At 43.6% G+C, this 71020-nt stretch overlaps 2 protein-coding genes across 2 annotated transcripts; both read left to right on the top strand.

Annotated features, from left to right (window-relative positions):
* Positions 1-2201: 2201 nt before the first annotated feature.
* On the top strand, positions 2202-16124 carry SNUPN (snurportin 1). Its single transcript, XM_070763180.1, has 9 exons — positions 2202-2396; positions 3923-4097; positions 5392-5566; positions 10011-10115; positions 11409-11505; positions 12456-12553; positions 13067-13144; positions 13462-13542; positions 15081-16124. The coding sequence occupies exons 2-9, from the start codon at positions 3940-3942 to the stop codon at positions 15399-15401; spliced, it is 1113 nt and encodes a 370-aa protein (XP_070619281.1). The 5' UTR covers positions 2202-2396; positions 3923-3939; the 3' UTR covers positions 15402-16124.
* Positions 16125-21320: 5196 nt separating this feature from the next.
* Positions 21321-63512, top strand: PTPN9 (protein tyrosine phosphatase non-receptor type 9). The gene is made up of 13 exons (XM_070763444.1): positions 21321-21919; positions 42218-42361; positions 44199-44288; positions 44520-44644; positions 45871-45976; positions 50324-50434; positions 51569-51897; positions 53763-53856; positions 54900-54969; positions 55620-55698; positions 57666-57816; positions 59309-59516; positions 61143-63512. The coding sequence occupies exons 1-13, from the start codon at positions 21887-21889 to the stop codon at positions 61355-61357; spliced, it is 1755 nt and encodes a 584-aa protein (XP_070619545.1). The 5' UTR covers positions 21321-21886; the 3' UTR covers positions 61358-63512.
* The last annotated feature ends 7508 nt before the right edge of the window (positions 63513-71020 follow it).

Raw genomic sequence — 71020 nt, 5'->3', positions numbered from 1 at the left:
TTTTAACAGAGCTAGGCTATAATTACTTTTACTTACGTGAAAGCATTCCGCCCTCCCCAGGTGGGTCACCCTCTAGGGAGGCACAGCATGCCATGATTGTCACATCAGAATGAAATGACAGAGAGAAAGTTTTCTCGATGGGAGGACGACCTCAAATAGATCAAGGTCTCTCCTATTTATTGTGTTTTCACAGTTCTGACATCTGGTACAGAATAACCAATTGCGAACGCCACATACATTAAACCATTCTCCAGCAACTATTTACTTTTGTACCTTATAAGGCAAGCTTCTCAGAAGCTACATTCCTTGCTTTTTCCCTTGATTGTGTGATTGCAAAGGAATGTCAGTAATGCATCCTTATATGGAAGTTCTATAGGTTTTATACCAAGTCCATACATGGTCTGCAGCTTGCTTACTGAGCCTAGACTTTGTTGCCTTTCCATAGAGGAAGAATTAAGATTTTATTCAGCACATAATTTAGGCTTAAAACATCACTCTGCAGCAATATTTTATTTCCAAATTTCAATGCTTAAAAATCTATGATTACAACACTTATGTTTATACAAACTACTATCCTATATAAGTTTGGCAAATACATAATAATAATAATAATAATAATAATAATAACAACAACAACAACAACAACAACAACAATAATCATTGTGATTGTGATTGTGGAGAAAAAGAAAGTATGGATCATCGACATCGCAGTCCCAGGGGACAGCAGAATTGAGGAGAAGCACCTAGAGAAATTAGTGAAATACGAAGATCTAAAAATCGAGCTGCAACGACTCTGGCATAAGCCAGTGAAGGTGGTCCCAGTGGTACTTGGCACGCTGGGCACAGTGCCAAAGGATCTCAGCGGACATTTGAAAACCATCGGAATTGACAAAATCTCCATCTTTTCTTTTCTTCCTTCCTTTCCTTTTCGTCTTTCCTCCTTCCTTTTCTCCTTCCTTCCTTCCTCAAACGATGACCCAGATTGTTGGGGGCAAGAGGCAGATTCTGTAAACCGCTTAGAGAGGGCTGTTAAAGCACTAGGAAGCGGTATATAAGTCTAAGTGCTATTGCTATTCCTTCCTTCCCTTTTTTTCCTTCTCTCCTTCCTTTTCTTTCTTCCTTTCCTTCTTTCCTCCTTCCTTCCTTCCTCAAATGAGGGCCCAGATTGTTGGAGACAACAGGCTGATATTGTAAACCGCTTAGGGAGAGCGGTTAAAGCACTAGGAAGCAGTATATAAGTCTAAATGCTATTGCTATTCCTTCTTTCCCTTTCCTTCTTCCCTTTTCTTTCTTCTTTCTTCCTTCCCTTTCCTTCTGTCCTTTCTTGTCTGCTTCCTTCCTTCCTCAAATGAGGGCCCAGATTGTTGGAGACAACAGGCTGATACTGTAAACCACTTAGGGAGGGCTGTTAAAACACTAGGAAGCAGTATATAAGTCTAAGGGTATTACTATTCCTTCTTTCCCTTTCCTTCTTCCCTTTTCTTTCTTCTTTCTTCCTTCCCTTTCCTTCTTTCCTTTCTTGTCTGCTTCCTTCCTTCCTTCCTCAAATGAGGGCCCAGATTGTTGGAGACAACAGGCTGATATTGTAAACCGCTTAGGGAGAGCGGTTAAAGCACTAGGAAGCAGTATATAAGTCTAAGGGTATTACTATTCCTTCTTTCCCTTTCCTTCTTTCCTTTTCTTTCTTCTTTCTTCCTTCCCTTTCCTTCTTTCCTTTCTTGTCTGCTTCCTTCCTTCCTTCCTCAAACGAGGACCCAGATTGTTGGAAACAAGAGGCTGATACTGTGAAGCAGTATATAAGTCTAAAGGCTATTACTATTTGTGCAATTCAACTGCTTTATGAGGGGTGGACTTCAACTCCCAGAATTCCTCAGCAAGCCAAGCCAAGCCAGGAACCCAAGCAAAGCGGGCTGGGGAATTCTGGGAGTTGAAGTCCACCCCTCTTAAAGCAGCCATGTTGCACAAAACACTAGTTAAAAACAAAATTGGAAAGCTTGGATTGCAAGCCACATTTCAGGGTGGTTAGGCACCCACAACACACAACCTCGAAGAAGAGGATGCTGGGTGAAAGGAAGGGGAAAGCTCTAGTTTAGCCCCGCCCCTTGATCGCGCAGGCCTCCAAACGGCGGCTTCCAAACGAAGCCAGGTGGAGGTTGCTGCCATTTAAAACCGCGCGCATGCGCCGCTCGCAAGTTCCGAGCGGAGGGAGGACGGCCGAGAGAGAAAGGCGAAGAAGGAAAAAGGCCTTTCCGGAAGCTCCGCCCCCTTTCGCGCCGGCGAGTGACGCCATGGCGGAAGAGGCGGGACGGAAAGTGCGCATCCGTTGGCCGCGCGCTCTCTGGGAAGGCGAGTCCGCGGGTTCGAATCCCGTTGGGAAGCGAGCGAGACTGGGTCGGGTAAGCGCCGATGGGTGGGGATGACCTCCGGGCGGGGTTTTTTTGTCTCCTCCTTTCCCTCCCTGGTCCTGGTTCCCGGGTTGGGGCAATAAAAACGATGATAATTTAAAAAAAAAAAAAAAAACACACCAGTTCCCTGGCCATGTACAGAGTGCATTGAAAGCCGACTTCTGAGATGGGAGTGTGTGTGGGGAGGGGGCAGTTATCCTCTTCCCTCCCTCTTTGGAATCCTCTCTGTTCTTCCTACCCTTGCAAGGAAAGATGGGGACTACAGTTCCCATCCTGGCTGGGGATGATGGGTATTGCTGCCCCCATCCCTCTTTTTTTTGGGGGGGGGAGTGCCAAAGCTGCCCCCAATTGACTTTGCTGGTTGGAAGCTGGCTGGCTCTGGAAGATGCTGCAAACTGATGTCCATGCATTCCTGGTTGCTAAGCAACCCAAATTTTGATCTCTATAGTAGTGTTTCCCAACCTTGGCAACTTGAAGATAGCAGGACTTCAACTCCCAGAATTCCCTAGCCAGCATTCGCTGGCTGGGGGATTCTGGGAGTTGAAGTCCAACTATCTTCAAGCTGCCAAGGTTGGGAAACACTGTCCCATACTATACCGTTATTCTTTCCTATATTTATTCTACTCTTTCATTGATATACTTTATTCCTATTTCTCCTCTTTTCTTCTTTCTTAGATATATTTTTCTATGAGTATATCCTCAATAGAATAGAATAGAATAGAATTTTATTGGCCAAGTGTGATTGGACACACAAGGAATTTGTCTTGGGGAATTTGTAGAAGGAGAAGAGGAGGAGGAGGAAGAAGAAGAGGAAGAAGAAGAAGAAGAATTTTATTGACCAAGTGTGATTGGATACACAAGGAATTTGTCTTTGGTGCATATGCTCTCAGTGTACATAAGATAAAAGATACCTTTGTTAAGAATCATGTGGCACAACACTTAATGATTATCATAGGGGTCAAATAAGCAATGAAGTAACAGTCAATATTAATAAAAATCAACAACCTTCATTATATATTTACTATATGTATACCCAATACAACCCTCATTGTGTAATGGACAAAATCAATCAATCAATCAATAAATGCAGCATCCTGGGGAAATCTTACAAGACGGTTGTAAGTACAAGGAGCAACTTCACTTGATACAATCACTCAATGGGTGACACATGTTCAAAATACATATTTTAGCTGCCCCGAGTCTTCGGAGAAGGGCGGCATACAAAATCTAATAAATTGAATTGGAGATAAGGAGAAGGGCGGCATAAAAATCTAACAAATAAGGAATAAAATAAAGAAAAATATTTTGCACGCGGCTGCTCCAGTGCCAGTCCTTCAGGCACCGCCATCTTGCTTTCTTGAACCTTTGGTCTTTTTTTTTTGCTCCCTGTGCATGCTTGAAAGCAGAAAATCGCCGAAATCTCATACTTGTGCGCCTCCCCTCGTGAGATTCCGGCGTGCCTTTGCTTCTTGCGCTGTTAACCTGCGATATTTTGTTCTATTCCTGCCTCCCTCCAGGCTGCCCCGGAGGAAGAATGGAGGAGCTGAGCCAGGCTCTGGCCTGCAACTTTGTCGTCTCGCAGGACCTGAACAGCCCCGCCGCTCCCCACCCGCGCCTGGCCCAATACAAGCCCAAGTACAGCTCCCTGGAGCAGGGCGAGAGACGCCGGCGGCTGCTGGAGTATCAGAAGACGTAAGAGAGCTTCCCCCGTGCCCTCCCCGCCAGGAGTAGGCTGCTACGGGTACAGAGGAGAACAGCGCATCGGTAGCGAAAGTTGCACCATGCGCTCAGCTTCTGTTCTCCTGCATGCGCAAGCGCGTCGCAGCGGGTTTTTGCTTCTACGGATGCACAGGAAGCAAAATCTAGCGAGCGAATGCGCACGAGAGAGTGATTTTGACATGTGTTTTGCTTCTGTGCAGAATGTATTGAAATTTAAATAAATAAAAAGCAGTTTAAACAAAAATTTATAAAGGGCAACTCAGACTAAAAAGGACCATAGCAATTAAAACATGACGTTGGGACTTAGTTACCGGTACTTTCTTCTTTCCTTCTCTATCCTCCCTCCATTTCCCTTCCTTCCTTCCCTCCCTCTTTCTTTCTCTCCTTCCATCCTTCCTTCTCACGGTCCTCCCTCCATTTTCCTTCCCTCCCTCTTTCCCCCTTTCCCTCCTTCTCTCTTTTTTTGAGATCCATCATAGCTTCAAACAATTTTTACGGGATCCGTCCTTTAGCGACGACTTCCTACATTCAAGGAAATCAAGCCCATTTTCCTTCCCAAGGAAACCCTTTCTGCAGAATAATAATAAAAATAAAAATAGCTTCTCTTTTGAAAAAAACAATCTTTATTAAATGTTTTTTTAAAAAGACATAAATATATACATATTTATACAATGTATAAATGTATACAAATGTATACAAAATAAACATACACCTAGCTCTACATAACATCAACATATAACAGCATAGACAAAAAGACATAAACCTGTAATATTAATATTTTTGTAGCGCTGCATACCATTATATCGATAGTACCATTGGTTCTTCAACTTATCTCTCTTAAATGATTCCTTAATTTTGTTCCACTTATCGACGTCATTATCTTATTCATTGGTTAAAAATCTATGTATTTTCTTTATATTTATCTGTTAAAATGTATCTTGCATTTTATTTTGGTGTTTCTCATTCATTGTTTTATTTGGTTTTTGCAATCTAACCAATTATACCATTTATAAGATTCCATTTCTTCCTTAGCTTGTAGATCAATAGTCAGTTTATTCATTTCTCTGCAGAGCTTCTAAACGTTGAGCTCACCTCCTTACTGTCCCTTTAACGCATTTCTTCCCATGTAGGGTTAAACTTAATTTTAGTTCTCTCTCTCTCTGTCTCTCTCTCTGTGTCTCTCTCTCCCCCCCCCCTCTCTCTCTGTCTCTCTGTCTCTCTCTGTGTGTCTGTGTGTGTGTCTCTCTCTCCCTCTCTCTCTCTCTAGTAAGCGGCTGGACTATATAAACCATGCCAGAAGGCTCGCAGAGGACGACTGGACTTACACAGAGGAGGAAGAGGAGAAGGAGAAGAAGGAGGGAGAGACAGACAAGGCTGATGGAGATAATGAAGACATGGAGCTAGACATTGTGAAGAAGCTACCCAAACGATATGCCAACCAGGTAAGCCGGAGAAAACGTTCCCTTCTTTTCTTTTTCATTGTTGTCATTTTATGTGTGAGTGGTCTAGAATAAGAATAAGAAACAGGTTATTGCAAGAGATGGGTGATTGCGATATTTCTTTCGTTCAGCAAAGTCATTGATGCCTCCAAAAGGTTCCTAAGAAAACCTAGGAAATAGAAGTTGGGTTTTTACAGCGGCATCGTTCCGTAGCTGACAGTGGAATAAATAAATCAAAACGTTGTCAAAATGTAAAGTTGATAGAAGTGGTGAAACAGCCTGCAAGGTGGCCCAATAATTTTGTTTCTAGTTGTTGCAGTTTTTTTCTTCCCTTTTATTTATTTCTTTATTATTATTATTTATTAATCTAACTTATAGGCCGCCCAACTCCTTCCGGATTCTGGGCGGTGTGCAACATCTAAAAACAATATAAAAAGACTGTTTAAAACCCGTAAAATAGCCTTTAAAGTAACACACGCATTGAATGGTTTTTTTTAAAGAAAAGTAAACAAAACAGCAAAAACAAAGAAACAGGAAAGAAATACTTCTTCGTACCTAAAATAAACTTTACGTTAGAGCAGAAAGTGGAAAGTCTTAATTTTTTGATGTAATCATATTTTCACATGCAGGTTTTTTTTTTAAAAAAATCTTGGTTTGATACAATAAAACAACTGGGGTTTGGTTTTGTTTTTTAAATCTCGAGAAGGGCGGCATAGAAATCTAAATAAATAAATATTTTCCATACGCCTTACACAATACTTTGGCAACTTTGTGTTACATTGTTCTTCAAACTTTAAAATAATGATAAGATCCCACAGAGAAAGAGAAATATTGGTGTCTAAACATTTTCTGTGTGTTTATAAACGCAGTCATGAAAATAAATAATAATCAGCTTGTGAAAATCCTGGGAGTTTTTCCCCCACGCTGAATTCCTTCTTTCCTAAAGACTTTTAAATGATTTTCAGATAGTCTAAATTCTTAAAAAAAAAACACCATGGAATGAACAACTATCAGACCTAAAATTATTTATAATTTTCCTTCCTGTTTTTATTTCTGTTGATCAGATGGGTAATCAAACTTCTAAACAAAATTATTCCCCAGGAAAACAGAGACTCGGTTCTCCGTAGTCACTTTCTATCCTGAAAAGGACCTTGCATTTCAGAAAAATTTCCTAGAGAGTTTATTTCCTGTTGTTCATTTTTTTAAAATACATATATTCATGTTTTATTCAAAGTTTTAACAAGAGTAGTAAGAAGTAAGACAAACTAAAGTAGAACGAGAAAAAAAGGGAGGAATAAAAGAAAAAGTAAAAGGTGGAAAAAAGGACAGAAAAGAAAAGTAGAAAGAAGAAAATATTTAAAAATATGCACAATAAATAACACAGTACCACCAGAAAACTTAATCAATGAAATAGTAAATAGTATAACTAACTTAGAAGTGTATATTCTTTCATTTCTTTTTCTTTTGTATTACTAATAATTTTTCCCTTTTCCTTTTGTATAAGTATAGAATATCTTAAAATATAAAAAAAAATAATTAATAAGTTTAATATTATAAATATAGAGTTGAATCTAACAAGAATGTAACTTACATGTGTGGCATTTCTGTTTTGAGCTGACTACAATTAGGTTTTTTATATTTCTGTATTAGTTAGACTTCTACGGCAAGCGGAGCAATGGTAGCTCCTTAAATGTTTAATGTTGTATGTGCTTGTCTGTCTTTTTGAAAATCAATAAAAATAGTTAGAAAAAAGAAAACTTAATCATAGACAAAATGTGCGTATTTATTGTGTGCAGAAATAAATACGCACACTTGTGTGTGTGTGTGCAGAATGGGACAGACTGACAATGGAGATCAAGGGACTAAATAATTCAGAATATTATGAAACCTGGAATAAATGTTATAATTGGACTGAAAGTAAAAATTAATGTTGTGTGATACAATGTGAAAGAACGCACGAAGAATAGAATTAAGTGAACCTTAAAATTTATATTCACAAAATAGATGCAGTGTAAGAGATAAGGTGTAGATCTGGTTAAAATTATTACGGTGTTTTAAAATGGAAAAAGTGAATAAATAAAATAAATTTAAAAATTTGTAAAGAACTGACTTCTGCACATCTTCAGAGGAGTTATAAGTACGATTATATTTTAACTAAAGTTGTATCAAGACTCATTTCTTTCTATAACCTATCCTTCCTTTTCATCAAAACTATAAATCACAAGTTCTGTTTTCCCCCCTTTTTGTCTGAAGTCCCTAAGGGGCTTCCAGTCGCGGATAAAATGTAGATATTTGTAGTTTCTTTGCGCAAACAAGTTTAGCCATTTCTGTAGATCCTGTCACCTTCATTACTGTAGTATTAATTATTTTGATGGCTAGGTTGCTCAGCAAGGCCATTCTTATCACTCCCCAGAAAATTATCTACCCAGGCAACCAAATCTTCTCATTAACTTCAAGGTCTCTTTGTTACACATATGGTTTCCTTTAATTTTTTTGTTTTGTTTTACAGAGGCTGCCCAAGGCTGCTTATTCATTTCATGTTCTTATTTCTTAATAACTCCCTAAGCTTTATATTCTTCAAGGTGAAAAAATAAGATGAGAAATAAGATGAGAAAAAGCCATCCAAAAGTTTCAAAGAAAACCCAGGTCTATGGAGATTCTGGATTCGAGATCGTAATCATCCCAAAGGTACTTTTTCAACAGGCAGTTGGACTTTCTGGTTTTTATTTTGGAAGACGTTTCACTTCTCCTCCAAGAACTGAAGAAGCTTAAAATGTCTTCAAAGACAAATTTAAAAAGCTCCGCTGCCTCTGAGAAAAAGCAACTTTGGGACAAAGAAAAGCCATGGTCACCCACGAGCACAAGCCAGGATGGGGTTGTTGTTTTTTTGAAAAAAGTTTATTAAATATTTACATTAAAATCACACAACTACAATACATATAATACAACACAACGTACACGAAAATTTAAATAGAGAAGAAGAAAAAGAGTGGGGAAAAAATAAGTGTAAAAGAAATTAAGAAAGAAAAAATAAAGCACTCTGCTTTATCAATTGCATTTTGATATCGTTATTTACATTTGAACTACTCTAGGAGTAGTAAATTTGGTGTGCAGCTTAAGTCTAGTTCTTTTATTACCTCGTTATACATCAATTACATATATACATTTCCAATTCTTCATAACATTTTATCATTCATATATCTATCCTTCAATGGTATAATGGTGCTGTATCTTAATATGTATAAATAATGTTTAAATTTATTACTTTTGAATTTGGTATTGAGGATGGGGTTTTAACTCACAGTGGGATCCATTGAAAAATTAAGCCTTGGCAGCTGATCTAATGTTAGGGAGGTGAAAGCTAGTTTGATCTTTGGTAAACAAAAGATTTGCCGATGAGGAGGTTCACTTCCTCAAACAGGTAAAAATAAGTAAAGATAATAAATAAGCATAAAATATTAGTCAATACAGTGTTCCCTCGATTTTCGCGGGTTCGAACTTCGCGAATAGCCTGTGCCACAGTTTTTCAAAAAATATTAATTAAAAAAATACTTTGCGGTTTTTTTCCCTATACCACGGTTTTTCCCACCCGATGACGTCATACTTCATCGGCAAACTAATAATTTTTGCAAATAAATAACAAAAAAAAAATTTATTGTTAATAAATAATTATGTTTATAAATATCAGGATCACTAAGTGCCTTATTCAATGGTGAGTACCAGTAATAATGGTGAGTAAATGGTTGTTAAGGGAATGGGAAATGGTAATTTAGGGGTTTAAAGTGTTTGTGATACTGTCCATAGCCAAAAATGGTGTATTTACTTCCGCATCTCTACTTCGCGGAAATTTGACTTTCGTGGGCGGTCTCGGAACGCATCCCCCATGAAAATCGAGGGAACACTGTATACCGTACCATAAAATAATCTTAAGGGTATAAATGTATGTACATATGTTTCATTTTTGCTTTTGGGTTGTATTTGGGGTTTTTTTCTGTATTTTTTAAAGTTTATAAAGGAATAACAATTATTTTTTTTAGAAAAAGAAATTAACTTCTATGGGTCTCGTTTGATGAAAGTCCAAGGAAGAATTGGGAAGAGGTCAGCCTTCTGGGAGACTCTTCAATATCCAACTTCTGAGTTGACTCCTCAAGATGTTGGTTTAGGATTGTTGATTCAGGAGTTGGGTTGGCCGAATCCTGTGTCTGGGCAGATGTCATGGGAATTGACAATCTGTTGTAGAATGTGTCATTGGTTGACCGGTTGGGGGATTTCAGATCTTGTAGATGTCAGGGGAGAACTGAAAATCTTGGGCATTCACGGCAAGCGCTCAAGAACTCACCTTCCGCTTCGTGTTTCTTCCTTGGGGTCAGATGGTGGCTCTTCTCCTTCTGGGTCTTTTGGTGGGTTTTTCAAACCCTCTGCACCCTCTGCCTCCTCTCCTCCACAGCTGATGCTGTCCGAGTGGCTGATTGATGTCCCCCCAGACCTGGACCAGGAGTGGCTCTTCGTGGTGTGTCCGACGGGGAAGAGAGCTCTTGTGGTGGCCTCCAAGGTAAGGAACCAGGTGGAGAGCCAACCTGGCATTGAGGGTTGGGCGGTCCATGGGAAAATCCGGGTCATGTTCGGTCTTGGCCATGGAGACTTTGTGGGCAGCTCTGAGCCACTGCCGCTCAGCCTTTACCTACTACTTCAGATGGTTATGGGGGAGAAGATGAGACGTTGTGTAGGTCAACTTGTGTTTCTATGTGAAGAAGCAGGAGGTCATCCTCCTCTTCTTCTCTTAGTTCTCGTTTTTCCCTTCTTTCTTCCTTTTCCTCCTGTTCTCCTCCTCTTCCTCCTTCCTTTCCCCTTCTTCCTTCCTTCCTTCTCCTCCTCTTCTTTTTCCTTTCTCCTTTCTTCCTTCTCCTCTTTTTCCCTTCTCCTTTCTTTTCCTCCTCCTCTTCCTCCTTCCCTTCCCGCCTTTCTTTCTTCCTTCTACTCCTCCTTTTCCCCTTCTTCTTTCTTCCTTTTCCTCCTTTTCTCCTCCTACATTTCCCCTTCTTCTTCCTCCCTTCTCCTTCTCTTCTTTTCCTTTCTACTTCTTTCTTCCTCCTCCTCCTCTTCTTTCCCTTCTCCTTCTTTCCTCCTTTTCCTCCTGTTCTTATCCCCTTCCTTTCCCTTTCTTCCTTCTGCCCCTCCTTTTCCCCTTCCTTCCTTCCTTCTCCTCCTCTTTTTTTCTTTCTCCTTCTTCCTTCTCCTCCTCCTCTTTTTCCCTTCTTTTTCCCTTTTCCTCCTGTTCTCATCCTCTTCCTCCTTCCTTTCCCTTCTTCTTTCTTCCTTTTCCTCCTGTTCTCCTCCTCCTTTTCCCCTTCTTCTTCCTCCCTTCTCCTCTTCTTTTCCTTTCTCCTTCCTTCTTTCTCTTTTTTCTTTTCTCCTTCTTTCTTCCTTCTCCTCCTCCTCTTTTTCCCTTCTTTTTCCCTTTTCCTCCCATTCTCATCTTCTTCTTCCTTCCTTTACCTTTCTTCTTCCTTCCTTCTCCTCTTTTTTTCCTTTCTCCTTCTTCCTTCCTTCTCCTTTTTCCTTTCTCTTTCTTCCTTCTCTTCTTTTTTCCTTTCTCCTTCTTTCTTCCTTCTCCTCCTTTTCCCTTCTTTTCCTCCTGTTCTCATCCTCTTCTTCCTTCCCTTTCTTCTTCCTTCCTTCTCCTCTTCTTTTTTCCTTTCTCTTCCTTCCTTCCTCCTCTCCCTCCTCTTCGTCCTCCCAAGCTTAAGCCAAGATGCCCAGGTCAAATGAATCCCTTGCCCCGGGAAAAACACACACGCGCACACCCCCTGTTCTCAGTTTTCTCGCTCGCTTTTCGTCCTTCCAGGGCTCCACGGCAGCCTACACCAAAAGCGGCTTCTGCGTCAATCGGTTCCCTTCCCTTCTGCCTGGCGGGAACCGGCAAAATTCAGCCACCGGGAAAGGTGAGTTCCCAATTCTTTTCTCCTGGTGAGAAACAAATCAACACAGCCAGCTGTTGCACAACCTCGCCGATTTGTGATCCAGTCATTTTTAAAAAAAATATATTTTTATTAAATTTTATTACAACAAACAAACAAAAATACTTAAAGAAAAAGTGCCCAACACCAATAAAACCCCACCACCATTTAGGGGGTTAAATTATTTGCAATAAGTTTCAATTTCTTCCTTAGCTCCGGTTTACATTTCTTTACATACAAAAAGTGATTGGAATTTATTTTTCACATTGTCGTCATAAATTCTACTTAAGATGTAATTTTTCACCTTATTCCATCGTGCCATCAGCTTCTCCAATTTATTTTCATCAAAGTTATTTAATCTTACTTCCATAATTTCGAAGTGGATGTGGTCCACCATGTACCAGTACCAATTCTGGATTGTCCATTTATTGCTGTCCTTCCACCCTAATACCACTACTGCTTGAGCGCTTTCCAAAGCTGCTGTTTTGATTTCTTTAAATTCTCGTAATTCCCCATATTTAACTAGTGTTGCTAATTCTTTCGTGATTATCCAATTAATGTTTAGCATATTATTTATTTCATTCTGTACTTCCTTCCAAAATTTTTGAGCTTCAACGCATTCCCAGAGCACATGCATAAAGACTCCTTTTATTTGGCAACCATGCCAGCAATTTCCTTTCCCTTTCCTCTGGAAGTGTGCTAGTTTTACTGGCGTGAAATACCATTTATGTAAAATTTTCCTTCTCGCCTCTCTAATTCTTGTGTTCTTTATCTTATATATATTTTCTACTACTTCTTCCATCTCGCTTTCATTAATCCGTAATTCATTTTGCCAGTATCTTGTTAGGCCTTTAATCACTTCCTCTTCCACTTGTAATAACATGATCCGGTCAGAACTTAACACAAAGGCCGATCTCGGTTGCTGTTCCTTACAGAATACACCATCCTGGACTGCATATACAACGAGGTGCAGCAGACCTACTACATCCTAGACGTGATGTGTTGGAGGGGACACCCTGTTTATGACTGCCAGGTAACTACGGCCGAGCTCACACCCACTAGGTCAGTGATTTTGAACCTATGGCATGGGTTCCACGGGTGGCACGCAGAGCCACATCTGCTGGCACGCGAGCCGTTGCCCTAGCTCAGCTCCAACGGGCATGTGTGTGCTGGCCAGCTGGTTTTTGGCGCGCACAGAGGCCCAGGGAGGGCGTTTTTGGCTTCCAGAGAGCCTCCGGGAGGATGGGGGAGGGCGTTTTTATCTTCTGAACCGGCAGAACCTCCTCATCGGTCTTCCTTGGAGGTCAGCCTTTCCGCAGAAGGAGGCTACGGAGCTACTGAGGCTGGGCCCACAGCTTCTGCTGCCCTCTCCTTCAGCTCAGCAGATGCTTGAGCAGGTGTTTTACAGGTGCAGGCCAAAGCCCAAGATACCTTCTTGAACCAAGAGCCCTCTGTAGGCCCGGTGTGTGCGGATGACCCTGGGGGAGGAAGAAAAGGCCTTCCCTTCACACCTCTGGGTCTCCTTTTTCTCTCCTTCCTTCTCCAGACAGATTTCAGATTCTTCTGGCTGCATTCCAAAATGGAAGAGGAGATGGAATTGTCGGAGAAAAGCAGACTTAACCCAGTGAGCCATTTTTATTTTTAATTTTAATTTGACCAAAATGTGGAAGCTGGTTGGATTTTTAAAAAGTGAGGCCTCGATGTTTAAAAAAAAAAAAATCAAATAACAGATTTTTTTTAAAAAAAACATTAAAATATGTCAAGTTTTGATTGATTTGAACATGTTCAAACATTATGATGCCAAAAAGTCAAGGGTTTCCATTTTTTTGTCCACCCCCTGTAGACTGCCTCTAGGCCTGGAGGCTCCATTTCCCATTCATCCATCAAACAAGGCCGAGGCCGCGTGTGCGCTGACCTTTTGTTTTTGGGCTCCTTTCTCAGTATAGGTTCGTGGGCCTCAAGAGCTACTCCTGCAATACAACCAGCCTGTGTGAGGCTCTGGCCATGAACTTCCCCTTCGAGGTGAGTCAGCCTGGTTGGCGTGAATGCTTCTCTTAACGTCGTCTGTTCTGCCCCCAGTTATGAATGTAAGCAAGCAAACAAGTTTGGACGAACTTAATTTAATCAATAAATCACTACTAACTGGCTTAGTAGTGGAGGCACACACACAAATCTAAAAGCAATCTTTTATTACGAAAAAACCCTCAGCTGCTAATTAATAGCATTTACAGCCTGGTGAGGATTGAACTGCTAGCAGTGGGCAAAGTTAGGGAAGGAAAGAAAGAAGGAAGGAAAGAAAGAAGGAAAGAAAGAAGGAAGGAAAGAAAGGAAAGGAGGGAAGAAAGAAAGAAAGAAAGAAAGAAAGAAAGAAAGAAAGAAAGAAAGAAAGAAAGAAAGAAAGAAAGAAAGAAAAAAAATAGCATTAGCTAACAACTCACTCACTATTTGGGTATTCGCTATTTGCCTCCAGAAGTTGTGGCTCCTCCCTCATTGGAGTTTTTTTTAAGGAAGAGCTGGATAGCCATTTGTCTGGATTGGTTTAAGATCTCCCACTCAAGCAGCGGGTTGGACTAGAAGACCTCCAAGGTCCCTTCCACCAACTTCTGAATTCTTCTTTAGTAAAAATCACTCTCTGACCGCAATAGGCTTCATCAAAGGGTAGAGCTCCCCCTGCTGGGCTTTCCATACAAACACAGCTCCCCTAGTGGCAAAAGACAGGCAAAACTACTAGAAGTTCCCCCCTTTTTAGAATAGAATAGAATTCTTTATTGGCCAAGTGTGACTGGACACACAAGGAATTTGTCTTTGGTGCAGATGCTCTCAGTGCACATAAAAGAAAATTTACCTTTGGAATGGAATAGAAATAGAATAGAATAGAATAGAATTCTTTATTGGCCAAGTGTGATTGGACACACAAGGAATTTGTCTTTGGTGCAGATGCTCTCAGTGCACATAAAAGAAAAGAGACATTTGTATGGGATGGAATAGAAATAGAATAGAATAGAATTCTTTATTGGCCAAGTGTGATTGGACACACAAGGAATTTGTCTTTGGTGCAGATGCTCTCAGTGCACATAAAAGAAAATTTACCTTTGGAATGGAATAGAAATAGAATAGAATAGAATAGAATTCTTTATTGGCCAAGTGTGATTGGACACACAAGGAATTTGTCTTTGGTGCAGATGCTCTCAGTGCACATAAAAGAAAAGAGACATATGGGATGGAATAGAATAGAATAGAATAGAATAGAATTCTTTATTGGTCAAGTGTGACTGGACACACAAGGAATTTGTCTTTGGTGCAGATGCTCTCAGTGCACATAAAAGAAAAGAGACATTTGTATGGGATGGAATAGAAATAGAATAGAATAGAATAGAATTCTTTATTGGCCAAGTGTGACTGGACGCACAAGGAGTGCTCTCAGTGTACATAAAATATACATTTGCCTAGAATCACAGCGTTTCGGTTGCCATTTTGACTTTTTTGCCCTCTTTCCCATGGATGGCCGCACCTTCTCCTGAAGCGGACCCAGCTGTTTTCTTCCCGTTTCCTCCTTGTAGGTAGACGGGATCCTGTTCTACCACAAACAAACCCACTACAACCCCGGCAGCACGCCCTTAGTGGGTTGGCTGCGCCCTTACATGGTCTCCGACATCTTGGGCATCGTGGTGCCCAGCTGCCCTCTGACCTCCAAGCCCGGCTACGCAGGGCATCAGCTGCAGCAAATCATCGAGCACAAGAGGAACAAAAGCCAGCAGCCGGGCGCGGCCGATGAGCCTCCCTCGCAAGACGGGCGTTACGAACTGGAGCATTTGTCCACTCCCAAAGCGGAGGCACCTCAGCCTGTCTCATCTGACGGGGAGTGCCAGATGGACAAGTGATCGGAGACCACCAGGTGACCAAAATCGGTCGAGAATACAGATAGGAACCGCACAATATTTACATCTTCAACATTTTGGGTGGAAAAACACAATAGAGGCTGCCGTTTGCTCAGTTCGTTCTTAAATGAAAGTCAAATACATCCGTGTCCATCACTGGATTTCTGAACGAATTGGGAAGACGAGCTGGTACAAACCTGGGTTCAAATTCTCTCAAGTCACACACACACACTTACACACACACACACTTTGGATTGCGCTGGGTTTCACTGCTACCAGATTCCACGTTTGAAAGAAATGTGTAGTTTCAAAACACACAAAATACACACAAAAAGACACGGATTGTGCCATTTTGCATTGCAGGGAGGTTAGTTTTTCAATCTAGAGTCAATGGTGGTCCAGTGCAGGGTAAAAAGTCAAAAAAGTCAAGATGGCCACGGAGTGGCGGTGATTTATAGTGGGCGGAGCCTTGCTCGCAACCTGTGGCCGCCATCTTGACTTTTTTGACCATACCTTGCAGTCATCACTGCACAGATTGCATGTTAGGGAGCTACGGTGTGCGCCCTTCACATAAAAAAGGAAAGAAAATCCAGAATAGATTTTTTAAAAAGACACTTTTCACATTCTGAAGTCTTCGGGCTTCCCTCTTAATTCTACTGGTGTTGGGAATGTTGGTGTCGCGCTCCTGCGATTCACTAAATAAAAGAACTTTTGAAAGATCTGAAAGAAGTTTGGAAAACAATTCATCCTCTCTAACCAACTCTTCTAATCCTAATCGCCCTGGATTTCAGGTGATTTCATGGGCTAAGAAATTCAAAGTCATTAAAATTCATTGCTAGTCCAACACATGAACCAGGAATCCAAGTAAATTCTTCGTTTCGAACATTTTCTGATTCATTTCAAATATTTTGGTTCTTGATTTGTAGACTCTCTTATTCTTTCTTGATTTCAAGTTTCACATACTTCATGGTTCCAATTCGTTCCTGATTCTCCCCCATTTTTGAATCATTTTCCAATGCTTGTTTTCAAATATTTTCTGATTCCTGATTTAAATAATTCTTGATTCTCTCCTAATTCCTCAATGTTTTTTGTTCCTTTTAACTTCAGAGTTACAGCCTTGGCTGGAGAATTCTGGGAGTTGAAGTCCACAAGTCTTAAAAGTGGCCAGTGTTGGACACGCTGGCCAGGGAATTCTGGGAGTTGAAGTCCTCAAATCTTAAAAGTGGCCAATGTTGGACATGCTGGCTGGGGAATTCTGGGAGTTGAAGTCCACAAGTCTTAAAAGTGGCCAGTGTTGGACACGCTGGCCGGGGAATTCTGGGAGTTGAAGTCCTCAAATCTTAAAAGTGGCCAGTGTTGGACACGCTGGCTGGGGAATTCTGGGAGTTGAAGTCCACAAGTCTTAAAAGTGGCCAGTGTTGGACACTCTGGCTGGGGAATTCTGGGAGTTGAAGTCCACAAGTCTTAAAAGTGGCCAGTGTTGGACAACACTTGGCCTAAGCCATGTTAGAGCTGGACTTCACACTGTGGGACCTCTTGCATTTTTTGTGTGTGTTAAAGAGGCTCTTTGGAGAGCTGAAAATTCAGGCATCATTTTAAAAAAAATTCTTGAGTTTCTCGAATTCTCCCCGAGGTGTTTGGAGCGCTGAGAATTCAAGGTCCCTTGCGTGAGAAAGCCAAAAGTGTTTTGAAGCTGGGAAATTGGGTTAGCCTTGTGTCAAGGTTCCAGGTAACCTCCAAATTTAAATCGGAGTCCAAATCAAGGCATCCCTCAAAGTTCCAATGTATTTCCGGAGCCATCCTGGCCCCTACACGGAAGAGCCCGAATCTTCCCACCTAGTTAAAAATTTGCATCTTTTGTCCCCCACTCACAAACTTGTCACGTTGCCCACTCACATTGTGCCAGTGCGGCAAGTCCTCCTTCCGCTTCCGCCCAGGTGGTGGACATAGGATGGTCTTGAACTTCTCAAAAAAAATGCTTTGTGGCTGCATCTGCTCTCTCATGAAAATCACCCCCTCCCAAGTTCCCATCAACACCAGGCCTTCTACAAGCCGTTGATTTATCACCAACTTCTGCACCAAGTGGCCGTTTTCATCCAAAGCCAAATCCCAAGTATAGCTTTCGGGAGCAAAAATCTTCAAATATATACACTGCTCAAAAAAATAAAGGGAACCCTCAAAGGACACAACCTAGATCTGAATGAATGAAATATTCTCATGGAATACTTTGTTCCGTACAAAGTTGAATGTGCACAACAGCAGGTGGAATTGATTGTCAACCAGTGTTGCTTCCTAAGTGTACAGTTTGATTTCACAGAAGTTTGATTGACGTGGAGTCATATTGTGTTGTTTTAAGTGTTCCCTTTTTTTTTTTTTGAGCGGTGTATATATCATTCCTGGTCAACTCTCAGCAATAGATCCTGGCTTGCTAGGGTGATGATGTCCGTTTCAGGTCTCCTGCAGGCGAAAACATTTGGGGGAGACTTAAAAATCAATATTTGCACTCGGTTTCTTGGGATTCTAAGTGAGGAGAGGTCAATTTTGCCCAATCCGGCCCTTCTGCAACTTGATCTTTTGTATCCTGTCAGAAAATAGCCCTTTGTCACCCTTTATTAACTTTTCCTGCCATAAGGACTAGAAACTTCCCAAATGCAGACAGTTGGCTAACTATTTTCTAGTCCCTAAGAACTAGAAACTTACTTTTTTCCAAAGGAAGGAAATGGAGACCATCTCTCAACTACAACTTTCCTTATTTATTCTTTTTACATTTTTATTTTTTCAATACCAGAATGCCAGCAAACCTAAACATCTGCGGATTGCTCAGCAGAAAAAGAAAACACAAATTAAAACATTGCAAATAAAGAAATACATTGGAAGGATTCGAAGCCGCCTGCTCCCCTTCTCGAGAAACCTGTGGCTCGCGAGAAAGTCCTGAGTTTGAGCAAAAAGAAAAGAGGAGGGGCCAGGAAACCAACCCGGAGCTTAAAAAGTGCAACGGAGGTGCAAGTTTTAGAACTATAAATACGGCCGCGCGCAGCCTTGTCTCCAATTCTCTGAATAGCCCCAGGGTGGTTTTCAAGAGAAATGACATCATGGTTCAGGGGCCGATGCTGCACTCCGTAGTCAAAGCTCTCCATCTGCAGACAGTGGGCCCTTTTTAAAAAAAAATCCCCTCCTCCTCCTCCCTCCGGCCCTCTTTTCTCAGAAAGCCACATTTTCTTTGCCAAGAATGTAAGCGGCTGGCAACTCACCCGTGGCTGTGCAGCCAGAAAGCGACCTGGCCCAGGATTTTTTTGGGGGGGGGAGGAGATAATTCTGCACCCCTTTGCAAGCTAAAGAAGTATAACAAGCAGGAAGAGGGAGATGGTGATTAATAATAATAATAATAATAATCCAGGAGACAGCAGAATTGAGGAGAAGCAGCTAGAGAAATGAGTGAAATACGAAGATCTAAAAATCGAGCTGCAACGACTCTGCCATAAGCCCGTGAAAGTGGTCCCAGTGGTCCTTGGCACGCTGGGCGCAGGGCCAAAGGATCTCAGCGGACATTTGAAAACCATCAGAATTGAGACAATCTCCGTCTGTCAATTGCAAAAGGCTGCTTTACTGGGATCAGCAAACATAATTCGCCGCTACATCACGCAGTCCTAGGTGCTTGGGAAGCGCCCGACTGGTGATGAAATATGAAATCCAGCATAGTGATCTCGTTTGCTGTGTTGTACTGACATAATAATAATAATAATAATAATAATAATAATAATAATAATAATAACAACAACAACAACAACAATCAGCACTGGTGAGACCCCATTTGGAATACTGCGTCCAGTTCTGAAGACCTCACCTACAAAAAGTGATGGATAAAATTGAATGGGTCCAAAGACGGGTTACAAAAATGGTGGAAGGTCTTAAGCATAAAATGTATCAGGAAAGACTTCATGAACTCAATCTGTAGAGTCTGGAGGACAGAAGGGAAAGTGGGGACATGATCGAAACATTTAAATAGGTTAAAGAGTTAAATAAGGTTCAGGAGGGAAGTGTTTTTCATAGGAAAGTGAACACAAGAACAAGGGGGCACAATCTGAGGTTAGTTGGGGGAAAGATCAGGAGCAACGTGAGAAAATATTATTTCACTGAAAGAGTAGTAGATCCTTGGAACAAACTCCAGCAGACGAGGTTTGGTCAATCCACAGGAACTGAATTGAAACATGCCTGCGATAAACATAGATCCACTGTAAGATAAAATACAGGAAATAGTATAAGGGCAGACGAGATGGACCATGAGGTCTTTTTCTGCCGTCAACTTCTATGTTACTCAAGAAAACGGTCATCAAAAATATTTGTTTTATTTTATTTATTTGTCAAAATGTGTAATAGGTATGGTATAAACATAAACAAAAGCAAAGTAGGTATAGGTAAATTTGGACAATACGACAGAAAGAGCCCATAAAATCATCTGCTACAAAGTCCTTCCTGTCAACAACTACTTCAGCTTCAACGGCAACAACACCCGAGCTCACAACAGATAGAAACTTAAAGTAAACCGCTCTGCATCCTTCCCTTCTCCTTCCTTTTTTCCACTTCTTCTCTCCTTCTCCTCCCTTCTTCCTCTCAGCACTTCCCTCCTCCTTCCCCTCCCTCTACCCCTCCTTCCTCTTCTCTCCACATTCTTCCTTCCTTCCTCCTCCTCCTTCCTTCTGTCCCTCCTCCCCTCTTCCTTGGAAATCCTTTCTGTCTGCATCCTTTCCACCTCCTCCTTCTTCTCCCTTCTTCTTCCTCTCTTGGTACTTCCCTCCTCCTTCTTCTCCTTCTTCCCCTTTCCTCTCCTCCCCCACTATCCCTCTTCCCCTCCTTCCTCTCCTCTCCGCACTTCCTCTCTACATTCTTCCCTTCTCCCCTCTTCTTTCTTCTTCCTTTCTGTCTGCATCCTTCCCTCCTCCTCCTTCCCTTCTCCCTTCCTCGCCCACTCTCCTTCTTCCCCTCCCTCCTTCCTCTCTGCATTCCTCCCTCCTCTTCCTCCTCCTCCCCTCTTCTTTCTTCTTCCTTGGCTTCCTTTCTCTTTGCATCCTTTCCTTCCCTCCACTTCTTCCTCTCCTTCTCCTTCTTCCCCTCTCTCCTTCCTCTCCTCTCCGCATTCCTCCCTCCTCCTCCTCCTCCTCGGGCCCGCCTCTCAAACAGCCTCTCCGCCCCGCGGGCCCGCGAATGGGAGGCCGTTTCCCCAGGCTGTAGGGGCGTGTGTGTGTGTCTGTTGGGGGGGGGGGTTAAGCAGCCCCGGCGCCGGGAAGGGCTGGCCTCCCTCTCTCTCCCCGCTTCCTCTCTCTCTCTCTCTCTCTGCTTTTGAGGAATCAGCGCTGCGAGGAAGGCCGGGCAGCAGATCCGCCCGCCTGGGCGGAGGAAGAGGAGGAGGAAGGGGGGGCAGCCGAGCCAGCAGGAGCGGATCCATCCATTTCCTAATCCTTCTCAACAGAGAGAGGGAGAGGGAGAGAGAGAGAGAGAGAGAGACTCCACCTCCTCCTCTTCCTCCAGAAAGCAACAGTTCGAAGGAAAGTCTGCCTCAACCCCCCCCCTCCCCTTTCTCATTTCCTCCCCCTCCGGGAAGGGAGCCCAGACCGAATCCGGGGAGGTTTTGCGCTTGGAGACCAGCGGAGAAACTTCCTTCCGCAGCGCCCCCTCCCCAAGTTCTCTCTCTCTCTCTTTTTTCTGCAAGCGGGCGGGCTCCCCCTCTTCTTCCCCCCTTCTTCTTCCTCCTCCTCTTCTCCAACCCCCCCCCCCGATTATTTCCCCCTCCCCTCTTCCCTAGCTTTGGCTTTGCTCGGTGGGTCGAGAACCAAAGGAAGATTTTTTTTTTTCCCCTGCAACAATTTAGGCGATTTCTTGTTTGCTTGTTTTTTAAAATTGTTTCTTTGAAACCAGAACTGTTGCAAAAAAAAAAGAGAGAGAGAAAGGGGGGGGTTCCTCCTCTTTCTCCCCCCACTCCTCCCCTCCCCATTCCCACGCCCACCCGCCAATGCTGGGGAGGTCCGGCCGAGCAACCGAGGTTTTTTCTTGTTTTGCGCCCTGCCTTCTTCTTCCTCGGCAGCGGCTGGGTTGTGTTTTTTCTTTTTTAATTCGGATCGCGCCGCCTTCCGACCGTCTGAATTCGGATCCTGGGCTCGCGGCGGCCCTCCCCCTTTTGGAGGGGAGCCCGCGGGACCCCTCCCCTTTGGATCCCCCCCTTCCCTCCCTCCTCCTCTTTTCCCTGGCTCTTTATTATTTTTTTTTGCAAGCGCTCCGACGTCCCCAAGCGAAGATGCCCGGCTTGGATTTAAGTCGTGGCCGCTGACCCCCTTTTCCCCCCACCCAAATCCAACCCAACCCCGCTGGCTTTGCCCCCCCCACACACCCATTAAATCGAAGAGAGGAAGGGGGGCCACGGAGAAAGCTTCCAGGAGGGGCGAGGGCCCCCCCACGAGACGGGCGACTTTGGCAAACTTGCGCCGGCAAGGAGCATGGCCGCGCAGCTGACGCCCGAGGAGGAGCAGGTAAGAGGGGGAGACACCCCCCCCTAAAAAATGGTGGGGTGCAGAATCGGATTTGGAGGAGTAGAGAGAAAGCCGAGCGGGTCCCGCTGGGCAGATTTTGTGGCTGCTTGCCTTTGGCAATGACGTTCAATTCTGGAGAGGTTTTAATTAAATTTTATTTTTGAGGTTTTGGGGGTTTTGCGCGGCGGATTGGGGGGGCTGGAAAGGGAGGGGGAGGAGGGGGTAGCTGGAGGAGAAGGGGGAGGGGGTCCTGGCGGAGATGCAACCCCCTCTTCTCTCCTCAAAGGCATCCCTGCCCCCATCCACCCATCCCTGGATCGCTTCGGCCCTCGAAGCGCAAAGGCGATGAACGGAAGTCGAAGGAGCCAGCCAGCCTCCCGGGCTGGGCCCGGAATTTGGGGTTCGGAGGCAAAGCATTTTGGAGAGGGGGGGCCTGCTTCCTGCTTTGCTGGGAATTGATCCACCCACCCCCCTCCCACCTCCAAATGGCTCGCCTTGCTGGGGCGAATGAAGTCCAGAATGTGGGGCCTCTTCTTTGCTGTGTGTGTGTTTGGGGAGGGGGCAGTCTCGACCCCAAAGAGTGCAGCTGCTCCCCTCCAGCCTTGGATGGACGCTCCCCCCTCCCCCTTTTCCCACCGGATCAGCGGAAGAGGGGGGGGGCGGCAGAAGTATCTCCCGGATGATGGTGATGTTTCCATGGAAGTCCAAAGATTTAGGGGGAAGGGGTTGGAGGGTTGAGATGCAGGCGAATCGGGGGGGGGGGGCAGAGAGGGGGAGTCTTTTCCATCGTGCTAGCATCCCATTTTGCACAGCCAACCTATGACCCACCCACCCACCCACCCCAACAAGCAAAGATGCAGACTCTCTGCTGGGGTCCCTCCTGTCACTCCACAGTGATCAAGCTGTGCCCCCCATTTTCTTAAGTGAACCCCAACATCCTCCCACCCACCACCCTCTCTCTCTCTTTCTTTCTTTCTTTTTCTATCTCTGTCTCTTTCTATTTCTACCTTTCTCTCTCTCTCTCCCTCTTTCTCTTTCTCTCTATCTGTCTGTCTCTTTCTATCTGTTACTCTCTCTCTCTCTTCCTCCCCTTACATCTCTTTCTGACTCTGTCTCTTTCGATCTCTCTCTCTCTTTTTTTTCTCTCTCTCTCATTCTGCCTCTCTCTCTTTCTCTTTTTCTCTCTTCCTCTCTTTCTGTCTCTTTCTTTCTTTCTATCTCTCTCTTTCTCTTTCTGTCTCTCTGTCTCTGTCTCTTTCTATCTCTCTTTCTCTCTTTCTCTCTGTCTCTATCTCTATCTATCTTTCTGTCTCTCTGTCTCTTTCTATCTCTTTATCTATCTTTCTCTGTTTCTGTCTCTTTTAATCTATCTCCGTCTCTCTGTCTTTCTCTCTCTTTCTATCTCTTTCTTTCTCCCTCTTTCTCTCCCCTCTCTCTTTCTCTCTCTTCCTCTCATTCTATCTCTGTCTCTCTGCCTCTTTCTGTCTCTACCTCTTTCATTCTTTCTCTCCTCTCTTTCTCTCTCTCTTCCTCCCTCCCCCAGGATTGGTATGTTTTTTTGGGGGGGGCAGCGGATACAGTACAGTACTTGACTCCGTTTTTTCCCCCATGTTAAAAAAAAAGGATTAGGGAGAGGATGTGAAACACAAAATGCAATGACCTCCTGGCTTCACATCTTTGAATGTTTAAGGAAGTGAGGTGGGAGGGTGGAGAAGTTCAAAGCAACCCCTGACCCTTTGGAGCGCCACTTCACTCCCTCAACGCCCCTCCTCTTCCACCACCACCCTTATTTTGCAAAAAAAAAAAAATCCTTTTCCCAATCATGGAACAGGAGAGTGAGGAAGGGAGGTGAAAGAAAGAAAAGAAAAAGAAATATACGTAATGAAAGAAAACTGGTTTTTCTAGAGAATCTCCCTGTGGGTGTTATAAGAAAAAAAACAAAACTGTGTAGCTTTAAGCATCCTTGCTTTCCTTTTTGAGCCTGCTTGTGGAGTCTACGGAGAGGGGCGGCATACAAATTTAAATAATAATAATAATAATAATAATAATAATAATAATAATAATAATAAAATAATAATAGGCATGCATTCTAAATTCTGACAAATGCAATTCTTTGGGAGCCCAAAAGTGCAACTATTGGGGAGCCCAAAATGCAATCCCAGGGTCTATGGTTGGGAAAAGAGTTTTTTTTAATTCTCTCTTATTTTAGAGAGAGAGACTGGTGTCATTGTAGTACGATGAGGGGGTGTTTGAAAAACAGAAGACAGATCAAATAAATTTCCTAGTGGTTTTTTTTTAATGTGCGGTATATCAGTGGCAACTTTAAGATGGGTGGACTTCAATTCCCAGAATTCTTTGCAGGCTGGGGGAATACAACTGGGAATTGAAGTCTACCCATCTTAAAGGTTGCCAAGGTGGAGAAACACTGATATATGTCACATGTTTGGGGTTGTTTTTTTTTTTGCTGAATTTGAAAATTAAGGGAGACTAGGATAGATCTATTTCGGCTTTATTTTGGCCTCATCAGCTAGCCATACCCACTGGGACTTGAACCTGCAACCTTTGCCTTGTAAGGCATAGAATTATCCTCTAGGCTACAGTATCCAATCCCTTCAGCTCTGCACCAGGGAAGGGTTACATATTTTTGTGTCAAATACACACACACACACACACACACACACACACATATATATATGTCACATGTTTTTTTGCTGAATTTGAAAATTAAGGGAGACTAGGATAGATCTATTTCGGCCTTATTTTGGCCTCATCAGCTAGCCATACCCACTGGGACTTGAACCTGCAACCTTTGCCTTGTAAGACAGAGAATTATCCTCTAGGCTACAGTATCCAATCCCTTCAGCTATATATATCAGTGTTTCTTCACGTTGGCAACCTTTAAGATGGGTGTATAAGACGCACCAATATTCCCACCCTCTTTTTGGGTGTGGGTGGATAGTGTACCTTACACTCTGAAAAATACGATATACTGTACAATACTGTGTGTATATATACTGGGGGCGAGCAAAAATGTCATTTTTTTGCAAAACTTGGGTGTGCAGAGGATTTGAGAGAGCTGCAGAGTGTTCTTGGGGGAGGACAAAAACGTTTAATTTCCTTACTTACCTCTTCGAAAACATGGTGCGTCTTATAGTCCCCAAAAATACAGTACAGTACATGATATTCATTCCAACCCTCTTTATGGCTCTTTGCCAACCGTATTTAGTAGCCTTAAGCTACCCTATCCGTGTTTGCCCTCTTAAAAAAACATTGCACTGGTTAGAGGAACAGGAAAACTATCTGAATTTCTGATAGTGTGTGTGAGGGATGTTCCAGCTGTTTTGGAGAAAGGTTATGCCTGGATGGGCTGCGCCTCTTAACAATCCTGCCTTTTTCTAGTGTGTGCATGTTATTCTTTCTTCCTGCTTTCTCCCGTTGACTGTAAACGGCAGACGTGTGTTTTGGGTTGCAGAATCCGGCTTGTGTAATTTTCCACTTTGGCATCTCCGAGTCTAAGGAAACCAGAAAAAGGGACCATTAAAAAAAAGAATTTGGAGTTCTCTTTTGGGTGAAGAATGGAGAAAAGACCAGAACGGATTCAGTTCTGGAGACCTCCCCTACAAAAAAGATATGGATCGAATTGAACAGGTCCAAAGACGGGCTACAAAAACGGTGGAAGGTCTTCAGCATAAAACGTATCAGGAAAGACTTCATGGACTCAATCTGTCTAGTCTGGAGGACAGAAGGAAAAGGGGGGACACGATTGAGACATTTAAATATGTCAAAGGGTTAAATAAGGTCCAGGAGGGAAGTGTTTTTAATAGGAAAGTGAACCCAAGAACAAGGGGGCACAATCTGAGCTTAGTTGGGGGAAAGATCACAAACAACGTGAGAAAATATTATTTAACTGAAAGAGTAGTAGATGCTTGGAACAAATACTTTACTAGATAAATGGTCAAAGCAATGGAAAATGCAGTTTAATGTTTCCAAATGTAAAATAATGCACTTGGGGAAAAGGAATCCTCAATCTGAGTATTGTATTGGCAGTTCTGGGCTAGCAAAAACTTCAGAAGAGAAGGATTTAGGGGTAGTGATTTCTGACAGTCTCAAAATGGGTGAACAGTCCAGTCAGGCGGTAGGGAAAGCAAGTAGGATGCTTGGCTGCATAGCTAGAGGTATAACAAGCAGGAAGAGGGAGATTGTGATCCCGCTATATAGAGTGCTGGTGAGACCACATTTGGAATACTGTATCCAGTTCTGGAGACCTCACCTACAAAAAGATATGGACAAAATTGAACGGGTCCAAAGATGGGCTACAAGAATGGTGGAAGGTCTTAAGCATAAAACGTATCAGGAAAGACTTCATGAACTCAATCTGTATAGTCTGGAGGACAGAAGGGAAAGGGGGGACATGATCGAAACATTTAAATGTGTTAAAGGGTTAAATAAGGTCCAAGAGGGAAGTGTTTTTAATAGGAAAGTGAACCCAAGAACAAGGGGACACAATCTGAGGTTAGTTGGGGGAAAGATCAGAAGCAACATGAGAAAATATTATTTTACTGAAAGACTAGTAGATCCTTGGAACAAACTTCCAGCAGACATGGTAGATAAATCCACAGGAACTGAATTTAAACATGCCTGGGATAAACATAGATCCATCCTAAGATAAAATACAGAAAATAGTATAAGGGCAGACTAGATGGACCATGAGGTCTTTTTCTGCCGTCAGACTTCTATGTTTCTATACAGGAAATAGTATAAGGGCAGACTAGATGGACCGTGAGGTCTTTTTCTGCTGTCAATCTTCTAGGTTTCTAATCTAGACTCCTGGCCCCCTTACCTTGCCCCCTTCAATTCCCCACCACCTACCCCAGAGATCTGGTTCTGTATGTTTGTCTTAAACTTCTACTTTTCTGGGTGTGCTCCGTGTGAAACCCAGGGTGATAATTGAGAAGAGAAGCTGATAATTGAGAATAATGAGACCTCAAAAAGTTACAGAATTCTGAGCTCAGCAGTCCTGTTGACCCTGAAGGATGAAAGAGGGGGCTGAGTCAGTGGGGCCAGGCCGAGTGGCTAGCTGGGCATCCTGTGGTGAAGGTCTCACCCTCCCACCCTCAAACTAGGCTCTCTTTTTTTAGGTCAATATGGACCTCCCTGGTCATCCTTAGTATCCCCAGTAACTCTAAAAAAGTCAACGGGAAGTCAAACCTTGCGGGTCTCGTGTGGCGCCACTAGTCCTCATGAACGTTCTGAGAATTCTCTCCCTCTCAAACTCAACGGCATCATCTGATTCGGAGCTGTGGCGTGATTCCCTATTTATGGAATTCCGAGAAGCTGTGGTACAACAGACCAGTGGCTCAAGGCCAGGATAGTCTTTCCCAGATCCACCATTCCTTTAAAGACCTCTAGGTCTCCTTTGGATCATGTTCGCGGCCTCCTACGATTCTGAAAAATTGGCTTGGCTGTAGCCCTTTTCCAAGAATATTTTGGGCTAAATCCCTGTTTCTCAATTATCTTCTGTTATGCCCCCCCTCCCTGGAAGAAGTAAACATTTTGTACACCCCCCCAATTCTCCACCCGGGATGATTGTTTGCAATATTCAACACATTTTCGCTGAAAAAAACTCAAGCGGCTTATCAGTGTGATTGGGGTGTAATGTGTTTAAGTGATGCCTTCATTTATTTGTCTTCAGGCTGTCCGCTGCCAACAGTTTTAGACAGAGTAAACAACAACAACAGAGTTGGAAGGGACCTTGGAGGTCTTCTAGTCCAACCCCCTGCTTAGGCAGGAAACCCTACACTACTTCAGACAGATGGTTATCCAACATCTGCTTAAAAACTTCCAGTGTCGGAGCATTCACAACTTCTGGAGGCAAAGACTTCCACTGATTAATTGTTCTGACTGTCAGGAAATTTCTCCTTAGTTCTAAGTTGCTTCTCTCCTTGTTTAATTTCCACCCATTGCTTCTTGTTCTATCCTCAGGTGCTTTTGAGAATAGGTTGACTCCTTCTTCTTTGTGGCAACCCCTGAGATATTGGAAGTCTGCTATCATGTCTCCCCTGGTCCTTCTTTTCATTCAACTAGACATAAACAGCCAGTTCCTGCAACCGTTCTTCCTATGTTTTAGCCTCCAGTCCCCTAATCATCTTTGTCGCTCTTCTCTGCACTTTTTCTAGACTCTCAACCTCCTTTTTGCATTGTGGTGACCAAAACTGAAGGCCTTGTAAAGTGGTATTAACACTTCACGTGTTCTTGATCCTCTCCCTCTGTTAATTCAGCCTAGAACTGTGTTGGCTTTTTTGGCAGCTTCTGCAGAGCTGTCACATTTCTTATTCTTAGCTTTCGAGAGACTTACGTTTGTCTCATGATCTCTGTCCCTCTCCTCCTTTCTTTTCATCGCTGTTCAATATTTTTCCCACGGTGTCTCTTAAAGGTTTGTTTTCTGCACTTCATATCTCCTGCTCTGTGCTATTGTTCGGTGCAAAAAAACCCTATTCCCTGTGGCAAAAAAAAAAATGCACATTTGTTCTGTCGGGCTCTCTGGTAGAATCCTCCCAAAAATTCACAGGTACAAATTTCAGACACACTCACGTTTGAAAATTCAAAACAATGTTCTTTATAATGAAAATTCCCTTAACCTAAGCCCTCTTTTTGTATAGCAAAGAGCACTGATCTCCAAACAAACTGGTAATTTGTACAAGTCCCTTATCAGTTCTGTGATACTTAGCTTGCAGCTGTGAGGCAATTCACAGTCCTTCTTCTTTCACAAAGTGAAACACACTTTGGTTTAGTTTCAAAGTGGGGAAAAATCAGCACATAAAAAGTCAAAGTCAGTAAAGCAGTCACGAAACACAACCATCAGATAATCCTCCACAATGGCCAAACCCACAGGCTGCTCTTTATAGCAGCCTCACTAATGACCACAGCCCCAGCCAAACACTGGTGGCCTCATTTTCTTTGATAATAATCTCTCAGTTGTTGCTGCCTATGCATCGCTCTCCGCATGCGTGGCTGTATCATTAACTCTTGTTCCGAATCCAAGGAGGAGAGAGATAATTGATCTCCTTCTGAGCTGTCTGCCACACTCTCCTCCTCCCTGTCACTCATGTCTTCTTGGTCAGAGGAGCCTTCATCAGAAGATTCCACGGGGGGGGGCAAAACAGGCCTGCAGCATGTGGATGTCTCCCCCACATCCATAGTCCTTGAGGCAGGAGCAGGGCCAGAGCTAACCACAACAACATTCCCAAGGGTCATGGGCCCTCCGGCATCGCTCCACTCCCCCCACTATTTGAGAAACATTGGGCCAAATCAATATTTCCTGGTGGCTCCCATTCAAAGTTAGCTCTTTCTTGCATTCCCTTAGCTTTGTTGACATCGGCCATTTTGAGAACTAACAAGTTCATCAATGAATTTGAGAAGAGCAAGTCATGAATGAGATCAGGCTCATTCATGATTTGACTCCTGGTGGCTGTCGGCCCAACTCCGTTCTTGCAACTAGGAGAGAGAGAGATCCCTGCCGAAGTGTTTTTAAAAGGCAGCTGGGAATTGTGTTGACAACACAAATGCCTGGGCAGTTTCCTCCCCATGTAGTACCTCAGTCTGTATGTATTATAACAATGATTGTAGACTGGAGGAGGGAACAAATTTAAGTTTTTGTATGATTTTAAAACGGAATGTGATATTGGAGGAGTATTGGTCTCGGTATTCAATAAGCACAACAACAACAACAACAAAGTTGGAAGGGACTTTGGAGGTCTTCCAGTCCAACCCCCTGCTTAGGCAGGAAACCCTACACTACTTCAGACAGATGGTTATCCAACATCTGCTTTAAAACTTCCAATGTCGGGGCATTCACAACTTCTGGAGGCAAGGAGTTCCACTGATTAATTGTTCTGACTGTCAGGAAATTTCTCCTTAGTTCTAAGTTGCTTCTCTCCTTGTTTAATTTCCACCCATTGCATCTTGTTCTATCCTCAGGTGCTTTGGAGAATAGTTTGACTCCTTCTTCTTTGTGGCAACCCCTGAGATATTGGAAGTCTGCTATCATGTCTCCCCTGGTCCTTCTCTTCATTAAACTAGCCATGCCCAGTTCCTGCAACCGTTCTTCGTATGTTTTTGCCTCTAGTCCCTAATCATCTTTGTTGCTCTTCTCTGCACTTTTTCTAGAGTCTCAACATCCTTTTTGCCTTGTGACGACCAAAACCGAATGCCGTATTCCAAGTGTGGCCTTACCAAGGCTTATAAAGTGGTATTAACCTTTTGTGTGATCTTGATTCTCTCCCTCTGTTGATGCAGCCAAGAACTGTGTTGGCTTTTTTGGCAGCTGCTGCACACGGCTGGCTCCTATTTAAATGGTTGTCCACCAGGATTCCAAGATCACAGTTACTACCATTGAGCAACAAATAATAATAATTATTATTATTATTATAATGTATTGGATTTGTATGCCGCCCCTCTCCGCAGACTCGGGGCAGCTAACAACAATAATAAACACAACATGTACAATCCAATAATAAAAAACAACTAAAAACCACTATTATAAAACCAAACATACACACAAACATACCATGCATAACTTGTAATGGCCTAGGGGGAAGAGCTATCTCAACTCCCCCATGCCTGGAGGTATAAATGAGTCTTGAGTAGTTTACGAAAGACAGGGAGGGTGGGGGCAGTTCTAATCTCTGGGGGGAGTTGGTTCCAGAGGGCCGGGGCTGCCACAGAGAAGGCTCTTCCCCTGGGGCCTGCCAAACGACATTGTTTAGTCGACGGGACCCGGAGAAGGCCAACTCTGTGGGACCTTATCGGTCGCTGGGATTCGTGCAGTAGCAGGCGGTTCCGAAGGTAATCTGGTCCATTGCCATATAGGGCTTTAAAGGTATACAATGTATACAATGTACCACATATACTGTTCCTGTGCATTTTGCTTTTCTTGCCTAAATGTCGAGCCTTATTTTTAGTTTATTGTTTCAATAATTGAACCGTGGTTTAGTTTTAAGGGCTTTATTGCTATTAGTATTTGACTTTAACTTCTTATTGTATTGTTTTATTGTTGCAAGCTGTCCTGAGGGATTGGGAGGCATATAAATCAAATAAATAATAAGTGCTGGCTTTGAATCCTGGGATGGAAGTCCATCCATCTTCAAAGTTGCTGAGGTTTGAGAAACACTGGCCTAATTGATACTTAATCCACAAATAGCATCTGCTTTCTAGGGCAAAATAAATCATGACTGACAGCTCCCTGCTGTTCTGGCCTGCGACCCCCATAATCCCTTGCCACTCAGTCCCAATTCCCAACATCCGGAATGCCTGAAAGAAATTTAATTGGTTTATCTTTGGGAGTCCAGTCATTTACATGCGGCTCTATCTAGAAGAGAAATCCTGCAATAACAGCAGATAACAAACCGGGCAAATTATTTGCAAACGCTTCCTTGAAATCAAACTGGGATTCTTTTCCTTTGCAAAGGTGTCTATTTAGAGCCCTTAAATATTTTGCATTTATCACGTCTTGCATTTTCATTCAGGTGCCTCTTTTTCCCCCTTGCCCAAAATTCAGGTACTCCAGGATGGAGAATTGTAAATGAGTGGTATTGCCCCCATGTGATTTATTTATTTACTTATTTATTTTATTTATTGGATTTGTATGCCGCCCCTCTCCGTAGACATAGAACATAGAAACATAGAAGTCTGACGGCAGAAAAAGACCTCATGGTCCATCTAGTCTGCCCTTATACTATTTTCTGTATTTTATCTTAGGATGGATATATGTTTATCCCAGGCAGGTTTAAATTCAGTTACTGTGGATTTAGACTCGGGGCAGCTAACAACAATGATAAAAACAGCATGTAACAATCCAATCCAATACTAAAATAACTTTAAAAAACCCTTATTATAAAAACCAAACATACATACAGACATACCATGCGTAAATTGTAAAGGCCTAGGGGGAAAGAATATCTCAGTTCCCCCATGCCTGACGGCAGAGGTGGGTTTTAAGAAGTTTACGAAAGGCGAGGAGGACGGGGGCAATTCTAATCTTTGGGGGGAGTTGGTTCCAAAGGGCCGGGGCCGCCACAGAGAAGGCTCTTCCCCTGGGTCCCGCCAAACGACATTGTTTAGTTGATGGGACCCGGAGAAGGCCCACTCTGTGGGACCTAACTGGTCGCTGGGATTCGTGCAGCAGAAGGCGGCAGCATTAGGCAATTGGGAGACAATAGAATCCTCAGATGCCATTGTTTATAGATCAAACAGTATTGGTATAAACTCCAATCACGTGATTGACAACTGGGGCCCATTAGGTCAGGGTTTCAGAAATATTTCCTTGCCAGATATCTCAGTGTATCCGTGAGAGATAACATCTTAGTCCTGACCGAATCTTGGTTCGACTGATAGGTATAAGTGTATTATTTAATCTAGGGGTTTTATTGTTTTTAACACTGATCGACTAGTTTAATGGGGTTTTACTGTTTAATATTTGACTGTAATTTTTGTACTATTTTATTGTTGTAAAACACCCTAAATCCTGCGGGATTGGGCAGCATATAAGTCAAATTAATTAAATCGATCGGTGCATTCGACAACAAGTAGAACTTTGGTCGCCACAATGCAAAAAGGATGTTGAGACTCTAGAAAAAGTGCAGAGAAGAGCGACAAAGAGGATGAGGGGATTGGAGGCTAAAACATACGAAGAACGGTTGCAGGAACTAGTTGAATGAAACGAAGGACCAGGGGAGACAGGATAGCAGTCTTCCAATATCTCAGGGGTTGCCTCAAAGAAGGAGTCAACCTATTCTCCAAAGCACCTGAGGGTAGAACAAGAAGCAATGGGTGGAAACTAAACTTAGAATTAAGGAGAAATTTCCTGACAGTCAGAATGGTTGATCAGTGGAACCGCTTGCCTCCAGAAGTTGTGAATGCCCCAACACTGAAAGTTTTGAAGCAGATGTTGGGTAACCATCTGTCTGAAGTGGTGTACGGTTTCCTGCCTATGCAGGGGGTTGGACTAGAAGACCTCCATGGTCCCTTCAATTCAATTCAATTTATTAGATTTGTATGCCGCCCCTCTCCGAAGACTCGGGGCGGCTCACAACAATAAGCCGCCCCGAGTCTGCGGAGAGGGGCGGCATACAAATCTAAATAATAAATAAATTAATTAAATAAATAAATAAAAACAATATTCCAGCAAAAACAAATCTAATATTAAAAAGCACATAAAACCCTATCATATTTTAAAAAGCAAACAACATATACATACCCAAACATAAATATAAAAAAGCCTGGGGGGAAGGTGTCTCAACTCCCCCATGCCTGGTGGTATAGATGGGTCTTGAGTAATTTACGAAAGACAAGGAGTGTGGGGGCAGTTCTAATCTCCGGGGGGAGTTGATTCCAGAGGGCCGGGGCTGCCACAGAGAAGGCTCTTCCCCTGGGGCCCGCCAAACTCTGTTGTTGTTGTTGTTATTATTAGTAGTAGTATTATTATTATTAGTATTATTATTAGTAGTAGTAGTAGTAGTATTCAATACTGCAAAAATTCTTTAAACATTTCAGGAAGCTACAGGTAGTCGATTATAACAATTCCTTTAATGCAGTGATTTTCAACCTTTTTTGAGCCATGGCACATTTTTTACATTTACAAAACCCTGGGGCACATTGAGTGGGGTGGGGGGGGCGGCTAAAAAAAGTTTGGACAAAAAAAAATTCTCTTTCTTCCTCCCTTTCGCTGTATTTCTCTCTCCCTCTTTCTCTCCTTTTTTTCTCTCTCTCTCCATCCCTCTTTCTTTCTCTCTTCATTCCTTCCTCTCTCTTTTGCTCTCTTTCTCCCTCCCTCCCTCTATGTCTTTCTCTCTCCCACCTTCCCTCCTTCTCTTTCTCTCTCTCTCTCTCTCTTTCTTTCTTTCTCTCTCTCTCTTTCTCTCTCTCTCTCTCTTGCTTTCTTTCTCTCTCTTGTTCTCTTTCTCTCTCTCTTGCTTTCTCTCTCTCTTGCTTTCTCTCTCTTTCTTTCTTTCTCTCTCTCTCTTTCTCTCTCTCTCTTGCTTTCTCTCTCTCTTGCTTTCTTTCTCTCTCTCTCTTGCTTGCTTTCTTTCTCTCTCTTGTTCTCTTTCTCTCTCTCTTGCTTTCTATCTCTCTCTTTCTTTCTCTCTTGTTTTCTCTTTCTCTTTCTTGCTTTCTCTCTCTCTCTCTCTTTCTTTCTGTCTCTCTCTTTCTCTCTCTCTCTTGCTTTCTTTCTCCCTCTCTCGCTTTCTTTCTCTCTCTTTCTCTTGTTTTCTTTCTCTCTCTGAGCTTCGCGGCACACCTGACCATGTCTCACGGCACACTAGTGTGCCGCGGCACACTGGTTGAAAAACACTGCTTTAATGATCATTCAAAACGTTGCCACTGAAAAATGTGACTGGTGGCAGGTTTTTCCGCACTTGCAAACTCTTGCAGCACAATGGAATTTTTTAAAAAGAAGACTCCCCAGGGCAATTTGTTCCTCCCTCTCCCCACCCCCCTTAAATTTCTCTCTCTGGTCCTACTGGATAGAAACCTCTCAGTTGAATTAGAAGGTTGGTAAAATTCAAGCCTGGGTGTCTTGGGAAAAATCTTTTATTTTTGAAAGCGTTTCCTGTTGTCTCAAATGAGTGACGTCATTCTTTCTTTCTTTCTTTCTTTCTTTCTTTCTTCTCTCCTTTTGTTGGGGATTCCACAAAAGGGAAGTTGAGTCAGGGGGGGAAGAGTAAAATTTTTCACCCTGAAGAAAAAGAAGGTTACAAACCAGCTAGGGAGGGGCCTGGGCTGCATTTTTTTTGGGGGGGGGGAAATAAACAAAAAATGGAAAAAGCTCAGGAGGGGGTTGCAAAGCTGCCTTTCTTGGGTCCTTTTCAAAAATTAATGTCGTCCTGCCTGGCATTTGCTTCCTCTCCTCGTTTCAGAGAAAATAAATCCCTAGTTAATCATTTCTCAAAACCCGAAGTCACCTTTTCCTTCCAGATAAACATACTACAATACAATACTATATTTGATTGACAAATAAAATAAATGAATGAATGAATAAATAAATAAATAATCAAATTTCTGCCCCCCCCCCCCCCTTCCTGGTTTCTCAGTACTGAATGGTCCTCAACTTAGAAACATAGAAACATAGAAGATTGACGGCAGAAAAAGACCTCATGGTCCATCTCGTCTGCCCTTATACTATTTCCTGTATTTTATCTTACAATGGATATACAGTATGTTTATCCCAGGCATGTTTACATTCAGTGACTGTGGATTGACCAACCACGTCTGCTGGACGTTTGTTCCAAGCATCTACGACTCTTTCAGACAAATCATATTTTCTCATGTTGCTTCTGATCTTTCCCCCAACTAACTTCAGATTGTGTCCCCTTGTTCTTGGGTTCGCTTTCCTATTAAAAACACTTCTCTCCTGAACCTTATTGAACTCTTTAACATATTTAAATGTTTCAATCGTGTCCCCCCTTTTCCTTCTGTCCTCCAGACTATACAGATGGAGTTCATGAAGTCTTTCCTGGTAAGTTTTATGCTTAAGACCTTCCACCATTCTTGTAGCCCGTCTTTGGACCCGTTCAATTTGGTCAATCTCTTTCTGTAGGTGGGGTGTCCAGAACTGAACACAGTATTATTCCAAATGGGGTCTCACCAGCGCTCTATATAGCGGGATCACAATCTCCCTGCTTGTTATACTTCTAGATATGCAGCCAAGCATTCTACTCGCTTTCCCTACTGCCTGAGCACACTGCTCACCCATTTTGAGACAGTCAGAAATCACAACCCCTCAATCCTTCTCTTCGAAAGTTTTTGCTAACACAGAACACAGATTGAGGATTCCTATATATTGTACGATTGATTTTTTTTAATATTAGGGATTTTAGCTTAGTTATCTAGTTAATTAATTGGATTTGTCGTTGTATTTTATTGGAGGGTTTTATCATTTGTTGTAAGCCGCCCCGAGTCTTTGGACACATCCAATTAATAAATGAATAGAATAGAATAGAATTTTTTATTGGCCAAGTGTGACTGGACACACAAGGAATTTGTCAATGGTGCAGATGTTCTCAGCACACATGAAAGAAAAAGAGCCATTTGTCAAGAATCATGTGGTACAACACTTAATGATTGTCATACATGTCAAATTAGCAAAGAAGAAACAATCAATATTAATAAAAATCTTAGGATACAATTAACAAGTTACAGCCATACAGTCCTAAGTGGGAGGAAAAGGGTGATAGGAATGATGAGAAAAACTAGTAGTAGAAATAGAATTGCAGATTTAGTAAAAAGTCTGACAGTGTTGAGGGAATTATTTGTTTAGTAGAGTGATGGTGTTTGGCGGGGGGGGGGGGGAATAATAAATAATAAATAATTTTTTTTTTTTAAAAAACCTTTGGAAATACGGGGGGAAAACCCGTCTCACAATTTAGCAAGATAAATTGTGGCCGTAACTAAAGGATTGCCTGTAACATACCACAACCAGACATGCCACAGATGGCGAACTTTTTTTTTCCTCGAGTGCCGAAAGTGCCTCTGCGAGGGCCCACACCCATCATTCAATGCCTGGGGAGGGCAAAAACAGCTTCTCCCACTCCCTGGAGACTGGAAACTGTTTCCCAACTTCTGGTGGGCCCAGTAGGCTCTTGTTTTGCCCTCCCCAAGCTCCAAAGGCTTCCCTGGAGCCAGAGGAGGGTAAAAACACCCTCCCCCATAGAAACATAGAAGACTGACGGCAGAAAAAGACCTCATGGTCCATCTAGTCTGCCCTTATACGATTTTCTGTATTTTATCTTAGGATGGATATATGTTTATCCCAGGCATGTTTAAATTCAGTTACTGTGGATTTATCTACCACATCTGCTGGAAGTTTGTTCCAAGGATCTACTACTCTTTCAGTAAAATAATATTTTCTCATGTTGCTTTTGATCTTTCCCCCAACTAACCTCAGATTGTGTCCCCTTGTTCTTGTGTTCACTTTCCTATTAAAAACACTTCCCTCTTGGACCTTATTTAACCCTTTAATATATTTAAATGTTTCGATCATGTCCCCCCTTTTCCTTCTGTCCTCCAGACTATACAGATTGAGTCCATTAAGTCTTTCCTGATACGTTTTATGCTTAAGACCTTCCACCATTCTTGTTGCCCGTCTTTGGACCCGTTCAATTTTGTCAATATCTTTTTGTAGGTGAGGTCTCCAGAACTGAACACAGTCTTCCAAAGGTGGTCTCACCAGCATTCTATATAGCGGGATCATAATCTCCCTCTTCCTGCTTGTTATACCTCTAGCTATGCAGCCAAGCATCCTACTTGCTTTCCCTACCGCCTGACTGCATCCTCCTGGAGGCTCTCTTGAAGCAGGGCCTCTGTGCGAGCCAAAACTCAGCTGGAGCTGAGCTTGGGCAATGGCTTGCATGCCAGCACATATGGCTCTGTGCGCCACCTGTGGCACCCGTGCCATAGGTTCACCATCACTGTCCTAGCCAGTTTTGCAGTCTGCCAGTTGTGCCAAAGTCTGGAGTTGCAGCATCTTCCGCAAAGACCTGGGTGGCCAAAAAAACGTGGGCTTTTCTTGGAAAGAGAAGCGTTCCAAGGTCCTTGCACGAAACCATTGTGGGAGGAGAGAACAAAGCAGGATCACAAAGCAGGAGATAAGGATCCTTGCAATGTCACGCTGCTCTTCTCCCGGATCTGTTTGGCTGTTTGACTTTAACCTTGTCCTCAGGACTCCCCAGGGGGGAGGCTAATATTTGTAGTAGAGCATGTGAATCTGCTCGCTGGCTTGCCAGCCAGGCAGGGGTCAGCCAGGCCTTGAAGCTTTCAGAAATAACAGGTTCAGGCTAGAGCAGGGACTGGAGGAGAATTGGGTCAATCGAAGTAGTGGTGGTGGGGAGCTGAAATGGATGTTTCTCGCCCACCCCTCCCATCGTCAGTTTGAGAATCTTTTGAAAGCTAAGCCCAGTTGCTCCAAAGGGCCAAACTCTCTTCTCACTGTTGAACAATGGCACACATTTAGAGGAAGGAAGGATGGCTAGATAGATGATAGATAGAGATGGATGGATGGATTGATGGTAGGTAGGTAGGTAGGTAGGTAGGTAGATAGATAGATGATAGGTAGGTAAGTAGGTAGATAGATTAGATAGATAGATAGATAGATAGATAGATAGATAGATAGATAGATAGATAGATAGACGATAGGTAGGTAAGTAGGTAGATAGATTAGATAGATAGATAGATAGATAGATAGATAGATAGATAGATAGATAGATAGATGATAGATAGAGCGAGAGAGAGACAGACAGACAGACGTTAATGATAGATAAACAGATATCTTTATGAATGTTTATTTCCATGGGCACTCAACACAGTAGATAGATGGAGAGAAAGAGGAGGGGAAGGATGGGTGGATGGATAGATGGACTGATAGACAGACAGACAGACAGATGATAGATAAAGGATAAAAAGAAAGAGAGGGAGATAATAATAGATATAGATGAGATAGATAGACAGACCGACAGATAGATACAGGGAGAAATGGTGGGTATTGACCCAGAAATCTCTAGAGAGGCTGGATTCTTTGCAGTTGCCTGGATGCTTCTAAATGCAGCTTTTGGCCAAGGCTCGTGTCCCCAAAGCCCCCTCGGCATATCCTCCAAAACCTTTACAGCCGAAGCGGCCCTAGGAGTCTCTGCCGGGGCGAAGCCGGTTGACGCCAAGGGGAGCGCAGGCCCGCTTTTTTTCCATGAGTCACTCCTCCGAGATGTTCGTCCTTCCAACGGAGGAGGAGGAGAAGCACAGGAGGTCTTTAAAAATGAATGGCCACACAGTTCTCCTTCCCCCCCCCCCCTCCCAAAAGGCCTGGAGTGAGGAACTGACCGGATGTTTCCGTTCCCAGAAATGGGCCCACGGGGAGCCCTGAGCGGCCTTGCAGGAGCCGCGGATCGAATCCCTGACAGGATGGAGCCACTTAGCCAGTTTGGGGGCCGTTTCAGCTGATCAGTCGGCCCTTTGGATGGATGGATGACGTCCGGAAGAGAGTACAGACTTTCGACCACCGTTGAGCCCAACGTTTCCGTCGCTGAGCAAGACGGCATGGCGGACTTGGGAATTCTGGGAGTTGGAGTCCACAGGGTTTAAAGTTGCCAAGTTTGGAGGGCCTGTTTTTAGGTCATAGTTGGTTGTTTCTTCGACGTGGTCTCCAAAGCCAGAAGTACCAGGCAACCCACATGCTGAAGCAATAGAATTGAATAGAATGGAATGGAATGGAATGAGAAGAGAATATAGAATGGAATAGAATAGAATAGGAAAGAGAATAGAGAATAGTAGAACAGAGAATGGAATAGAATAGAATAGAATAGAGAATTGAAGAGAAAATAGAACAGAGAATGGAATAGAATAGAATAGAATAGAGAATTGAATAGAAAATAGAATAGAAATAGAGAATAGAATAGAATAGAGAATTGAAGAGAAAAGAGAATAGAATAGAATAGAATAGAGAATTGAAGAGAAAATAGAACAGAGAATAGAATAGAATAGAGAATTGAAGAGAAAAGAGAATAGAATAGAATAGAGAATTGAAGAGAAAAGAGAATAGAATAGAATAGAGAATTGAAGAGAAAAGAGAATTGAATAGAATAGAGAATTGAAGAGAAAAGAGAATAGAATAGAATAGAGTAGTATAGAGAATTGAATAAAAAATAGAAAAGAGAATAGAATAGAATAATTGAATAGAATAGAGTACAGAATAGAGAATAGAATAGAAGAGAGAATTGAAGAGAGAATTGAATAGAATAGAGAATAGAAGAATAGAACTGAAAATAGAATTGAATTGAATAGAAGTAAGCAATCAAATCATATTAGGGACCAATCAATATATAAATTGTAAGGGTACAAGCAATAAAGTTAACAGTCATATAGCACTAGTAGGAGGTGATGGGATCAGTGAGAATATTAATAATAGTCCAGACTTAGGGAATGGTTTGACAGTGTTGAGGGAATTATTTGTTTAGCAGAGTGATGGCATTCAGGGGGGGAACTGTTCTTGTGTCTAGTTGTTATGGTGTGCGGTGCTCTGCAGCAATGTTTTGAGGGCAGGAGTTGAAACAGTTTGTGTCCAGGATGTGAGGGGTCAGTCAATATTTTCACAGCCCTCTTCGTTCACTTCTGATGGTGCAACCCCAGAAATGTAGAAAAAAGGAAGTTTCTACATTTAGGCAAGAAAAACAAAACGCACAGGTACAACAGTATACATGGTACCTTGCTCAACAGTAGTAACTGTGAGAGGGACGTTGGAGTCCCAGTGGACAACCATTTAAATAGGAGCCAGCCGTGTGCAGCAGCTGCCAAAAAAGCCAACACAGTTCTAGGCTGCATTAGCAGAGGGAGAGAATCAAGATCACATGAAGGGTTAATGCCACTTTATAAGGCCTTGGTAAGGCCACATTTGGAATACGGCATTCGGTTTTGGATGCCACAATGCAAAAAGGATGTTGAGACTCTAGAAAAAGTGCAGAGAAGAGCTACAAAGATGATTAGGAGACTGTAGGGTAAAACATATGAAGAACGGTTGCAGGAACTGGGCATGGCTAGTTTAATGAAAAGAAGGACCAGGGGAGACATGATAGCAGTCTTCCAATATCTCAGGGTTTGCCACAAAGAAAAGGGAGTCAACCTATTCTCCAAAGCACCTGAGGGTAGAACAAGAAGCAATGGTTGGAAACTAAACAAGGATAAAAGCAACTCACAACTAAGGAAACATTTCCTGACAATTAGAACAATTAACCAGTGGAACTACCTGCCACCAGAAGTTGCGAATACTCCAACACTGGAGGTTTTTAAGAAATTTTGGATAAATAGTGAAGGGTTTCCTGACCAAGCAGGGGGTTGGACTAGAAGACCTCCAAGGTCCCTTCCAGCTCAGTTATTCTATTCTATTCTAGATTTGGAGGGGTTCCCTAGAGGTCATCTAGCCCTTCTGATTTCAAACAATCCTTGCTTGCTTTCATTCTCTCTTTTCTCTCTTCGCTTCTCACACGCAGCTCCTTCTCCCTGACTCATCTCGCCTGATGTTTTCATCTGCCCTTTGCTGCTGGCATTTCTTATTATTTGTTTTACAGTAAAAAATAAAAAAGGGCGTGGTGGCTCGGAAATTGGGCCTGAGGAATGACTGATGCTTTTCCTAGGAATATCTAAACCAGGATAGCATCTAATGGGGGAGGGAAGGTGACACCACTAACCGCTCGCAGCCCCAGTCCTTGACTTACAACTTTTTTCTTTAGAGACTGTTTGAAGAGGGCCCTGGGAAAAGTGTGACTTACGACCCTTTATTCACTCTTACGACATCATCCTCATGGTCATATGATCAAAATTCGGGCGCTTGAAACTGGCATGTACCTAGGACGGTTTGCAGCATCCTGGTATCGTATGATTGACATATTCTGTGACCTTCCCAGCCAACTTCTGACAAATGAAAATCAAGGGGAAAGCTGGCAGGGAAGATTACAACCTTTAGTGACCATAGTGCAAAAAAAAAAAGTTCGAGAAATCAGGAACGGTTATGCCACGATTGTGTTGCTCAGTGACCACTTATTCGAATTCTAATCATGGCCGTAAATGAAAGAGTACCAGCATTTTCCAAAATGTTTGCATATTATTTTTTTTCTCCACTTTCAAAAAAACCTACACAAATAAAAACACAACCTCAACGTTTAATAATACACATGTAAAAAAAATTCTTACCTTAAAAAAAATTAACAAAACGTCCCAAAATTATATTTTCGTTTCATCCATCATAACTCAGCTAAAAAGAATCATAATACAAAACGTTATATTTAAAATAACATAAATCTAAAACTACTTTAAATTTCGTGTTACCTGTTTGTTTGTTTGTTTGTTTGTTTGTTTGTTTGTTTGTTTACTTACTTACTTACTTACTTACTTACTTACTTACTTACTTACTTACTTACTTACTTACTTACTTACTTATTTATTAGATTTGTATGCCACCGTTTCTCTATTTTTGGTCCTCCGGATTTCCATCATCCAAATTTCTAATTCTTCGACGTGACTTTCAAAATAATTATTTACGTTAACTATTTTTTATTTTCAGCGTTTTCCAATCTGTTGACTTTGCTCTCGATTTGAAGGAATTCTGTTGCGGAATTTGCATTCTGGGAGGGTTTGGGGACCATTGCAACGTGTGGCTCTTTATACACCGTTCTGGAATCTATAGACAAAACATGAAGATTAACCGTTTTGTTATCTTTCTTCTTTCTTTTCTCCCCCTTCTCTGCTCCGTTGGGGGTGAAGGCCACCAAGCAGTTCCTGGAAGAGATAAACAAATGGACCATTCAGTACAATGTCTCTCCTCTTTCCTGGAACATGGCCGTCAAATTCCTCATGGCCAGAAAATTCGACGTCCTTCGAGCGATCGAACTATTCCACTCCTACAGGGTGAGTGCCTGGGCCATGCAGGGGGTTTTAGTCAAAGTTTTAACTATTAGATTTGTACTGTACTGCTTTATTGCTGTTGTGAGCCGCCCCAAGTCTTCGGAGAGTAGTGGCATACAAGTCTAACAAATTATTATTATTATTATGTCAATACAACACAGCAAACGAGATCACTATGCTGGATTTCGTATTTCATCACCAGTCGGGCACTTCCCAAGCACCTAGGACTGTGGGATGTAGCGGCAAATTATGTTTGCCCATCCCAGTAAAGCGGCCTTTTGCAATTGACAGATGGAGATTTTGTCAATTCCAATGATTTTCAAATGTCCGCTGAGATCCTTTGGCCCTGCGCGCAGCGTGCCAAGTACCACTGGGACCACTTTCACTGGCTTAGGCCAGAGTCGTTGCAGCTCGATTTTTAGATCTTCGTATTTCACCAATTTCTCTAGCTGCTTCTCCTCAATTTTGCTGTCTCCTGGGATTATTATTATCATTTTCATTATCATTATTATTTCTCTGGGTGGGGCTCCATCACTGCCCTGGCTGGATTCATAGGAGTTTAGAGGGAGATTATGACCCTGTTGTATGGAGCGCTGGTGAGACCCCATTTGGAATACTGTGTCCAGTTCTGGAGACCTCACCTACAAAAAGAGATGGATCAAATTGAACGGATCCAAAGACTGGCTACAAAAATGGTGGAAGGTCTTCAGCCTAAAACTTATCAAGAAAGACTTATTGAACTCAGTCTGTATAGTCTGGAGCACAGAAGGGAAAGTGGGGACACGATCGAAACATTTAAATGTGTTAAAGGGTTAAATAAGGTTCAGGAGGGAAGTGTTTTTAATAGGAAAGTGAACACAAGAACAAGGGGGCACAATCTGAGGTTAGTTGGGGGAAAGATCAGAAGCAACGTGAGGAAATATTATTTGACTTTGAAGAGTGGTAGATGCTTGGAACACACTTCCAGCAGACGTGGTTGGTAAAGCCACAGTGACTGAATTTAAACATGCCTGGGATAAACATAGATCCATCCTAAGATAAAATACAGGAAATAGTACAAGGGCAGACTAGATGGACCACGAGGTCTTTTTCTGCCATCAATCTTCTACGTTTCTATGTTTCTATGAATGGGAGATTTTGCAATATCCTTTCCTTGCCATGCCCACCAAGCCCATACCACATCCACAGAACCAGTAATTTAAAAAATGGTAGTCTAGAAGACCTCTAACGTCCCTTCCAGCTCATAGAAACATAGAAACATAGAAGTCTGACGGCAGAAAAAGACCTCATGGTCCATCTAGTCTGCCCTCATACTATTTCCTGTATTTTATCTTACAATGGATATATGTATATCCCAGGCATGTTTACATTCAGTTCCTGTGGATTTACCAACCACGTCTGCTGGAAGTTTGTTCGAAGGATCTACTACTCTTTCAGTAAAATAATATTTGTCATGTTGCTTCTGAGCTTTCCCCCAACTAACTTCAGATTGTGTCCCCTTGTTCTTGTGTTCACTTTCCTATTAAAAACACTTCCCTCCTGGACCTTATTTAACCCTTTAACATATTTAAATGTTTCGATCATGTCCCCCCTTTTCCTTCTGTCCTCCAGACTATACAGATTGAGTTCATGAAGTCTTTCCTGATACGTTTGATGCTTAAGACCTTCCACCATTCTTGTAGCCCGTCTTTGGACCCGTTCAATTTTGTCAATATCTTTTTGTAGGTGAGGTCTCCAGAACTGAACACAGTATTCCAAATATGGTCTCACCAGCATTCTATATAGCGGGATCATAATCTGATGGATTGATGATGGATTGATCTTCTCCCCACCCCTTTAGGAAACAAGGTTCAAAGAAGGAATCGTGAAGCTCAAACCTCATGAGGAGCCGTTGAGGTCCGAACTCCTGAGTGGAAAATTCACCATCTTGGTAAGTTTTGCTCCCAGGGAATTCTCAATGGGTGAAGCCAGAAAACTGGGGGGGGGAGGGGGGGGGGAGGGGGGGGATTGCATTAGAATATTTGAGGAGCCGTGAACACTTCCACAAATATTCCTCTACTGCCTTTCGCTGGTCACCGTTCTCCGTGGTTTAGCAGAAGTTCATTTCAACCTTGCTTGGCTACCCTGCTGATTATAATTCTCCCGCCTGCTTTCTCTGCAGAGTGCGCGAGACCCGTCCGGGGCCTCCATTGCTCTCTTCACCGCTAAGTTGCACCATCCCAATAAAAGTGTCCAACACGTGGTACTACAAGCCCTTTTCTACCTGCTGGACAGGGCAGTGGAAAGGTAAGAAGGGCTATTTGCAGTCCAACTGGGCAGCTGGTTTTTGGCGTCAAGAACTTAAGAGAGATGGATAGCAATAGCATTTACACTTATATATCGCTCCATGGCGCTTTTGCAGCCCTCTCTAAGCGGTTCACAGAATCTGCCTCTTGCCTCCATTTGACCCACCTTGGAAGGATGGATGGCTGAGTCAACCTGGAGCCGGTGGTGAGATTTGAACTGCTGAACTGCAGTTAGCTGAAGGAGCCTGCAGTGCTGCACTCTAACCGCCGCAGCACCCCGACTCGAGATAGATAGATAGATAGATAGATAGATAGATAGATAGATAGATAGATAGATGGATGGATGGATGGATGGATGGATGGATGGATGGATGGATGGATGGACAGACAGACAGACAGGATAGGTAGGTAGGCAGGCAGGCAGGCAGACAGACAGACAGACAGACAGACAGATAGATAGATAGATAGATAGATAGGTGGTAGGTAGATAGGTAGGTAGGTAGGTAGGTAAATAGATAGATAGAGATAGATAGATACAAAGACAGACAGACAGATTAGGTAGGTAGATAGATAGATAGATAGATGGATGGATGGATGGATGGATGGATGGATGGATGGATGGATGGATGGATGGATGATAGGTAGGTAGGTAGAGATAGATAGATAGATAGATAGATAGGTGATAGGTAGGTAGGTAGAGATAGATAGATAGATAGATAGATAGATAGATAGATAGATAGATAGATAGATAGATAGATGATAGGTAGGTAGGTAAATAGATAGATAGAGATAGATAGATAGATGATAGATAGATAGATAGGTGATAGGTAGGTAGGTAGATAGAGATAGATAGATAGATAGATAGATAGATAGATAGATAGATAGATAGATAGATAAAGAAAATTCATGCTCAACTGCCTCAGGCCTGACAGCAAAGATGTGTTTTTAAAGTCTTTTGACAGGCCAGGAGGATGGGGGCAATGTGAATCTCCGTGGGGGTTGGTTCCAGAGAACCAGAGCCACCACAGAGGAGGCCCTTCCCCTTGGCCTCGCCAATTGGCACTTTCTTGCCTGACAGGACCTGGAGAAGGCCAGGTCTGTGGGATTTTAAGTGCGAGCCCCATCTCCTTGATCTGAATCCTCGTGGAAACCTAATGTGACACACACACACACACCCAGTCAACTTTGCGTGTGACTCTAAGTTGTGATTTTCCTTCCAATAACCAGCTTTGAAACTCAGCGGAATGGCCTGGTGTTTATCTACGACATGGCGGATTCTCATTATTCCAACTTCGAGCTGGATCTCAGCAAGAAGATCCTGAATTTGTTGAAGGTAATGAAAATGTCATCGTTTACCTAAACTGACTCCACTTGAAGACTCCCCTGGGACTGCAACCCGTGAAACATCTGCTGAAAAAACTTCAGATGTTTGGCTTTCCTTCTCAGGCATTGTCCAACTTCATCAAGTTCATCAGCTCAATTACTTTGATCGTCTTTTCGGGTTTTTAAAACTGGGGTTCCAGAGCATTGAGGATAGAAACATAGAAGACTGATGGCAGAAAAAGACCTCATGGTCCATCTAGTCTGCCCTTATACTATTTCCTGTATTTTTATCTTAGGATGGATCTATGTTTATCCCAGGCATGTTTCAATTCAGTTCCTGTGGATTTACCAACCACGTCTGCTGGAAGTTTGTTCCAAGCATCTACTACTCTTTCAGTCAAATAATATTTTCTCACATTGCTTTCGATCTTTCCCCCAACTAACTTCAGATTGAGTCCCCTTGTTCTTGTGTTCACTTTCCGATTAAAAACACTTCCCTCCTGAACCTTATTTAACCCTTTGACATATTTAAATGTTTCGATCATGTCCCCCCTTTTCCTTCTGTCCTCCAGACTATACAGATGGAGTTCATGAAGTCTTTCCTGATACGTTTTATGCTTAAGACCTTCCAACATTCTTGTAGCCCGTCTTTGGACCCGTTCAATTTTGTCAATATCTTTTTGTAGGTGAGGTCTCCAGAACTGAACACAGTATTCTAAATGGGGTCTCACCAGCACTCTCTATAAGGGGATCACAATCTCCCTCTTCCTCCTTGTTATACCTCTAGCTATGCAGCCAAGCATCCTACTTGCTTTTCCTACTGCCCAACCGCACTGTTCACTGTTCAGAAATCACTACCCCTAAATCCTTCTTTTCTGAAGTTTTTGCTAACACAGATAGAAGCCTCTAAGTGGTTCCATCTGCTGTTTTCTAAAGGGCAAAAGATACTTCTCCCAAAAATGTTTCCCCAGATGGAAATGTTTGGTAGTCCATGGAAACTGTGCTGGGTCATGGCTAGGAATTGGATGAAAAGCGTGACATGGTAGCCCTGATGGGCGTTGAATCCTTGGAGGCTCTTTTTGTTATGTTTATGGAGAGTAACCACAAAGGTTTCTTGAAGGCCTTCTCAATAAGGTCTCAATAAAGGAGAATATTTGTAGTTCAGGGTTGAAATGAGGAGTTCCTTGGTGAGTTTGGTGGTTTCCTTGCGGGACGTTGTTAGTGTTGTTAACAGTTGGGCTTGCAATATAGAAACAAGCTAACAATGAGTGTTTGTATTGAAGTACTATACCTTTAAGAGGTAGTGTTGCAAATTGCCATAAGAGGGAGCCAGAGAGCATGATTCTCTCTCTGTTCTCGCTGTTCTTTCTGCTGATTCACTGTGACAGATGTAGTAAGCTCTGTGTTAGTTTGATGTATCTGTCAGCTGTAATGCATGTAAGACAAATACAGGCTTGTAATATTATTATTGTATTGAGAGATATTGCCTGGTTTGAATGCGCATGACCAGACTGTTTAACTTGACTGTGCTATTTTTAAAGTAAACACTATTTTATACACTTTAATGCAGTGGTTCTCAACCTAGGGGTCAGGATCGAACAACTGTTTCACGGGGGTCACCTAAGACTACGGAAAAAGACAAATTTCCCATTGTGTTAGGAACTAAAGCTTCTATGCTGGCGCCTTGGAACATAATAATAATAGTAATAGTAATAATAATAATAATAATAATAATAATAATAATAATAATAATAATAATAATAATGGAAGGATACTGCAAAATTTCCATTCATAGAAACATAGAAGATTGACGGCAGAAAAAGACCTCATGGTCCATCTAGTCTGCCCTTGTACTATTTCCTGTATTTTATCTTAGGATGGATCTATGTTTATCCAGGGCATGTTTAAATTCAGCTACTGTGGATTTACCAATCACGTCTGCTGGCAGTTTGGGATCCCGCTGAATTGAGCGCTGGTGAGACCCCATTTGGAATACTGTGTTCAGTTCTGGAGACCTCACCTACAAAAAGAGATGGATAAAATTGAACAAGTCCAAAAACGGTGGAAGGTCTTAAGCATAAAACTTCTCAGGAAAGACTTCATGAACTCCGTCTGTATAGTCTGGAGGACAGAAGGGAAAGGGGGGACATAATCAAAATATTTAAATATGTTAAAGGGTTAAATAAGGTTCAGGAGGGAAGTGTTTTTAATAGGAAACACAAGAACAAGGGGGCACAATCTGAGGTTAGTTGGGGGAAAGATCAGAAGCAAATATTATTTTACTGAAAGAGTAGTAGATGCTTGTAGCAAACTTCCAGAAGAAGTGATTGGTAGATCCACAGTAACTGAATTGAAAAAACATATATCCATCCTAAGACAAAATACAGGAAATAGTATAAGTATATAGATGGACCAGGAGGTCTTTTTCTGCCATCAATCTTCTATATTTCTATGATTTATGTATGGATTAAAAAAAACAACTTTTTGCAAAAAACTCCCGGAAATCTACATTTTGAACTGGATGCCAAAAACTCCACAATGCTGTTATTTGTGGCCATGAAACGCAACTCACCCCTGTGCCATAGGTCAGACCTCACAGCATTCATTCCACTGCATTCCAAGTAGAATTTTTTTTCAGTATAATGCCAAAATTCCCATTATGTTATTATTTGGGGCCACGAAAAGTAACCTCTCTTATGCCGCTCTTAGCCAGGATTTACTTAGATCTGCATTTTGAAACTAGATGGACCGTTACAGATAAACACTTTACTTCCTGCAGCCTTGTGGTTCTCAGTTCTTCGGTCTTGATCGCTGGAGTTGGGGAAAGGATTAAATTTTTCCAAAGCCTATCCCGTTGAATCTACGAGGGTGGCAATGGATGGAGCTTGTTTGGTCTTGGGGTTAAGGCTGGAAAGCAGTTCAAGTCCTGCCTTGGCCATGAAAGGCGGCTGTGAGACTTTGGGCCTGTCCAACCCACCTTGCAGGGTTCTTGTTATGGGGAAAAGGAGGAGGAGGAGGGGGGGGGGTGTTGGATATATTTACTGCCTTGAGTTATTTGTAAAAATAACAAAGGGCAGGATATGAGGAAATAAACTCAGTAAGCCCAAATTACACATAGAATGTTTCTATGTTAGGGGAGGTTACAAAAATGATGGTTGTTTGGTTGGTAGGTTGGTAGGTGGGGAGGGAGAGAGAAGGAAAGGAAGGAAGAGGAAGGAAGGAAGGAAAAAAGGAAGGGAGGAAGGGAAGGAAGGAAGGGAGAATGGAAGGAAGGAAGGAAGGGAGAATGGAAGGAAGGAAGGGAGAAGGGAAGGAAGGGAGAAGGGAAGGAAGGGAAGGAAGGGAGAAGGGAAGGAAGGAAGGATGAAAGGTAGAAAAAAAGAAAGAAAGAAAGAAAGAAAGAGGAAAGGAGGGAGAGAGTGAGGGAGAAAAAGAGAAAGAAAGATTGATTCATGGATGGTTGGTTGATTGATTTGTGGCACAGAATAATCCAATTTGATTTGTGGCACAAAATAATGCAACGTAATTTGACATTTTGCTTATATTCATCTACTGGCATAACATGGTTTGGAATTATTACAGCATCAAGCTCTTCCATAGGTTTCTTTTTTATTAATACTGTATTCTGAATTGGTTGTTTTTGAACACAGCCATGCGATATCCCCTGCTCCTCAGTAGGATCTGCAATCATTTATGGTCTCCCACCCAAACTTCCTCCAACATCTCTGACCGTACACAAACATGGATATATTTTCCTTGAGCCCAAGGGCTGAGCTGGTCTCTTGAATGGGGCAGTTTTCATCAACGAAACTTCAGCTTGTAGGAAAAAAATGTAGAAAAATGAGGCTGACATGGGCCTCAAATTTACTTCAAAACAAATAACTGTAAATCTATGTTCTAAATTGCTTTTCCATTTTCAATGTCTGCTCTTTTCAAATGTACTTGGGTCTCCCCCTACTGGCCAGAGGGCAGAAATGCAAGCAAAATCCCCTTTGAGTTCAACTCTGTTCCCACTACTCTGGGATCTCCTAGTGGCCTCTTATCCTCTTGTCCAACCCCATTTAGCCAGGTGCTCCTTGAATTTGGCTCATTCTACAATTTCTCCTATGCGGATTATTGCTTGGCCCTCTTGCCTGAATGTCAATAATCTGTAGTTTTGTAAAACAATATAATATTTTTGCGCCAATGTTAAATATAAAAAGTGCCATTGCACCTAATCCTACGAAGCTTGAAAATCCCCAATGTTTTATTTCTTTTTTTTTTGGCCTCGCTTCCTTGCCTGTTTTTCTTTTCAAACAATGCTGATTTTTTTCCCAAAATTAAATGATTTTTTAAAATATCTCCTTGGTTTTTACAGGGAGCCTTTCCAGCGCGCCTGAAAAAGGTCTTCATTGTGGGAGCCCCAATGTGGTTTCGAGTTCCTTATTCCATCATCAGCTTGTTGCTTAAGGAGAAGTTGCGAGAACGGGTGAGCGGCGCAGGAGGGACGTCGGGGGGCTTCAGCTCAAAGGGTGAACCAGCCACGTCCACGGTCCCACTTGAGAAACTCAGGCCAGGCGCAGTAAAAAACAGACTGCGTGCTATTGCTATTGACTTTGAGCCAATCACCAGGAGATTGTGAATTCTAGTTCGGCTTCTCTAGTTCTAGTTCTTAGGCATGAAAACCAGCTGGGTGTCTTTGGGCCAAATCACTAGGAGACTGTGAATTCTAGTTATGCTTTAGGCATGAAAGCTGGCTGGGTGCCTTTAGCACAATTACTAGGAGATTGTGAATTCTAGTCCTGCTTCTTTAGTCCTAGTTCTTAGGCATGAAAGCCAGCTGGGATTCATCTGGGTGTCTTTGGGCCAATCACTAGGAGACTGTGAGTTCTAGTTATGCTTTGGGCATGAAAGCTGGCTGGGTGCCTTTAGTACAATTACCAGGTAACAGTGAGTTCTAGTCCTGCCTTAGCCATGAAAGCTGGCTGGGTGACTTTGGGCCAATCACTGGGAGATTGTGAGTTCTAGTTCTGCTTCTTTAGTTCTAGTTCTTAGGCGTGACTTTGGGCGAATCACCACTCACCAGGAGATTGTGAGTTCTAGTTCTGCTTTGGGCATGAAAGCCAGCTGGGTGCCTTTAGCACAATTACCAGGAGACTGTGAGTTCTAATTCTGCTTTGGCCATGAAAGCCTTCTGGGTGGCCTTGGACCAATCACCAGGAAATGGTGAGTTCGAATCTTGCTTTAGTCAGAAAAACCGACATGAGTGACTTTGGCCCAATCACCAGGAGATTGAGAGTTCTAGTTCTGCGCTGGGCACCAAAGCCAGCTGGGTGAATTTAGACCAGTCACCAGAAGATGTTTGAGTCCTGCCTTAAGCATGAAAGCCCAACACACCTCACAAGATGGTTGCTATGGTGAAAATAGTAAGAATAGGAAGCATTCACCACCTTGAATAAAATAATAAAAGCAGGATTTTTTGGGGGGGGGGAGAATCTAATGAGGGATTAAGTGCAAGCCAGCTTAAATATGGGCAAACTCTCATTCCTAAAAGAACAAAAAAGCAGGGGATCAAAGTTTATTTTGCTTAGCTTCACCCTGTGCTTCCTCCTCGTTTGTTTAGGTCCAGATGGTGAAAATGTCAGAGCTCCGCCAGCACCTGCCCCACGAGTGCCTCCCCGAATATCTGGGGGGCTCTCTCAAGCTGGACCCCCTCAGCTGGAACTGCAGGTTCCTCCCGCAGCAGAACGGGCATCCGGACCCCCTGGACGAGCTGATCCTGGTGCCTCTGGCTCCCCCTCGCGACAACGGTTCCGTCCACGTCCCCGGGCCCAAATCCATGACCCTGCCGGAACTCCTGGAACATGTGAACCAGAAGCAGAAGCGAGGGATTTACGAGGAATACGAAGGCATTCGACACCGAAGCCCCACGGGGACATTTGGGTGTTCACTGTAAGCATCCAGGTGATGGGAAGGGATGAGGGAGGGTCCGAGGATGGAGGATAACAAGAGCTGGAGCGTAAGAACCTAAGAAGAGCCCTGCTGAATTGGGCCCAAGCCCATCGAGTCCAGCATTCTGTGGCCCACAGTGGCCCACCAATTGTCCATGGGGATCTTGAGCAGAAAGAGAAGGCAAAAATCTCCCTTTCCCTTGACCCCCAACAACTGGTACCCAAGGGAACCCTGCCTGCCTCAACCAACATAGAGGCGGCACATGGACATCCGTTTCAATAAGGGAGGGAGGGAAGGAGGGAGGGAGGGAGGGAGGGAGGGAGGGAGGGAGGGAAGGAAGGAAGGAAGGAACATAAGAACATAAGAGCCCTGCTGAATCGGGCCCAAGCCCATCAAGTCCAGCATTCTATGTCACACAGTGGCCCATCAATTGTCCATGGGGATCTTGAGTAGAAAGAGAAGGAAAAAATATCCCTTTCCCTTGACCCCCAACACATGGTGCTCAAGGGAACCCTGCCTGCCTCAACCAACATAGAGGCGGCACATGGACATCCATTTCAATAACCACCCATGATACACTTGGCATCCATGAATCTGTCCAATCCTGCCTTGAAGCTCTCCAGGCTGACAGCTGTCACAACCTCTTCTGGAAGTGAATCCCATCAACCAAGGACCCTCTGGGGGAAGAAATATTTCCCTTGATTTGTCCTCACTTTCGTACCTGTGAGCTTTATGGAGGCCCCCCTCGTCCTAGTATTGTGCGATAGAGAAAAGAATTTTTCTCTATCCACCTTTTCTATCCCATTCATGATTTTATACACTTCGATCAAGTCACCCTTTAAATGCCGTCTCAAGGCTGACGAGACCAAGGCCTTGCAACTTGGTTTCATAATTCCTCCATAATACTTGTTGCCTTTTTTTGCACCTTTTCCATTTCCATTACATCCTTCTTGTGGTGAGGTGACCAGAACTGTACACAGGACTCCAAGTTGGAGAGTCTATACCTGTGATGGCAAACTACGGTATCCGCGCCGCTGGTGGCATGCGGAACCATATTTGTTTATTTATTTATTTACTTTATTTGTTTGTCAACTTGAAGATGGGTGGACTTCATATCTTGCATATGACAGGAGTCCGATTCGCATGGCGCTTTTTAAAAGAAATTTGGAGAAACATTTGCTAGCGGCCTCTCTCCTTGCTACGAAATATTCCTGGTGCTTGCTTTTGTTCATAGAAACATAGAAACATAGAAGACTGACGGCAGAAAAAGACCTCATGATCCATCTAGTCTGCCCTTATACTATTTTCTGTATTTTATCTTAGGATGGATCTATGTTTATCCCAGGCATGTTTAAATTCAGTTACTGCGGATTTATCAACCACGTCTGCTAGACGTTTGTTCCAAGGATCTACTACTCTTTCAGTCAAATAATATTTTCTCATGTTGCTTTTGATCTTTCCCCCAACTAACTTCAGATTGTCTCCCCTTGTTCTTGTGTTCACTTTCCTATTAAAAACACTTCCCTCCTGGACCTTATTTAACCTTTTAACATATTTAAATGTTTTGATCATGTCCCCCCTTTTCCTTCTGTCCTCCAGACTATACAGATTGAGTTCATGAAGTCTAACCTAGAACCATTTCTTTGTATTGGTCCATAAGGCCAATAGCAAGCTGGCTGAGTAATGCAGAAGTTGTAGTACCAATAGACCTAGGGGTGAAAAATATTGGACTAGGTCCTGTGAAGTTATGTTCTCATTTTGAAAGAATTTAGTAGAATCTCTGTTAATGTCAGGGTTTCAAAGTCATGGCTAGAAAGATCCAAGTTAGAGGTCTTCTGCTTTTTTCTGCCCCCCCCCCTTTCCAGGGCACCTTTGAACCAGGAGAAAAACCGATACGGTGACGTCCCCTGCCTTGACCAAACCAGGGTGAAGTTGTCCAAGCAGTTCAACTATCAGGAGGTAAGCAGAGATGACGGCTATGCAGGGAATCGAACCCCTGAAGCATGGCAGAGAATTCCAAGTCTACCTGCAGAATTGAAGCAGGTTTGAAACAGACCTTGATAGTCGCCGTAACTAACTGCCAGGGGTGTTGTGGGGGGAAAATAGAGGGCAAGGTGGTTTAAACTTCAACTGAATACAATTTGGAATTGAAAGGTATTTGGGACAAAGGGGGAATCCCTTCTGTTCAATTAAGACATTTACCATATATTCTGTCGGGCTCTCTGGTAGAATCCTCCCAAAAATGCACAGATACAATTTCAGACACACACACGTTTGAAAATTCAAAACAATGTTCTTTATAATGAAAATTCACTTAAACCAAGCCCTCTTTTTGTATAGCAAAGAGCACTGGTCTCCAAACAAACTGGTAATTTGTACAAGTCCCTTATCAGTTCTGAGATACTTAGCTTGCAGCTGCGAGGCAGTTCACAGTCCTTTCACAAAGTGAAATACACTTTGCTCTGGTTTAGTTTCAAAGCGGGGGAAAATCAGCACACACAAAAAGTCAAAGTCAGTAAAGCAGTCACGAAACACAACGATCAGATAATCCTCCACAATGGCCAAACCCACAGGCTGCTATTTATAGCTGCCTCACTAATGACCACAGCCCCACCCAACCACAGGTGGCCTCATTTTCTTTGATAATAATCTCTCAGTTGTTGCTGCCTATGCATCGCTCTCCGCATGCGTGGCTGTATCATTAACTCTTGTTCTGAATCCAAGGAGGAACTAGATAATTGATCTCCTTCTGAGCTGTCTGCCCTACTCTCCTCCTCCCTGTCACTCATGTCTTCTTGGTCAGAGGAGCCTTCATCAGCAGATTCCACCAGGGGCAAAACAGGCCTGCAGCATGTGGATGTCTCCCCCACATCCACAGTCCTTGGGGCAGGAGCTGGGCCAGAGCTAACCACAACAACTTCTACAACTTATCTTTGCCCAACACCAAATGTAACTTCTGTAGCTGGTTTGTAAGGTTGATCAACACAATTGTATTTCTGTAGATGACCGACTACATCAATGCGAGTTTCATGGACGGCTACAAACAAAGGAACGCTTATATCGGCACTCAAGGTATTTATGGCCTTTGATCTTAAAAGCATCACCTGGTTCTTTAGAAACCATCAAGAAGAGGCAACATCTGCATTCAGTCTTGTCAAATCACAGCTCCTCTTCTGGCTTTGCACAACAGATGTGCTTTGCATGGTCTGGTGCATTGGAAAAACTCAATGTCTTTTTGTCAGCTTAGAATCAAAATCTACCATCCTAATTTTCCAACTAGAAGCAACTCAGATTGAGTTGCTAAATTTTGGTCCTGTCCAGTCCTTGACATACAATTGTTGTTTGACACCATGGCTTAAAACAAGTTGGTGACATGACTGACCCAATTTTATGAGTGAACCAATAATCCACTATGACACAAAACCCAGAAAGAGTGCTCCTTTACTCTCTTGAAATCCCTTTCTCTCCAATATTTCCACGGAATATTTCCAAGGAAGGGAGATAATGGGCAAGGATCAGGACGCAACCTATATTAAGGTAATATATTAAGGTGATTCAGGGACACCGCCAAGGCCATAAAAGAAGACACATTGGTCATTCAAGTTATTATTTCTGCACCATCATGACTTCAAGTGATCCCTGAACTAAAGAAGTTGGTAAGCGAGAACTAACGATAGTAGGTAGTTTTCAGCGGACTTTTTATATTTCCTGTTTCATTCCAGGGCCATTAGAAAATACATACAATGACTTCTGGCGGATGGTGTGGGAACAGAACGTGCTGGTGATTGTGATGACCACAAGGTAGCGTATCTATTTTAACAGAGTTGGAAGGGACCTTGCAGGTCATCTAGTCCAACCCCCTGCCCAAAGCAGGAGACCCTACGTTTGCCTCTATCTGGGATTGAACTCACAACCTCCTGATGGCGAGGCAAGAGCTCCACCTCTAGGCCACAGAAGCTGCATCAGATAATAAGTAAGCCTGACCTCAATGGGTTTTAGGCGAGCGGTTGGCTGGTCCATCAGCACTGATGCTCTTTTGACGATGCTCTTGACTGGAGACATCAAGTCAAAACCAAGAACTCTTCTTGGGTTTGGACTTTGATATCTTCTGCTAACTGGGCCAACTGTGGTTCCTTCAAAAGAGTCTTCCTCCAAAGTATCTTGGAGTCTTAGTGGACAACCATTTAAATAGGAGCCAGCTGTGTGCAGCAGCTGCCCCAAAAGCCAACACAATTCTAGGCTGCATCAACAGAGGGAGAGAATTAAGATCACGTGACGTGTTAATACCACTTTATAAGGCCTTGATAAGGCCACACTTGGAATACGGCATTCCGTTTTGGTCGCCATGATGCAAAAAGGATGTTGAGACTCTAGAACAGTGTTTCCCAACCTTGGCAACTTGAAGATATCTGGACTTCAACTCCCAGAATTCGCTGGCTGGGGAATTCTGGGAGTTGAAGTCCAAATATCTCCAAATATCTATCTGGACTGGGACTCATTGCTCACAGTCACTCATGCCCTCATCACCTCGAGGTTCGACTACTGTACTGTAATGCTCTCTACATGGGGCGACCTTTGAAAAGTGTTCGGAAACTTCAGATCGTGCAGAATGCAGCTGCGAGAGCAGTCATGGGCTTACCTAGGTATGCCCATGTTTCTCCATCACTCCGCAGTCTGCATTGGCTGCCGATCAATTACCGGTCACAATTCAAAGTGTTGGTTATGACCTTTAAAGCCCTTCATGGCACTGGACCAGAATATCTCCGAGACCGCCTCCTGCCGCACGAATCCCAGCGACCGATTAGGTCCCACAGAGTGGGCCTTCTCCGGGTCCCGTCAACTAAACAATGTCGGTTGGCGGGCCCCAGGGGAAGAGCCTTCTCTGTGGCGGCACCGGCCCTCTGGAACCAACTCCCCCCGGAGATTAGAACTGCCCCTACTCTTCCTGCCTTCCGTAAACTCCTTAAAACCCACCTTTGCCGTCAGACATGGGGGGACTGAAACATCTCCCCCTGGGCATGTTTAATTTATATATGGTATGCTTGTGTGTGTGTCTGTTAGTATATGGGGTCTGTTTTAAATCTTTAAATATTTTTAAATTTGTCAAATTATTTATGATTTGTTTCCACGTGTTGTGAGCCGCCCCGAGTCTTCGGAGAGGGGCGGCATACAAATCTAAGTAATAAATAAATAAATAAATAAATAAATAAGTTGTCAAGGTTGGGAAACACTGCTCTAAGGAAAGGGTGCAGAGAAGAGTGACAAAGATGAATAAGGGACTGGAGGCTAAAACATAGGAAGAACAGTTGCAGGAACTGGGCATGGCTGGTTTAATGAAAAGAAGGACCAGGAGGGACATGATAGCAGTGTTCCAGTATCTCAGGGGTGCGCACAAAGAAGAAGAAATCAACCTATTTTCCAAAGCAACTGAGGGTAGAACAAGAAGCAATGGGTGGAAACTAAACAAGGAGAGAAGCAACTTAGAACTAAGGAGAAATTTCCTGACAGTCAGAACAATTAATCAGCGGAACAACTTGCCTCCAGAAGTTGTGAATGCTCCAACACTGGAAGTTTTTAAGCAGATGTTGGATAACCATCTGTCTGAAATAGTGTAGGATCTGCCCGAGCAGAGGGTTGGACTAGAAGACCTCCAAGGTCCCTTCCAACTCTATTGTTATTAAAAGATATCTCTCCATGCTTCCGTTGGGCTCCAAGCTGACACCTTCTCGGTATGTGCATATTCTATATTCTTCTTCTTTCGGTGACAGGATTGAAGAAGGGGGCAAAAGGAAGTGCGGTCAGTACTGGCCACTGGAGAAGGACTTCCAGATCGGCTATGGAACCTTGACCGTTACGAACCTTGGAACCGAGAACCTCAGCCATTACAAGAAGACACTCCTGGAAATGTTCAGCTGCGAGGTAACGGCACAAAGTCTCCATCACAGGACCAATGGGCGGGACCCAGGGGAAGAGCCTTCTCTGTGGCGGCCCCGACCCTCTGGAACCAACTCCCCCCAGAGATTAGAATAGCCCCACCCTTCTTGCCTTTCGTAAGCTTCTTAAAACCCACCTTTGTCGTCAGGCATGGGGGGAACTGAGATATTCTTTCCCCCTAGGCTTCCACAATTTATGCATGGTATGTTTGTATGCATGAATGGTTTTATAACAAGGGTTTTTAGCTGTTTTTAGTATTGGATTGTCACATATTGTTTTTACCACTGTTGTTGGCCGCCCCGAGTCTACGGAGAGGGGCGGCATACAAATCCAATAAGATAGACAGATAGATAGATAGATAGATAGATAGATAGATAGATAGATAGATAGATAGATAGATAGATAACAATGGGGGTGTCATACTGGTCGTCCTTTACACAACAGATCCACCCCATTGTTGCTCACAACCTATCCTCCTCCTCCTCCTCCCTATCCTCTTTAGCTGGTGCTTCCTGGATGGAAAATTGGGAAACACAGGATTATCTTGATTGGTTTCTGTTAATAGAAACATGCAAAGTGTTGGTTATGACCTTTAAAGCCCTTCATGGCACTGGACCAGAATATCTCCGAGACCGCCTGCTGCCGCACGAATCCCAGCGACCGATTAGGTCCCACAGAGTGGGCCTTCTCCGGGTCCCGTCAACTAAACAATGTCGGTTGGTGGGCCCCAGGGGAAGAGCCTTCTCTGTGGCGGCCCCGACCCTCTAGAACCAACTCCCCCCGGAGATTAGAACTGCCCCTACTCTCCTTGCCTTTCGTAAGCTCCTTAAGACCCACCTCTGTCGTCAGGCATGGGGGAACTGAGACATCTCCCCCGGGCATATACAATTTATGAATGGTATGTCTGTCTGTATGTTTGTTTAGAAAGTGGGGTTTTTAAAATATTTTTAAACTGTAATTTAGATTTGTTGTAAATTGTTTCACTTTGTTGTGAGCCGCCCCGAGTCTGCGGAGAGGGGCGGCATACAAATCTAAATAATAAATAATAAATAAATAAAATTCCTGGTGTCTTCAGATTCCTGGCCGTTCAATTTCTTCCATTGGTTTTTGGTTATTGAAACGGATGTCCAAGTGCCGCCTCTATGTGGGTTGAGGCAGGCAGGGTTCCCTTGGGTCCCACTTGTTGGGGGTCGAGGGAAAGGGAGGGTCTTGCCTTCTCTTTCGGCTCAAGATCCCCATGGCCAATTGGTGGACCACTGTGGGACCACCAAATGCTGGTCTCCATGGGCTTTGGCCCGATTCAGCGTGGCTCTTCTTATGTTGTTATGGTTTGGCTCCATAACAGTGTTTCTCAACCTTGGTAGATTGAAGATGGGTGAAGATGACAACCCACCCTTGCAATAGTGGCATGAATGTGATGATCTGCAGCGTGGGATCCACTCTTTTGACCCTACCCCCTTTTTTTGATTACCTACAGAACCGCGAGAGGCGCCGCGTGACCCACTTCCAGTACGTGAGCTGGCCCGACTACGGGGTCCCTTCCTCGGCGGCGACGCTCATCGACTTCCTGGGAGCCGTCAAGCAGCAGCAGAGGGTAGCCGTCAGCGCCTTGGGCCCCCGCTACAAAGGCCACCCAGGCGGGCCACCCATTGTGGTCCACTGCAGCGCCGGCATTGGGAGGACAGGTAACTGCATTGTCTTGGGATCTTGAGTGTTGGGTGTTCTGTGCACCCCAACTCAGAAATCACTTACAGTATTTTTTGGAATATCGTTGGCTATACTTCAGATCGTGCAGAATGCAGCTGCGAGAGCAATCATGGGCTTTCCCTAAGTATGCCCATGTTACACCAACACTCCGCAGTCTGCATTGGTTGCCGATCAGTTTCCGGTCACAATTCAAATTGTTGGTTATGACCTATAAAGCCCTTCATGGCACTGGACCAGATTATCTCAGGGACCGCCTTCTGCTGCATGAATCCCAGCGACCAGTTAGCTCCCACAGAGTGGGTCTTCTCCGGGTCCCGCCAACTAAACAATGCCGCTTGGCGGGACCCAGGGGAAGAGCCTTCTCTGTGGCGGCCCTGGCCCTCTGGAACCAACTCCCCACAGAGATTAGAATTGCCCCCACCCTATTGCCTTTCGTAAACTACTTAAAACCCACCTCTGCCGCCAGGCATGGGGGAATTGAGATATTCCCTTCCCCCTAGGCCTTTACAATTTTATGCATGGTATGTCTGTATGTATGTTTGGTTTTTATTATAATGGGTTTTTAATTGTTTTTAGTATTGGATTATTATTATATGCTGTCTTATTATTGCTGTTAGCCGCCCCGAGCCTCCGGAGAGGGGCGGCATACAAATCCAATTAATAATAATAATAATAATAATAATAATAATAATAATAATAATAATAATAATATAAACCGCCCCGGAGTATAAGACGCCCCTTAGTTAGGGAAAAGAATCTGCTTATCAGGTATTCATCTGGCTAGCATCCTTAGTCTGGTCAGTTTCAGCACATTATTTTATCCCCTGGTTAGGGCTGGGAAAAAAACTTTATTTGGAGAGAGTAACAGTGAAAGAGCTTGCAAGCCAGTAAGAGCTGGGAACATCATTAGCATGGGAAAGAAACATTCGGAGCAAGTAGAGCGATGGAAAAAACCCTGCAAAGACTTAGGGCTTGGAAAACATTCTTCACAGAGAGTAACAATGAAAGAGCTTGCAAGCCAGTAGGAGCTGGGAATATTGCTAGCACCTGGCTAGGGCTGGAAAGAAAATTATTTGAAGCAAGTTAGAGCAAGTTAAAAAAAAAACCTGCAAAGACTTAGGGCTTGGAAAACATTCTTCGCGGAGAGTAACAATGAAAGAACCTACAAGGTAGGAACTGCGAAGATCATTAGCAACTAGTTAGGACTGGAAAAAAAGCTACAAATTATCAGCCTCTTTTAGGGAGGAAAAAGGTGCCTCTAATACTCTGAAAAATACGGTTGGGGATGATGGGATCTGTTTGCCCATATTGGAGAAGGCTTCTCCACCTGTAAAACTGGGAGTAGAGGAGGTCCTTTCCTCTTCTTCTCAATTTTTGGTGTACGGAGAATCCCTCTTCTCCAACCGGTTGCCCTGCCCTGTATCCAACTTCAACCTCCCCCAAGGCCCTGCAGGTTGGGGATGATGGGACCTGGTAGCTCAATGTCTTCACTGAACAAAAGCTGCCTCAAAAGAAGTCGAGGAAGAACAGGGAATTGGGTTTTTTGGGGGGTGGCCGATGGGTGACCCGTCCCTTCATCCGGCCCTTCCTTCCTTCCCTTCCAGGTACTTTCTGCGCGCTGGATATTTGTCTGTCGCAACTGCAAGAGGTGGGCACCCTCAACATTTACCAGACGGTGGTGAGGATGAGGACCCAGCGCGCCTTCAGCATCCAGACCCCTGAGCAGTATTACTTCTGCTACATGGCCATCCTTGAGCACACCTACAGGGAAAACCTCCTCCCCATCTCCCACCCCAGGATGGGCCCGATGAAGAGCTAATGCGGGGGTCTCGCTGAGAAGGCCTGGAAGCTGACCACGTCCTCGGGTTCAGAAGGTCTGGAAGCTCCCCCAGGCCTCAGCCACAGGAGGAACTACTAGGCTGTCAATTTCCTTCCTTCCTTCCTTCCTTCCCATCTTCCTTCCCTCCTTTCTCATCTTTTCTTTTTCTCATCATTTTTCCTTCCTTCTGATCCTTCTTCCTTCCATTCTCATCTTTCTTCCTCTTTCTCATATTCTTTCCTTCCTTTTACATCTTCCTTCCTTCCTTCTTTTCTCCTCTCTTCTCATCTTTATTCCTCCCTTTCTCATCTTTTCTTTTCCTCGTCATCTTTCCTTCCTTCAGATCCTCCTTCCTTCCATTCTCATCTTTCTTCCTCTTTCTCATATTCTTTCCTTCGTTTTACATCTTCCTTCCTTCCTTTTCTCCCTTTCTTCTCATCTTCTTCCCTCCCTCTCTCTCTCCTTCCTTCCTTCTCCATTCCTTCCTTTCTCATCTTTTTCTCATCATCTTTCCTTCCTTCTCATCTTCCTTCCTTCCGTTCTCATCTTCCTTCCTATTTCCCATCTTCTTTCTTCTCTTTTATAACTTCCTTCCTTCTTTTCTCCTTCTCATCTTCCTCCCTCTTTCTCTCCTCCCTCCTTCCCTTCCTTCCCTTTTCTCATCTTCATTCCTTCCTTTCTCAACTTTTTTTAAATCTTCTTTCCTTCTATTTACATCTTCCTTCCTTTTCTCCCTTTCTTCTCATCTTCCCTCCCTCTTTCCTTCTTTCTTTCTTTCCCTTCCTTCCTTCTCTCCCTCCCTCCTGCTCAACAGCTAGGTCTGGTCGGACCTTTCACCTGGACCCGTTCTCCACCGCCAAGGTTGGAGGACATTTTTCCTGGACCGCTCCGCCACGACCAGTAGCCACGGACAAGGAATCCCTTGAACCCACTGCCTTGATTGACCCCGTGCCTTATTCAGAAATATATATATATATATACTCGTTAACAAATGACGCAAACCTACAGGGCTGCGTCAACGGATTCCACGAAGGTCTTGACCCTTCTCCATGGGTCTGTCCTACAAGAGGCTGCCTCCGAAGAAGAACCCAACGCTACAGTCTTAACCACCGGTGGTCCTGCCTTTGTGTTGTCCACGTATCCATACAACCTTCTTCTCTTGCCCGGCATCCCACCACGATTCCCATTTACATAGGTGTAGCTGCTTTTACCCAAGATTCGGCGCTGCCTCATTCCGAGGGGCGACGTCCCACCTCTACTGCCAAAGTTAATGGCGCTCTCTCCTACCCGCCCTCCATCTCTGTTTCTCCCCTTCTTGTTTCAACCACGCACACCGACGCCTGGGAGCTTTCTCCCGCCCCCTTGAACGAGGGCCCAAGATGCCTAAGAGACTGGCATTGGCGCAGGAGTTGGGAGAGGCGAAGCCCAACTTGTGTCTAGGTTAGGCGGTAGTGCTTTGGGAGGGGTTTATCCAAGGGGACTCCGCAGCCTGCGGGGAAGGCAGGAAGGAGGGGAGGAGCTTGTGTGTTTGTCCCTAGCTGGAAATGCTAAGCGGCTGGTACGAATAGGGGGACCAGAAAAAGGGCCCAAATTAGAAGGGAACGGGGGGGGGGGCACAGGCAGAGAGAGGCTTTAAGCTGGAACAATTCTCTTCCAACGGAGGCTCTTCTTCCAAACAGCGCTGGCGAAGGAGGAGAAACAAAAAAATACTTTCAAGGCATTAAGAGACAGAGAAGGTTGTAGGAAAGTTGGGCACCCAGGAATCTCCTTTATATGTGGGGGGGGGGCCCATAGCAGCAAGAGAACGACGAGTCTCGTATTCTGCAGCCCTCGTGTCTTACTCTCTCTCTCTCTCTCCGCTTGGAGAAAAAAAGTGGCCCCCGTCGAGCCACGTAAGTAACTTTATACTGGAACCAGTGTATATTTCTTTTTTTTATTTTTTACAAGCCCTTTCTCTTCCTTTCCCTCCCTCCCCGCCCCTTCTTTTTCGGTTTTTATATTTAATCTTAACTTGCGCGACGTCCGAGTTGGAAAATCATTGTAAATGTTCCTGGTCGCTGCTGCTCATAGCGAATGAATGGGCTCTTTTCCAAGAGGGCGGCTGGGTGGGTTCTCGTTTTTGGTATTCACCATTAAATATGCCTACAATCCACAAGCTCGGTGCTGTTGTTCCTTTGGCGGCTTCTTTTGCAAGCGAGTGTTTTGAGGTCGGCACCTCACAGCCTTTCTCCTCTTAGATGGGCCTGGGTCCAATCCCGACAATTCTTTTGGCAAGCAAGTGAGTCAGGTCTGTGCCAAACTAGCATTATAGCCTTTAGACATAAGATAAAATACAGAAAATAGTATAAGGGCAGACTAGATGGACCATGAGGTCTTTTTCTGCCGTCAGACTTCTATGTTTCTATGTTTTTAGACTTATATACTGCTTCACAGTGCTTTACATCCTTCTCTAAGTGGTTTACAGAGTCAGCCTCTTGCCCCCAACAATCTAAGTCCTCATTTGACCCACCGCGGAAGGAGGGAGATTATGATCCCACTATATAGAGCGCTGGTGAGACGACATTTGGAATAATACTGTGTTCAGTTCTGGAGACCTCACCTACAAAAAGATATTGACAAAATTGAACGGGTCCAAAGATGGGCTACAAGAGTGGTGGGCGGTCTTAAGCATAAGACGTATCAGGAAAGACTTCATGGACTCAATCTGTAGAGTCTGGAGGACAGAAGGAAAAGGGGGGACATGATCGAAACATTTAAATATGTTAAAGGGTTAAATAAGGTCCAGGAGGGAAGTGTTTTTAATAGGAAAGTGAACACAAGAACAAGGGAGCACAATCTGAAGTTAGTTGGGGGAAAGATCAAAAGCAACATGAGAAAATATTATTTTACTGAAAGAGTAGTAGATCCTTGGAACAAACTTCCAGCAGACGTGGTTGGTCAATCCACAGTAACTGAATTTAAACATGCCTGGGATAAACATCGATCCATCCTAAGATAAAATACAGAAAATAGTATAAGGGCAGACTAGATGGATCATGAGGTCTTTTTCTGCCGTCAGTCTTCTATGTTTCTATGGAAGGATGAGTCAACCTTGAGCTGGTGGTGAGATTTGAACTGCTGAACAGCTAGCAGTTAGCTGAAGGAACCTGCGGTGCTGCACTCTATTAACCACTCCACCACCGAGGCTCTTATAAACCTCCATTCTAGATAGATGCTGGCTGAGGAATTCTGGGAGTTAGCAATAGCATTATAGCATTTAGACTTATATACCGCTTCATAGTGCCTTTACAGCCCACTCTAAGTGGTTTACAGGATCCGCATATTTGCCCCCAACAATCTGGCTCCTCATTTTACCAACCTTGGAAGGATGGAAGGCTGAGTCAACCTGGTGGGATTTGAACTGGTGAACTACAGTCAGCAAAAGCAGCTTGCAGTACTGCAATCTAAACACTGCACCACCATGGATGGATGGATAGGAGGGAGGGAGGAATACCAATAGTGCTTAGACTTATATATCACTTCATAGTGCTTTTACAACCCTCTCTAAGCGGTTTACACATTCAGCCTCTTGCCCCCAACAATCTGGGTCCTCATTTGACCCACCTCGGAAGGATGGAAGGCTGAGTCAATCTTGAGCTGGTGGTGAGATTTGAACTGCTGAACTACAGCTAGCAGTTAGCTGAAGTAGCCTACAGTGCTACACTCTAACCACTCCCTTCCTTCCTTCCTTCCTTCCTTCCTTCCTTCCTTCCTTCCTTCTTTCGCTTTCTTTTTCTTTTTTTCCTTCTTTCCTTCTTGCAGTAGCAATAGCATTTAGACTTATACACCACTTCACAGTGCTTTTACAACCCTCTCTAAGCGGTTCACACACTCGGCCTCTTGCCCCCAACAATTTAGGTCCTCGTTTGACCCACCTTGGAAGGATGGAAAGCTCACTCAACCTTGAGCCGGTGGTGAGATTTGAACTGCTGAACTACAGACAGCAGTTAGCTGAAGGACCCTGCAGTGCTGCCCTCCAACCACTGCACCACCCCGGCTCACGTGGAGTTGAAGTCCATGCATCTTAACCTTGCCAAGGATGGAGAAACATTGTTTTTAAGGATGTTGCCTTTCAGGCATGTAGCAAGACAACTAGATTAAAAGAAACAAGCTAGCAGCATTGTAGCTGGATTTTTTTTCCTAGCCTCAAAAGAGGATTGCAGTCTTTGCACAGCTGCTGAGCATCTTTCAAAAGGACTAGGAACTTGAGGTTCAAGTACCCGCCGTTACGGAACGTGCTAAACGTGCCTGTTTAGGCTGAATTGCACCAGTGAATGTTTGCGGCAGAGTTGGGCTTTTTGCATGGCTCCCATTCTCTCGTCCAGCCTAGTCTGCAGTTTGTAGACAAGACCCGTATAACGTACCTTTCCTGAAAGGATGGGGAGATATAATCTGGAACGGGGCAGGAATAGGGTAGTTCAAGGGGACTACGGGGAAAATAACTTAAAAAGATGGACAAGGTGGTGCAGGAGAAGGGATGGCAAAACTTGGAGGTGGAGTCAAACGAGGAATCAGCCGGGAATCCTTATGTAGCCACAAGCAAAGCAAATCTAACTCCCATTGAGTGCTGCTTATAAGATATAACATGACCTTTATTGTCACTTTTTTTCTGTAAACACACTGGCTGATTGATTGATTGGACTTTTATATATATATACAGTATTTGTTTTCCTAGATTTTCACGAATACAGGTATGATGGTCTTGGCATACTCGGGTTTCTTCCCGTGTAGGATTCAAAGATTTCTGGTGACGTTTCGATGAGGTCCCACTCGTCATCTTCAGGCTGGTGTTTCGGTCCTTGTTCGCCCTAGGACAAACAAGGACAGACAGAAGCACCAGCCTGACGATGACGAGTGGGACCTCGTTGAAATGTCACCAGAAAACTTTGAATCCTACACGGGAAGAAACCCGAATATGCCAAGACCGTCATATATATATATATACATGATCTACTATATAAACTATGTGTATGTACACACACGTGCACAGTTCTAAAATTATACACATTCAGCCTCATTTACTGCAATAGGAAAAAACACCCAGAGCTCAGAATTTTTTTTCTACCGGTTCTGCAATACCTGACTATGGGTAAGAGTCCAGAAATGGGCAGGGGCTGGACTAGATGACCTCCAGGGTCCCTTCCAACTCTGTTCATCTGAATCCAAGTTCATTGGTTCATCAGTTCAATCAATTTTCTAATGTTTTATTTAGACAAGTTACCATGCTATCATTGTTTGACAAATATAAATAAATAAGTAAAATTAAGAAAACAAGTCTTTTTCATATAAATCCAAATAATGACAACAATAACATCATGATGATGATGAGGAAGAAGAAGAAGGCCGGTCAGGGCCACTTCCGGGAAAGGGGGGGCAGAAGAGAGAGACTACAGAGGAGGCGTGGCCTAAATCGTAGCTTCAATCCCCGCCTCCGCCTGCAACGGTCTGTCTCCCGCTCGGCCAATCAGCGCCGGGGGGTGTGTCCCTCCATTCAGGATTCCTCGCTGGGGGCTTTCAGGGTATGTAACAGCTGCTTTCAATGGGCGCCCTGAACGCGGGAGCCTTTTTTTTTTGCCTTTGGTTCTTTTAACTCCTGCGGCTTTTCCCCGGGACGGGTGGGGGGGAGGGAAGGCGTGGAACCTCGGGGGGGGGGGCTTTTCTCCTGGGGGAGGAGACAAGAGACCCTTCCCAAATCAGAGTAAAAGAAGGAAGGAAGGGGAGGAAGAAAGAAAAGGAAGGAAGGAAGAAAAGGAGGGAAAGAAGGGAAGAAGGAAAGAGAAGGAAGGAAGGAAAGGAACAAAGGAAGGAAGGAAAGGAGTGAAGAAAGAAAGAAAACGAAGGAAGGAGGAAAGAAGGAAAGAAAGAAGGGACGAAGAAGGAAGAAGGGAAGGAAAGAAGGAAAAAGGGAAGGAAGGAGGAAAGAAGGAAAGAAAGAAAGAAAGAGAAGGAAGGAGAGAAGGAAGGGAAGGAAGAAAGAAAAGGGAAGAAGAAAAAGAAGGAAGAAAGAAAGAAAGAAAAGGAGGGAAAGAAGGAAAGAGAAGGAAAAAGAAGGAAAGAAAGAAAGGGAAGGAAGGAAGGAAGAGGGAGGCAGAGACAGATAGGGAGGTGGAGAAAGCGGGAAAGAGGGGAGGGGGAGTGGCAAGAAGGGGCGAAGGAGGACCCCCGCCCGTGCCTGATGATGGGGAAGGGGCGACTCTTCCGCTGGTGGATGGGGTGTTTCCCCTCCCCCCTGCCTTGGGGATCCCGAAAGAGGGCAGCCTCAAAGACACCCCCCTCCCTCCCTCCTTCCCTCCCCCAGAACCCAAGCTGGGAGGGGAGAGGGTTGGGAAGGAAAACAGGGGGTCCCCAAGCGCTCAGCGTCCTCGCCGGAGTTTGCAAACCGCCGCCCGGGTGCAAATCCTCCTCCTCCTCTTCCTCCCGCTGGGCAACTTCTCCACGCCTCGACCCCTCCCCACCACCCAACCTGGGGGCTTTGGGGGAGGGAGGGGAGGAGCCAAGGAGACCCCTGGAGGGGCTGCGCGTGGGGCTCGAGGATTCAACGCAGGGGAGGAGCCAAAGCGCCCCCTCCTCTTCACCCCCCCTCCCTCTCTTCCACCCTCCCCCGCAGGAACATCTTGGTCTGTTTCAATTTCCTTTTCCTTCCTCCCTCCCTTTCTTCTCTCATTTTCTGATCTTCCTTCCTTCCTTCTCTCCTCTCCTTCTCTCTTCTTCATTCCTTCCTCCTGTCCTTTTTCATCTTTCCTTCCTCTTTCCCTTCCTTCATTTTATTTCCTTCTCTTATTTTCTCATCTTCCTTCCTTCCCTTTCTCATTGTCTCATCTTCCTTCTCTCATTTTTCCTTCCTTCCTTGTCATTTTTTCATCTCCCTTCCTTTCTCCCTCCCTCCCTCCCTTCCTTCTTTCCTTCCTTCCTCCCTTCCCTCCCTCCCTCCCTAGATCAGACTGAATGACAGCCTTGATTTAAGATCACCCAGGGAATTTTGGGACTCCTGGAACCTAAATTTGAATGTTCCGACCTTTGGGGGAACCTTCCCTCCAAGTTGTCATTGTACAACAATTCCCCCCCCCCTTAAAAAAAGGTAGGGCCCTCTGGCTATGTCCAGAACATAACTCAGCCACCACAGGTCACCAAAGTTGTCTAGTTTTTATTTATTTGTTTGTTTGTTTGTTTTGTCCAATACACAATATATATTGAAGAGAGTAGACATGAAGTATTATATATAAAGAGAAGATATAAAAATAGAGAAGATATATGAAGGAAGAAAATATATATGAGATATGAGATAAGGAGAGACAATTGGACAGGGGACGGAAGACACACTGCTGCACTTATGTACACCCCTTCCTGACCTCTTAGGAACCTGGAGAGGTCAATCGTGGAGAGTCTAAGGGAGAAATGTTGGGGGTTAGGGGTTGACACTACTGAGTCCGGTAATGAGTCCCACGCTTCGACATCTCGATTGCTAAAGTCATATTTTTTTACAGTCAAGATTGGAGCGATCAATATTAAGTTTGAATTCGTTGCGTGCTCTTGTGTTGTTGCGGTTGAAGCTGAAGTAGTCATTGACAGGCAGGACGTTTGCAGCATGTGATTTTGTGGGCAATACTTACATCGTGTTTTAGGCGTCGTAGTTCTAAGCTTTCTAGACCTAGGTTCAAACAATGCAGTGCTTTTGAGCATTGGATGGCCTCCTGTGACTAACTTGGCCTCACACTTCCTAATGCTTTTATTCAAGTCCAGTCATGTCGGGTGACTTTTTAAAACAATTTGAAAAGAGAGGAGGAGAAGCTGACTTAATTGTAGGCATTCCTGGCGTTGGGAGGCAACTAAACATGAGGTGCGATAGCAAGTTTGTAGCCACGTGGAAAGATGTGAATGTGAAAAAAAGGGAGGAGGGCGTAAGTGTGAGTAAGGAACTCCTGCTGCTGTTTTGATTTACTGCGAGGTGTCTGCAATTTTGGAGTGACTTGGCTGTGAGTTAGGCAGCCATATATGTGTGTGTTTAAAAAATAAATAATTTTACTGCATGTTTCCAAAGCAGCATCTGGGTATTGGTTGTGCCAAAGCACATCATCCCCTCTTACTCTGAACTATAATTAACTTGATTATTCCTGACGGGGAGGAGGAGGAGGATGGGGTGACTTGTTTCCTGAGCCACCAAGGACACTGACTGGGCTGGACAGATGTTTAATGCAGTGTAAATTGGGCAGAGACCGGATAGCAGTCACGAAATTCGGGTTGCGGGTTCGCACTGACACACGGCAGGATGAATTAAAATATTCCTGGCTGTTTTGGGGTCTCGGCAGAGCGCGCACGATGTATTTCAGTGTTGCTTTATGAAATATTTTTCAGTAGCAGAATGTAGCTATTTATTTGTTGGTTGATTTATTGATTGATTTGGGTTAATATGACTCCCAAAGGACTTTTTTGCACCTAATGTTCCATTTTAAAAAATCTGCTTCCAGGTTTTCTATCATGTCCTTTCCAAGAATTCGTAGGTGTACTTGTGAGTGGATGGAGTGTGTAAACAGCCACATTTGGAAGATGGGTTTGTTGTTAATATTCTGTAGCCTTTTGTATATGTGCTGCAATGGAAACGAGGGATTGTAGGAGAATCCATGATGGGAATTTTGTACAATTCCCATCAAGCCTCTAGCTTAATAAGTACCCATGTTAAAATCGGCCACAACAATCACCAGGAAATACAAACTCGATGTTTTTGTGGACTGTCTAATGGAGAGCCCATTTCCCATTAAATGCTTTAATTATGTGATTCATTTGGGTTTAAAAAAAATAAGGTTCAGGAGGGAAGTGTTTTTAATAGGAAAGTGAACCCAAGAACAAGTGGGCACAATCTGAGGTTAGTTGGGGGAAAGATCAGAAGCAACGTGAGAAAATATTATTTGACTGAAAGAGTAGTAGATGCTTCGAACAAAGTTCCAGCAGACATGGTCAATCCACAGGAACTGAATTTAAACATGCCTGGGATAAACATAGATCCATCCTAAGATAAAATACAAGAAATAGTATAAGGGCAGGCTAAAAAAAAGGGAACACTCAAAGAACACATCCTAGATCTGAATGAATGAAATATTCTATTTATTTATTTTTGTTCAATACACAATGAGGGTTTTAGTGGGTATACACATAATAAAATACATAGTATTCTCATTGAATACTGTACTTTGTTCTGTACCAAGTTGAAAGTTCTGACAACAAAATGAAATTGATTGTCAACCAGTGTTGCTTCCTAAGTGGACAGTTTGATTTCACAGAAGTTTGATTTACTTGGGAGTTATATTCTGTTGTTTAAGTGTTCCCTTAATTTTTTTTTTAGCAGTATAGTCGAATGCAGGGGTGTAAGGGCAGACTAGAGGGACTAGAGGGACTATGAGGTCTTTTTCTGCCGTCAATCTTCTACTTTTCTAAGTGAAACATCCTGTGCGATTTGCATAGTGCTTATTTCCGGACTTTTTTTTTTTTAAAGCAAACCGTCTATGAAAAAATTACCTTATTATTTCTTTTTTTAAAGTGTGTGTGGAAGGAAGTTTCTTTATTGGGCTTCGAAAGAGCTGCTCGGCTTTATTGCAAACCCTGTCCAAGTGCCACGTTTGGGCTTCGCCG

This window comes from Erythrolamprus reginae, chromosome 10, assembly GCF_031021105.1.
Source record: "Erythrolamprus reginae isolate rEryReg1 chromosome 10, rEryReg1.hap1, whole genome shotgun sequence".
Lineage (NCBI taxonomy): Eukaryota > Metazoa > Chordata > Lepidosauria > Squamata > Dipsadidae > Erythrolamprus > Erythrolamprus reginae.
Note: the sequence above shows the minus strand (reverse complement) of the source record. Positions and strands in the feature narration are given on the sequence as shown.

Excerpts from the sequence above, each read along its gene's own strand:
- SNUPN (XM_070763180.1), top strand. The coding sequence starts at position 3,940 with ATGGAGGAGCTGAGCCAGGCTCTGGCCTGCAACTTTGTCGTCTCGCAG. Across the intron at positions 10,116-11,408 it reads CTCTTGTGGTGGCCTCCAAG|GGCTCCACGGCAGCCTACAC; the intron begins GTAAGGAACCAG and ends TCGTCCTTCCAG. Across the intron at positions 13,145-13,461 it reads AGAAAAGCAGACTTAACCCA|TATAGGTTCGTGGGCCTCAA; the intron begins GTGAGCCATTTT and ends CTCCTTTCTCAG.
- PTPN9 (XM_070763444.1), top strand. The coding sequence starts at position 21,887 with ATGGCCGCGCAGCTGACGCCCGAGGAGGAGCAG. Across the intron at positions 44,289-44,519 it reads GTGGAAAATTCACCATCTTG|AGTGCGCGAGACCCGTCCGG; the intron begins GTAAGTTTTGCT and ends CTTTCTCTGCAG. Across the intron at positions 53,857-54,899 it reads AGCAGTTCAACTATCAGGAG|ATGACCGACTACATCAATGC; the intron begins GTAAGCAGAGAT and ends GTATTTCTGTAG.